Consider the following 62,957-nt stretch of genomic DNA (forward strand, 5'->3'; position numbering starts at 1 on the left):
GTTGTTCCATATCCAGTTCTAACTGTAGCTTCTTGTCCCACATAGAGATTTCTCAGGAGACAGATGAGGTGATCAGGCACTCCCATTTCTTTAAGAACTTGCCATAGTTTGCTGTGGTCGACATAGTCAAAGGCTTTTGCATAGTCAATGAAGCAGAAGTAGACGTTTTTCTGGAACTCTCTAGCTTTCTCCATAATCCAGCGCATGTTTGCTATTTGGTCTCTGGTTCCTCTGCCCTTTCGAAATCCAGCTTGCACTTCTGGGAGTTCTCGGTCCACATACTGCCTAAGCCTGCCTTGTAGAATTTTAAGCATAACCTTGCTAGCGTGTGAAATGAGCGCAATTGTGCGGTAGTTGGAGCATTCTTTGGCACTGCCCTTCTTTGGAATTGGGATGTAGACTGATCTTCTCCAATCCTCTGGCCATTGCTGAGTTTTCCAAACTTGCTGGCATATTGGGTGTAGCACCTTAACAGCATCATCTTTTAAAATTTTAAATAGTTCAGCTGGAATATCATCACTTCCACTGGCCTTGTTATTAGCAATGCTTTCTAAGGCCCATTTGACTTCACTCTCCAAGATGTCTGGCTCAAGGTCAGCAACCACACTACCTGAGCTATAAGTTAACAAATGGAAGGTAAAATGTAATTGAAATGTAAGATGTTAGTTGTGTGTAAAAAATTAATAAAGATTATAATATAAAAAAGAACAGCTTTGACTTGCTTATTTTATTTTAATCTATACACCGCTTGATTGTAAGCCAACAACCTCAAAGCAGTTTATGGAAAGATAAAATGTGGAAATGAAGGAAAATTTACAATACTTTAAAATATACAGAATGCTAGAAACCCAAAACCAGTTAAAATTCAGAATCAGAAATAAGCATTTCTAAGCATCTGGACCGGCTTGTCTAAACAAGGATGTTTTCATCAGGCACCAAAAATACAGTGAAGGCACCTGCCTGAGATCACTGGGCAGGGAGTTCCAAAGTGGCCTCACACTAGACGATCACGTTTTTAGTAGTGTGGATTGGGCCTTAAGTGGCAGCTGCAGTGGTATACCGCATATGCTGAAGAAAACGGTCTTTCCTCTGGCCTTGGAGATATATATATATATATATATATATATATATTTCGGGGATCTACTTTATTTCTTTGAACACAATTTCCTTTAAACTGTTTTAAATGCTGCATTTTTTACCGTGTTTCTCCGAAAATAAGCCATACCCCCAAAATAAGCCATAGTGATAGGCAGTTTAACCTTGTACCATACTTAATTTTTTAAAAAATAAGACATCCCCTGAAAATAAGCCACCGTGGTTTTTTTTGAGGAAAAATAAATATAAGAAGGTGTCTTATTTTTGGAGAAACACAGTATATTGCTGTAAAAAGATACACAAAGAAAACACTACAAAAATAACAGTACAAAGAAAAATAAACACACAAAATCCAATTACTTATTCCTTTTTCTCTTTACATTGTATATAGGGACCCCCTCGGGTTCCCCTCCACTGTGGTTCTTGGTAAACTTATATTTTTAGCAATTTCTGAATCATTTTAATTACCTTATATAATCTTATTTTACTTCTTTCTCATAACATATTCATAAATTCCACAGTTTATTTTCAGCCTAATTCTGATCTTAATATATTACTTTGGCATATATTTTTAAATATAGCTTAGAATCTTTCCATTCATCTTCTACTGTACTGTAACTTGCCCTGGGACCTTCTGGCAAAGGGTGGGGAAGAGGCAGGACCACCCTCATCCCCATAGAACTTGGAGATCGGCAGGAGATTCGGGGCAGGCAAACGGAAGTCATTTTCCCCCATGCACCACACAATTAATTTATAGAATTCACGGCCACAAAAATGTGATGCTCACTCATGGTCTAAATAGGGAATGAGACTAAGGAGGAGCCTCTGCAGCAGACAGATGCCAAAAGGAAGCCCCCAGGCCAGGCAGGGCAAGGAGCAGCCCCCCCATCTCCCCCAGCAGCCCCTGACCTTCAGAGGCATAGGCTGCTTTGATCAGCAGTAGCCACTGACCATCACGTTGACCATGGATCTGACCCCTCCTTTGAAGCCACCCAAGTTGGTTGCCCTCACCACAGGGGTACCAACTTGAATAAAATATTGTGGGGGCCCAGGTAAGCCCCACCCTGCATAACTGATCACATGACATTGATGTGCGCACACACACCATGTGAATGGGAATGCCCATCAACTTTGTGGGGGTCCAGCCCCCTCAAATATTTTATTGGCCCCCACATCCCCCAGTAGTTGGCCTATATGCCTCACTGCATCTCAGGGAAAGGGGTCCTTCCTTCCTTCCTTCCTTCCTTCCTTCCTTCCTTCCTTCCTTCCTTCCTTCCTTCCTTCCTTCCTTCCCTCCCTTCTTCCTTATGCCCTGGGTCAGAAGCCCCCCACCCCACCCGCCAGCCGCCATGGCTCTCAACAGCACATTTCTTTTTTTTAAATAATAATAATATTTTATTAATTTTCAGGGGGGGGGAAATACTTAACAAAACACTAAACATAGTGAAGAAAAAACGGTAAAAAGGAAAAATACAAATACAAAAAACAGACAAAAAACAAAAACTTATACAACATTATGTCTTGTCTCCTCCCATTGTATATTTGGGACCTCCTCGGGTTCCCATTCCTGTGGATCTTATACACATTCCTAATTAGCAAATTCTATATCAAAATCTTAACCTTATAAAAAACTCCTTCTTTTCCTCTAAATAACATCTTCACATATTCCACAGTTTTATTTACAGCTTCATTTCTAATCTAAAATATTACTTTAGCATATTTTTTAAAATACAATTTAAAATCTTTCCATTCTTCTTCCATCGCTTCTTCTCCCTGGTTGCGGATTCGTCCGGTCATCTCAGCCAGTTCCATAAATTCCATCACCTTCATCTGCCACTCATCAATCGTTGGTAATGTTTGTAGCTTCCAGTACTTGGCTATCAAGAGTCCCGCTGCAGTGGTGGCATACATAAAAAAAGATATATTCTTCTTGGGAATGTCCTTTCCTACTATGCCCACTAGGAATGCTTCTGGTTTCTTAACAAATGTGTATTTCAACACTTTCTTAAGTTCATTGTAAATCTTATTCCAGAAGTCATTCACTAGTGGACATGTCCACCACATATGGTAGAAAGAGCCTACTTCTTTATTACATTTCCAACATTTATTATCATGGTTATGGTAAATCTTTGCTAATTTTACTGGTGTAAGGTACCATCTATACATCATTTTCATTATATTCTCTCTTAATAAATTACACGCCGTAAACTTAATAGTCTCTTTCCATAATTTTTCCCAGTCTTCCATCATAGCACATTTCTTTACTTAGACTTGTATAGTGGGAAGGTACCCTGAGGGTCATCTAGTCCAACCCCCTGCAATGCAGGAATTGTGCATTTATTCATTAAAATACATACCGCTGCATCGTATCAAACTGGTATTACGCAATTAAACCATAAGAAGGTTGAAATGTTAAAAATGCCTGAGGGGGAGGAGGAAGAGGAGAGGGTCTGGGGTGGGGTGGGATACTTCCCGCGGGCGGGCCCTGACGCGGGGAAGGCATCAAGAAAGAAGATTCCACCTAAACATTAGGAAGAACTTCCTGACAGTAAGAGCTGTTCGGCAGTGGAATTTGCTGCCAAGGAGTGTGGTGGACTCTCCTTCTTTGGAGGTCTTTAAGCGGAGGCTTGACAGGCATATGTCAGGAATGCTTTGATGGTGTTTCTTGCTTGGCAGGGGGTTGGACTGGATGGCCCTTGTGGTCTCTTCCAACTCTAGGATTCTAAGGCACAAGAGGCGCTGGTCTCTATGGGAGCCAAGCGACCCTCCTATCCGCGGCGAGGGCGAAGAGGAGCCTCCCTGTCCCGCCGCAGTCTACCCGAGAGAGAGAGAGAGAGAGAGAGAGAGAGAGAGAGAGAGAGAGAGAGAGAGAGAGAGAGAAGCGGACGCAGCAGCCGAGCGTCCCTCCCTGCGAAGCCGTCGGTCGGGCAGCTCCTTCTGGCGCCCGCCTTTCTTTTTGCGGAGCTGCCGGCCGGATTGCGCTTCCTCTGCTGCTCGCGGGGGGGGGGGGGTCGGGTCAGAGTCAGACCAGACCAGACGGGAGGGAAGGCCGAGGGGCAGCGCGCGCGGTGGCACCGCCGGGCCGGAGGGCGATGTGCCCCGCTGCGGTGCGCGTCCGTCCGGGGCGCTGCAGGGCGGCCCTTCCGCCGGGGCTGCGCGGCTCGTGCCCGCGCGGCGGCGGCGGCGGCGGCGGCAAGCGAGGAGTTAAGGGTGGCCCCGCCCGCTCCGCGCTCCGCTCCGCCTCCGCCGGTGCCTCCGCTCGCTCCGGGGCCGCCGCAGACGAGCCGCGATCGCCTCGCCACGCCGCGCCCGGAGCCCCCGCCGCCGCCGCCGCCGCCCTCGCTGCCCGCCCGCGCCCTCCGGCCCGCGCCTCCTCCCGTCCGGCCCTTGAGCCATGTGAAGGGGTCCGGGCGGGGGTGCTGCGCTGCATTGCAGGCGGGCCGTCCGTCCGTCCGGGCGGCGATGGAGCGGGAGAAGGGGGCGGCGGGGGTGGGGGCGGGGGTGGGGGTGGGGTCTCGCCGGGCGGCGCTCTCGCTGCGGCTGGACGAGGCGGGGGCGGGCGAGGGCGGCGAGGGCGGCTGGTCGGGCGGGGGCCGGCTGCGGCCCTCCTCGTACCGGGCCCTGCGCAGCGCCGTCTCCACGCTGGCGCGCATCGACGACTTCTACTGCGAGAAGATCGGCGCCGGCTTCTTCTCCGAGGTCTTCAAGGTGAGCGGGGGCCGCGCGGGAGGCTGGCGGGGGCCGGGGAAAATTTGACAGCCCCGCGCTGGGCTAGCGTGTCCTCATGGTGGGTGGGCCAGCCCTGTCAAGACCAGGCTGGGGGGGGGGAGTGGCACCAGAGAGGCAGGGGGACCCCCCAGCTCTGTGCCACTTGTGTCCCCGCTGGCCCGCTGGTCTGGGCCAAGCCCTGTCGTGACAGCTGGGAGGCGTGTTGTTGTCATGACAGGGCCTGGCATGGTGCCCTGGCACAGGGTGCTTTGTTCTTTGGGGTGGGGAGAAGGTGTCTCTTCTGGGTGCCCCCCCCCTGTCAGTGTGCGAGTGGGAGGGTACAGCTCTCTGTTGACAGCCTGGGTGAGGTGGGAGGGGACGGTGCCAAGGGGCAGGGCTGGCATTTTTGGGCCACTCCGGAGGGCGCAGCTGGGGCACACTTGGAGAAGCGGCACCCCCTCTATGAGAGACAGCATGTGGGCGCTGCCCTCTTGCCCCAGATGTGGAGGCTGGGGGTGCCCTGGGGCAGAGAGGAGGAGGCCCGCCACTTGGGGCAGCATGCATGAGGCCTGGGTGAGCTGGGCAAAGGATTTTGAGGGGGCCAGAAGGTGGAGGCACCCAGTGAGAGACAGGAAGGCAGAATTCGAACGGGTGGCTGGGTTGGTGCCTGGTGGCTGGCAGCAGGAGGGCTGCCCCTCTGTCCTCAGGGCGGGCGAGGCTCCCGGGGTTCAGCCTCACCCTTGTGGGCCCCTGGCACGAAATAGCTGGCACAGTGCCACTTCTCGAGGGTCAAAACACCTTCCGTTCGCATCTCCCCTTCCTCGGGAACTTGCTCTGCCACGCGGCTCAGAGCATCTGCCTGGCGTGCAGAAGGCACAACCTTTGTCCCCAGTGGCGGCATCTCCAGGAGAAAAACATGGTGAGCCATTGCTGCCAGTCAGTGCGGGCAATACTCAGCCTGGTGGACTGTTGCTCCGACTCTGTGCCTGAGCCTTTCTCTCTCAGACTCTCAGCTGCAGCGCTGGCCTACCTGGCACAGGTTGTTTGTGAAATGCTGTTGTCCTCTGAGGTGGGAGCCAAAGGGGGCAGAGGGTGGCCCTGGGAGAGCCAGGGGGGTCTGTCCTGCCCCGGTGGAGAAGGAGAGTGGGGCAGGGTGGGGAGGGGAGGATGCTCCCTCTTCCAGAACAGGCGAAGTCTCTGCTGTGCCCGCTCTTCTCTTGTAGGCCCCCGAGTGACTGGAGAAACTCTGCCTGGTCAGATCCATCCCTCTGGCCCTGGGGCTCCTCCAGAGTCACCGACGAGGTTTGGGGCCCAAAAATGGCCCTGACTGGCAGCTGCTGCAGCCTGGGAGGCCTCAAAACCCTCTCCCCACACTTTCACCCCCTTGGCAGCTGCCTGCTCAGGGCTTTGTGCTCCTCCGCTAAATGAGGGTCGCATTCTGACCCAGGAGTGGTGGCCCGCTGTGTTCTTGACTGGCCACGTCCCTCGCAAGAGGCCTCAATGCAGGCTGAGACTAATTTCCGCCGTGACCTGACCCTGAGCACCGTCCAGCCTCCGGCTGGTCAGCTGGCCCTCTGCCTAGGTGCAAACTTCCAGGAGAGATTCAGGACACGGAAAAGGAAGCCCTTCTTCACACAGGGCATTGCTAAACTGTGGAACTCCCTCCCACTGGAGCCAGGGATGGCCACCCACTTGGATGGCTTTAAAAGAGGATTTATGGGAATTTCTGGAAACCCGACGAGGGAAGAGGCTTCTGGTGCTCAGATCCTGCCTGCTGGTTTCCACCTGGGGCACCTGGAGGCACCCTTTGGCCAGACCCAAGGCTTTTCTCTTGGTCTTAGGAGAGCCCTCCTTGCCTGCGTGCCAGTGCCACTTGCTTGCCCTCTGGCTGCGTGGGGAGGGGGACCCTTCCACCTGCCAGCCTCGGTGCCCAGGAGGAGGCCCCTCCCTTTGCAGCCCCCCCCCCCGAGGCTAAGGAGGGCGCTTGGGCAAGAGCCACCCTCCCCTCCCTTCCCAGGCCTCTCCTGGCCGGGCTCTTGGCACTCAGCCCTGAAGGTGTCCCACTTGTTGTTCTCCGGAGCGAGCAGTGCATGCTGGGATCCTGCCATGCCCGCTGCTGGCTGCCAGTTCTTGGCAGGACTTTGGGAAGGAGCAAAGGGTGCCCAGGCAGGGGAGGAAGTGGGAGGGCTCTCGGTTAGTCTGGCAGCTGAGCTGCGGGGAAGGGCCAAGGGGCAAGGGGCAGCCGCTCAGGAGACTGCACTCTGCACGTGTGTGTGTGTGTGTGTGTGTGTGTGTGTGTGTGTGTGTGTGTCAGTGTGTCAGTCATGCAGAATCCCAGGCAGGGCCAGTTGGGCCGGCGAGGGCTTTCCCTCGGCTCCTGAGTCATCCGGCCTGGCCTTTCCAGCTTCTCTGCTGCCAGGCAGATGCCGCCCGCTTTCGGGCCAAGGACAGAGCGAGCCACATGTGCTCTGTGTTCCTCGGAACAGCCTCGCCCGAGGCTCTCCCAGGGAGGGCGGGCAGTTCTGCCGTCCGGTTCTCGCCAAGGCCAGCCCAAGGCATTTTGACCCGTGAGCTCATCTCGGCCGAGAGCAGGCTAGGGTGCCACTCTGTACGAATCCTGGCGCCCTGAACTCCTGTGTGTGTGTGTGTGTGTGTTTGGGCTGCCCCCGGAGATTCTTGCAGCTGGTCTCCCTGGGGGGATTTGGACCCAGGGTGGGCTGATCACCCCGTTGGGCTGGCGGCTTTGTGGGGTCCTGGCCATCAGGCAGCGGAGGAGGGCAAGGGGGCAGCCCAGGAGGGTCTCCACTCACCAGGACAGATCCAGCGGCTGCTGCCGATCCTTTGGCCTTTTCCACCCCAAATTCCCCCACAAAGGCAGCGGAGGCTGGGCAAAGGCCCTGCCGCTTCTCCTCTGAGGGTCCTCCAGAAAGGACTTCTCCTCTGCAATTCCAGGAGCAGCTCAAAGCATCACATGCACATTAAATTGGCAGATACAGGGGTGGGGGTGTTTATTTGGGGGGTGAAACTAGAAGAAGTTCTTTGGGGCTGTGAAGGCCCCCTAGAAAGCCGCCTAACCTGAGACGTCTCTTCCTACGCTGAGCCCCAAGACCTGCAACCTGAGAGCAGCCGCTCAGTGACGCAGAGCAGGATTTGCCAGCCTGGCGCCCTCCAAATGTCTTGGACTGCAGCTCCCCACTTGATGGGATTTGTAGTCCAAAACAGCGGCAGGGCGCCCGGTTGGCAGAGGCGCTGGGCGCAGGGCACGCATTCCTCTCTTGGGCCTCTCTGAGCCAAGTGCATTTGCTCCTTGGCTGCATAATCCTGGCACTAAGGAGGACATTCTGGGGCAGACCCCTAAGAGGAGGCTGGACTAGATGACCACTGAGGTCCCCCTCATCTTGGTTCCACGAGAGGCAGGCTGGCCCCGGCCTGCATTGCGCTTGCCAGTCCAAGGGGGGTTCTTTGGTCTGATTCCCCCCCCCCATGTCTCCTGGCACTGATCCTGAGCGCCTCGGTCTTGGCTCCTGCCGGCCAGCGCTTGATTCCAGGAAACGCCCTTCCTTCCGTCCCTCTCTGGGTCACTCCTTGGCCTCTTGCCCTTCCCCCACTGAGTGGGGGTGCTGGACCCCCCATGCCTGGGCTGCTGCTCTGTGTCTCTGGGCCAGTCCCAGCTTGCTAAAGTATTTTGTAAATATTGGAAGAGATGCTCTGGAGCAGGGACTTGTGTTTGGGGTCTGGCGGCTGCCTTTGGAGTCAGGAAGGAGTTTTTCCGCTGTTGGAATTGGCCAGCGTCCAGGCCTGGGCCTTTCCCGACCACTCACGGCTTGACTTGCTCACTCGAGTCACCTGGAGGTCTCTGCCTCTCCTTGCTCTGGGTGGCTTGGTAAAGTTCCCTGGCACAGGCTGGCTGGGATGGAGCGATGGATGGGCAGATCCTGCCTTGGGAGCAGGGAGGGGGGGCCTTCAGGTCTCTCTCGCCCACCCCCAACTACCCAGGGTTCTGCCTGGAGGTTTTCTGCACAAGCTGTGCGCAGGGTTCCCATTTGTGGATTTGCGTCTGTGCGTGTTGCGCACGATCACACCGGCATTTGCTGAAGGGACGCCGTGGGGCTTGGAGGTGCTGCCTTGCAGCCCTGCCAACCTCGCAAGGCTGGCGTTAGCCCACAACAAACAGCGAGGGCTCAGCCCTCCGCCTCCAGATTTGGAAAACTGGAGCAGAAATGAAAGCTGAGGTGGTTGTTTCCATCATCCAAGAAAGACAGAAAAATCAAGTTGTGATTTCTGCATTGTGGGGGGTTGGACTAGATGACCCCTGGGATCCCTTCCAACTCTACAAGCCTATGATTCTGAGGAGTCAAAGGAGGCTCCCGGCAGAGAAAGGCATTCACAAACACCCATGCACTGCACAACCTTTGACCCCCCAGCCCCCCTGAAGCCCCCCAGCCCCCCTCGATGCCTGGGCCAGAGTTCTGGGTCCCTGGGGTCCCCAAATGTCGCTCGGTTGCTGCTTCCGACTGGGAGGAGCGCCCCAAGTTGCCCAGGCCTGGCCTGGCCTGGCGGCTGTGCCCTGCGCTGCGTGTGCCCGTGGGCTGGAGTTTGGTCTGGAGGAGGGCAAGGCCTGGCGCAGCCTCTGCCGTCTTGAACGCTGCCCACCCACCCACCGGCCGGCCACGAGGAGTGGGCTCGGAAGCCATGGGGTGGGTGGGGAGGCCCAGCTGGGCCCCAGCTGCTGCCGGGAGGTGGGCGGCGGCTGCAGCAGCAGCAGCAGACCGGTGGAGCTTGGCTCTGGGAATGTGCCCGGATTGCAGGCCTGGTGCCAGGAGATGGGAATGGCGGGGAGGGGGGAGAGTGGGTGGCATTTCTGCAGGAATCTCTGCCTGCTCCTCTCAGAGCTGGAGAACATCAACAGCCCCCCCCCCCCCCGCCATGCACAGAGGAGGAGGAGCAGCAGCAGGCCAGCTCGTGACTCCTGCCTGCCTGCCTGCCAGCCAGCCAGCCAGGGTGTCCCCAGACCGGGTGCCATTTCAGATTCCCCCCCGCCAACGTTTGGAGTGTCTTGCCAGGGACCCTGCCCTCCTCTGTGCCAGGAGCCGCTTTGAGGAGCAACCATTGGCCTCTCAGCATTGTGTGTGAGGTGCCCTCTTGGAGGGCGGGGGACCCCCCTCCCCCACTCTCCCCTCCCCCAGGCAGACTCTCCCAACCTAGCCTGATGCCTTTCATCTCCTTCCTGGCTTGTGTGGAGGGATTATTATTAGGGTCATTAGAGGGGAATTAGAAGCCAGCTAATCTGAGATTGCCCCTGCTTTGCCCTGGCGGGCAGCCGAAGCCACTCGGAGGGTGCCCACCCACACAGAGGCACCCAGCGGGGGGTGCACAGCAGGAGGCATGCATTTTGGAGTGGGGTGTGTTTGTGTGTGTGTGTGTGTGTGGAAACAACCCCTTGTGATCTCTGGCCCGCTCTGCAGGGAGGTTCTGTGCGCACACCTCTTTGCAGTTTGGGCTTTTCAGCTGTGATTCCGGCATTGCAGGGGGTTGGTCTGGATGACCCTGAGGGTCCCTTCCAGCTCTACCATTCTAGGATCTCTGCTGACCGCAGGACCAGACGGAAGAAAGCGAGGGGGGAGAGACCTGGGTGGCTTTTGCGGCTCCTGCCGGTTGCTCCCCTGATCTGGGGGTCCCTTTTTCTGGGGATTCCCCCTACCACCCCTGGCTCCCTCCATGCTGCCACTTTGCCTCTGGCACCCCACTAGGAAGGTGCCAAGGCCTGCAGGGCCACAGAAGGACTTGCCAAAGGTGGGAAGCCCTTCCTGAGCCGGGAGGACTTCTGAGAAAGCAGCAGGAGGGTAGAAGCCGTGGGGTTGGGGGGTGGCCGTGGGTCTTGGCTGAGGGCCAGCCAGACTGGGGAGGGGCCTGAGATTCCCAGCCAGCGCAGGGGCTTCCACCGCCACTCTTCCTGAGCCCAGCCCTCCTCTGTTAGCTGCTGCAGCCTGGGCACGGCCCCTGGGGGGTTGGGGAAGCGCCACCTTTTCTTTGTAAGAGAAGCATAGAACCGTAGAACTGGTAGGGACAAGGCAGGAATCTTGCCCTTTGGAACTCCCTGCCTGTTGACTTCCGGGAGGCGATTTTTGCTGCACCCTCTTTTCAGCGCCTGCTAGAAACAGGTTTTGTTTTGACAAGCCTACCCAGAGATTGAGAAGGTTGCTGCCAGTTTTAATCCATTTTTATTCCGTTGTTATTTTAGCTTTTGGAAAGTCTTAAATTATAGCTGTCTGTTGCTATTGATCATTTTATTGCTTAATCTTTTTTTGTAAACGGAGGCTTTCTTAAACAAACAAGTAGTGTATAGATTTCATGAAATAAAGGCAGAATGAATTGACACAGGAAGCTGCCTTGCACCGCCCACCCCCTGCCCAGTAGCGCCTCCTCTGGCGGTCGGAGACTCTCCCAGGCCAAAGAGCCTGGCATCCATTCCTTCAGACAGGGGTGAGGGTTGCACCCGGGGCCCTTCTGCGGGCAAAGCAGAGACTCTCTTGCTGGCCTATGGCCCTTGAGCTGCCCTCCAAGGCACACTCTGGCCGCTGGCCCACTCAACCTGGGCATCTCCAGCTCTGACTGGCAGCAGTGACTTTGCAGGGCTCCCCGGGGAACGAGAGGTACCCCTCACCAGCTGGAGATGCTGCCAGGGCCCAAGCGGTGTGCCAGCCAAGGGAGGCTCTGCCCTGTCCTTGCCACCCTCCACGTCTATCAGCGGCTGGATCAAGCCAGCTGTTCATCAGGTTCTGCCATGTCCTGGTTTCAGAAACAGGCTGGGCTGGGCTGGGCTGGTATTTTTCTGCTCGTTGCCAACGCCAGTCTGGTCGTAATCAGGTCAATGCAGGCTGGAGCTTGGGCCAGTGGTGGCAGCGGTTTGCGAGCGTGTCGGAAAGTGGCGGAGGTTTTTAAGCAGAGCTGTGGGCCATTCTTGAGCTGTGATTCCTGCATAGCAGGGGGTTGGACTAGAGGACCCTCGGGGGTCATAGAATCATAGAATCCTAGAGTTGGAAGAGACCACAAGGGCCATCCAGTCCAACCCCCTGCCAAGCAGGAAACACCATCAAAGCATTCTTGACATATACCTGTCAAGCCTCCGCTTAAAGACCTCCAAAGAAGGAGACTCCACCACGCTCCTTGGCAGCGAGTTCCACTGCCGAACAGCTCTTACTGTCAGGAAGTTCTTCCTAATGTTTAGCTGGAATCTTCTTTCTTGTATCACCTCCTCTGGCGGTCAGAGGCTCTCCCAGGCCAAAAAGCCTGGCATCCTTTCCTTCAGACAGATGGTCCTTCTGACTCTACAATTCTATGATTCTTCCTCTGTGATTTCTGCATTTCAGGGGCTGGACTGGATGGGCCTCCTCTGGCCTGATCCAGATTCAGGCCTCTTCTGATGTCCTTATTTTGCCATCAGGGCTGGAGAAGCACCAGGGACAGGTTTGAAGTATCTTTCAGACTGTTGCTTCTCATCGACAGCGTTTTCTTTTTCGTGTCTTACCATCTTTTCCTGGTTTGTCCTCAAACGACAACCCAGTAAGGCAGACCATGCCTCTTTCTATTGCATGAGCAGAAGAAAACAGAAACTATATTGTCGTAACTCTCGCGTTGTTTTTTATTTGTGTACTTAAACCTAGATTGGTTTCTTTCCCTTTTTTTGTAATGGTGAACTTATTCTGTGTTTGCTAAATGGTTGGTTTTTGAATTTACTAACATGCTCTGTATTTTGTATACAGTATTTGTGTGTTTTGATGTTTTGAATGTCTGCTGTAAGCTGCTTTGAGCGGCATCGAAGGAAAATCGAGCCTCTCCCTGCTCAGAGTCGGCTTGCCTGAGCAGTTTTCACTGAATGCTTCCTGGATGTGAACCCCTCTCATTCCCAAATGCTGCTGTGCACTAGGTTCTGGATATTCAAAGTATTTGCACCCATGTTCAAAATTAGCCAGCCACGTTTTGCACCTGACTATCAGCCGCTTGCGACCAAGAGAAGATGCTCCTTTCCCAGGATGGCACCTGACCCCCCCAGGGGATCCTTGGATCTGCTCTCACACACTAGCAACACAGCCTCTCAAATTCTATCAGTTATATATTATCTGCAGAATCAGAACAAATTTCAGGAACCAAAAAAATGTACAGTGGTACCTCGGTTTATGAACACAATTGGTTCTGGAAGTCTGTTCATAAACTGAAGCGAACTTTCCCATTGAAAGTAATGGAAAGTGAATTAATCCGTTCCAGATGGGTCTGCGGCGTTCATAAACCGGAAATTCATAAACCGAGGTTCCACTGTATTGAAAATTACAACTTTCAAGCCACCTGGCCCCAAAATGGCAACAGTATTGGCAGCTCTAACCCATTTGGCAAAAGGACCCAGGTGGCGCTGTGGGTTCAACCACTGAGCCTAGGGCTTGCTGATCAGAAGGTCGGCGGTTCGAATCCCTGTGACGGGGTGAGCTCCCATTGCTTGGTCCCAGCTCCTGCCAACCTGGCAGTTCGAAAGCACGTCAAAATGCAAGTAGATAAATAGGAACCGCTACAGCGGGAAGGTAAACGGCGTTTCCATGTGCTGCTCTGGTTTGCCAGAAGCGGCTTTGTCATGCTGGCCACATGACCTGGAAGCTGTACGCCGGCTCCCTCGGCCAATAATGCGAGATGAGCGCGCAACCGCAGAGTCGGTCACGACTGGACCTAATGGTCAGGGCTCCCTTTACCCTTTACCTTTAACCCATTTGGCACCTAGCTTCTATATCTGAGTTTCTATTTTTTAATAATAATTTTTATTAGTTTTACATATAATCACATTGCGTAACATCATATCCTCTTACTAAATCTCTTTTCCCTCAACTGAGCCTAACGACTTCCCTCCCTCCCAACTTTGCAATTCACTTCCTTTCCTATTCTTGTTATATCATTACCTAAGTTTATTACATTGCTCATCCTGAATAGGTAGTAATTTCATCTTACAAATCTTCAGATCGCCCTGCTAGTGATGTTAATTGCTTGTCTTTCAAATATAATACAAATTTATTCCAGTCTTTTTGGAACGCTTGGTCTTGCTGGTTCCGGATTCTATACCTGAGTTTCTAACTCTGCTTTGCACTGAAATTCTCCCAGAAATGTAAACACTGACATGTAGTAAGCACATCAATAAGTTAAAAATTCGCCTCTTCCCAATATTTTGAAATCTCCCCCCAGCTGCGAGGGAAAGGGCACTGTGGCCCAATCCTTTTGCAATCCTCCCAGGCCTCGGTGCAGAAGTGCTGACGCTCAACTCCCGCTGGGCAGGACTTCCCTAAGTGAGCGTTGGCAGCCACCACAACCTCATTCCGCGGCTTGGCTGGCTCCGAGGCTGGAGCTTATCTGGCCCAGATCTGCCTCCCTGCCTTGCCTCCCTGGTGCCTCCCTGGCATTTACAGGAGATGCCTTCAAAGAGACCTTGCTGGGACAGAGGTGGCCACAAACGGCGTCCGTCGCCCGTCGCCCGTTCCTCCTCTGCTGCCTGTGACGCCGCCTTGTTTAGACGTAAACAGAGGCCCCAATTGTTCCCTCGCCACGTCCCTCCGTTCTGGCCTTTCCCTCGGATGCTTTTGTGTTTCTTGCTGCTCACCTGGGTCCCTTCGGACGACCTTGAAATGGGACCGAGGAGGGGAAAGGGTCAGGGGTGAAGGGAGGTCAGGAGCCGGCAGGCCTGTATGGCAAATGGGCCTTTCCTCCTGCTTCTGAATGCTGCCTGGAAGATTCAGGACAGAGAAAAGACAGTCCTTTTGCACGTGGTGCAGAGTTAAACTGCGGAACTCCCTCCCACAGGAGCCAGGGATGGCCGCTGGCCTGGGTGGCTTTCAAGGGGATTAGACCAATTGATAGAGGAGAGGGCTAGTGATAGCTCTGTCTCCAGAGCTGGAGGCAGCCCTGCTTCTGAATATCCATTGTTGGAAACCACAGGAGGGTTTCCCTAGGCTAGGAGGCCTCTGGTTTGCCACTGCAGGATTAGAGAGCAGGGCTAGGATGACTCCCTCTGGCCTAATCCTGCCTCTGGCTATGGCTAGAGGTTGGGTCAGCTTGCATCCTTGGCTCCCTGATTTTACCTCCCTGAGGCAAAGTGCTCCGGGTGCCGTTGTGAGCCCGCTCTGCCGCATTTATTTATTCTTTTTTTCTGCATTTCTATTCCACCTTGAGCTCTTTGGAGAAAAGGTGGGACCATAGAATTGTAGGAAGGGAGGCGCACAGGGTCGTCTGTTACCCCCCCCCCCCCCGCCAGCCTGCTGGATCCTCCCCGCCTGAGCTTTTATGGTTGGCGGGAGCTTGACCTCTGGTCCTGCTGGCTAGCTTCTGGCCTGACTTTGGCGCAGCAAGGGGCTGCGCGGGTTGGGCTAGATGACCCTTGGGGGTCCCTTCCCGCTCTACCATTCTAGGATTGGAAGGAGTGTCTGCGGCTGATGAACATTAACTCTGTTATCTGGAGCCTGATCTGTCAGGCTGGATTCTGGAACATGCCTGGTTTATGATCAGCCCTGCCCTTTGGAGCAAATCCTGGAACGTGACTTAGGGTTTTATATTCATTTCTGTAAGCCAGGAGGACGGGCCCTTCTTCCTCGGAAGGGAACCAACCTCCCGACCTCTGAGCTGGCAGAGGGGAGGTTCTGGAGAAGTCTCTGCTGCGTAAATGTCAGGCTCCAAAATTGGACATCCTGCCTGAAGACACAGCTGGGAAGGAGGCCGGAACTCACTCTTGCAAGACGCTTAGGGGGAAATTGCCATACATGAGTTTGGGGTGGCGTTTCCTTCCGTGCGGCTGAGGGGGAGGCGTGGGGAAAGGGGGTGTGCATTGAGTTCACATGTCCCCTCCCCAACCGCAGGCCCAAGGAAGATCTGTGTCCTTTAGCAAAAAAAGGGGGCAGGGAAAATCTGACAGCATGTTAGAAGGTAGCGTAGTTCTGCTCCAATCCGGAGGACTAGGAGGCTCCTTTGCCCAGACCCAACTGCTGGAGGGTCTGTTGGGCTGGCAGCCTCCTTAGTCAGGCAGGGAACCAGGCAGAGGGCCTTCTCGGTAGTGGCACCCACCCTGTGGAATGCCCTCCCACCAGAGGTCAAAGAGAACAACAATTACCAGACCTTTAGAAGGCATCTCAAGGCAGCCCTATTTAGGGAAGCTTTTAATGTTTGAGGGATTTCTGTATTTTAGTGTTTTGTTGGAAGCCACCCAGAGTGGCTGGGGGAACCCGGCCAGATGGGCGGGGAATAAATTATTATTATTATTATATTGTTATTATAGTCCTCCTTGTTGCAGGGAGTCCCTGCCACGGGGTGCTTCTTCCGCTCTGTTTGTGGGTGGCAGTGGCGGACTCTGGTGGAAGGTGAGACCTGGGACAGGTGATCTCTGGGCCACCATTTGGTGAGGGTGTGTGTGTGTGAGAGAGAGAGAGCTCAATAATTGAAGGACTTGGCGGAAGGGATGCATTTGTGAGGCTGGGCTCTCCCCTTTCACACATCAGGCATTGGCAGAATTCGGTGAGACACACATGCTTGTGTGACGGAGACCTGGGCGCGTGAAGGCGAAGTAGTTGCCCTGCATGAGATAACACCCCCGGGTTTCTCTGTCCTCCACCAGTCGCGGAATGTGGGTCGGGGGGGAGGGGTAGCCCTGTTAATCCGGGAGGATTGCTCTTTCCGGGCTCTGCCATCACCATCAATCACCGGCATTGAATGTGTTGGGGCTTGGCTGTCTGGCTTGTGTACCGACCACCTAGCGCACCAGCAGCCACCCTTGGAGTTCCCCAACCTACTGGTTTTGGGGGACTTCAACGTCCATGCGGATGCCACCCCCTCCTCACGGGTTCCGGACCTGGTGTCTTCCATGGCGACATTAGGGCTCTCCCAGTTTGTTTTGGGTCCCACACATCAAGCAGGCCACACGCTGGATTTGATCTTTGGTGTGGGTATAGACGTGATCATGTCCTCGACTGTGGAAGTGCCATGGTCTGATCACAACGCTCTGAAAGCCAGGATTGACTTCCTACCCCTACCCCGCTTGGGTGGCGAGCCTATTTGGGCTCGCCCGCATAGGCTGATGGATCCTGACGGATTCCGTCAGGCCTTGCGGGACCCTGCTCCCCCTGGCGGCTCACTAGATGAGCTGGTCGAGAACTGGAATAACCGGCTCTTGGCGGCCATCGATGAGATCGCACCTAAGCGCCCTCTGCGACCCCGCCGAAACCGGGCCCCTTGGTTCACCGAGGGGCTTCGGAAAATGAAGCGGGACCTTAGACGGCTAGAGCGAGTATGGCGGCGTGCTCACGACGGAGCCTCAAGAACATCTTACAGGAAACTTATGAAAGCCTATGAGATGGCGGTGAAAGCTGCAAAAAAGTCCTACTTCTCAGCTTCCATTGCATCCACTAACTCTCGCCCAGCACAACTTTTTAGAATAATTAGGTCTCTAACAACCCTAGAAGAACAGCCAAATTTAAATACGAATTTGACCCATAGCTGTGAGGCATTTGCGAGCTTTTTTGCGGAGAAAGTCTTGACACTCCGCCGTTACCTCCCTGCCAATTTGGATACAATAACGGAACTGGAGGCCCCTCGACTGTCTTCGAGTTCAGTATTGGACCAATTCGATCAGATACTCCCTGCCGATGTAGACAGATTCCTCCGGGCTGGAAGGCCCACCACTTGCCCCCTGGACCCGTGCCCGTCCTGGCTGATTAGAGCGAGTCCAGATGAGGTACGGGCCCCCCTGGGTGAGATCATCAACTTGTCCCTGGGCACAGGGACTTTCCCAGAGGAGTTGAAGGAAGCAGTGGTGCGTCCACTCTTAAAGAAAACATCTCTAGATCCTTTAGATCTATCCAATTATCGCCCCGTTTCAAATCTTCCGTACCTGCGTAAGATAATTGAGAGAGCGGTTGCCGAACAGCTTGGTAGGTTTCTGGATGAAACATCGGCCCTAGATCCATTTCAGTCCGGCTTTTGCCCTGGTCATGGGACTGAGACAGCTCTGGTCGCCTTAACAGATGATCTCCATAGACAGCTGGATTGAGGTGGGTCGGGACTGCTGATTCTTCGATATGGTCGATCACGAACTTTTAGACCACCGCCTTGCCGATGTGGGGATTCAGGGCACAGTCCAACAAGGCTGCGTTCCTTTATCTCAGGTCGGGGACAGAGGGTGAAGCTAGGGAGGGAGTTGTCGCCACGGCACTCCTTGGTGTGTGGAGTCCCGCAAGGCGCAATCCTTTTCCCGTTGCTTTTTAATATCTTTATGCGCCCCCTTGCCCAGATTGTCCAGAGTTTTGGGCTGGGTTGTCATCAATATGCTGATGACACCCAGATCTATCTGTTGATGGACGGCCGCCCTGCCTCGGCCCCGGACACACTCACCAGGTGCTTGGAAGCTGTGGCTGGATGGTTACGTGGGAGCCGACTGAAGTTAAATCCTTCGAAGACAGAGGTCCTCTGGCTAAGTCGGGGCGACATGGGGTTGGGGGGCTAACTCCCATCTTTTGCAGGGGCTCAATTGGTACCAGCGCCTTCTGTCAAGAGTTTGGGTGTAACCTTTAACGCCTCCCTTTCCATGGAGGCGCAGGTTGCAGCCACAGCAAAGGTGGCATTTTTCCATTTCCGCCGTATTAAGCAGTTGGTCCCCTACCTTTCTCACCTTGACCTGGCCACAGTGATCCATGCGACGGTCACCTCCAGGCTTGACTATTGTAACTCGCTCTACGCGGGGCTGCCCTTAAAGCTGACCCAGAAACTCCAGTGGGTGCAGAATGCTGCAGCGAGGCTCCTTACGGGGTCCCAGCCGCGGGATCGCATTCATCCAGTGCTTTACCAGCTGCACTGGCTCCCGGTGGAGTACAGGATCAGGTTTAAGGTGCTGGTTTTGACCTTTAAAGCCCTATGCGGCTTGGGACCCTCGTACCTACGGGACCGCCTCTCCTGGTATGCCCCGCGGAGGACCTTAAGGTCCACAAACAACAATATTCTGGAGATCCCGAGCCATAAGGTGGCTAGATTGGCCTCTACTAGGGCCAGGGCCTTTTCAGGATTGGCCCCAACTTGGTGGAATGCTCTTTCACAGGAGACCAGGGCCCTGCGGGATTTGTCATCTTTCCGCAGGGCCTGCAAGACAGGGCTGTTCCGCCTGGCCTTTGGGTTGGATTCAGTCTGACCCCTGGGTTTTCCCCCTCAGGGTTTTGATTTATGGACTACTTAAAATGAGGCTGCATTTTAAATTTTAAATTTTAATATTGTACAGTATTTTAATTAATTGTTTTATTTTGTTTTATGTCTTATTGTAATTTTATTGGTGTTAGCCGCCCTGAGCCCGGTTTCGACTGGGGAGGGCGGAGTATAAATAAATTATTGTTATTATTATTATTATTATTATTATTATTATTATTATTATTCCCCCTCCTTCTTGCCTGGCACCCAAGAGCATCTGCCCTGTGGAGCTTTGGTGCCTTGCAGGACAATGGTGGGAAGAGTTGGCATGGCAAAGGAGGGTCCTGGCGGGTCTGCCTTTCCTGGGCATGGAAAATCATCGTGGAAGCACAGAATGGCTGAGTTGGAAGGGAGCCCCAAGGGTCATCTAGTCCCACCCCTTGCAATGCAGGAATAAATGCAGGCGGCAAACTCTCCTTCCTTGGAGGTTCTTAAGCAGAGGTGGGAGGGCCCCCAGTCAGGAGTTTTTTGAGCCATGGTTCCTGCATTGCAGGGGGTTGGGCTAGAGGACCCTTGAAGGTCCCTCTATGAAAGGCTGATGGCAGCCTCACACCCAGCACCACCCCACAGCACCCCCTGACCTGAGCTGGGGGTTTTTATGCCATTGCCGATCATGCTGGGGTCGAGCCTTGGCCCACCTAGAGCTTCTCTCCCCAGGCTGTCCTGAGCTGGGTGCAGACTCAGCCACGGAACGCTTCCAGGATGGTGTGAAGGTGTCACGAAGCAGAGGGGCCCTGAGCATGCGAAGAGTGCACCTGGGAGAGGAGGGCACGGTGGCTGGAGGATGTGCTCTTCCACTCGGTACAGGACAGCTCAGTCAGTAAAGCATGAGACTTTCATCTCCGGGTCATGGGTTCAAGCCCCACCTTGGGCAAAAGATTCCTGCATTGCAGGGGGTTGGACTAGATGACCCCTGGTGGTCCCTCCCAACTCTGCAGTTCTGTGATTCAGCAGGATGGTGCTTTTCTTTAGAGACGGAGCTATCTGGGATCCTGCAACCACCAGCCCTGGGTCTCTCCTGCCCCCCCCCCTGTTCTGCTCAGACTCCCTTGCCCCATTCCTCCTCTTCTTCCCTGGGGCTGCAGGGGAGGGAAGCAGCAAGAGCTGGCGGAGGAGGAGGAGGAGAAGGCAGCCTCGCCCTCCAGGCTTTGGAGCATGGACTAAAAAGGGCAAGAGGAACAGCTGACGGCACCACCCAGGAATCCTCGGAGGAGGAGGACTCCCTGCAGGGCTACCGGGGGGGGGGGGGGAAGCAGCTGCTGGGCCCAGCTTGGGGGGGGCAGCTGTGTCAGAGGCCTGCAGGTGTGGGCTGGCGCAGAAGGGGGGGAGGGTCTTCCTTGGGAGCAGCAGCTTCTGGCTGGGCTGTCATGGATAACCTCCCTTTTGCACAGCTCTTCCCCCCCCCCTCCCCGGATGCTTCCCTAGCATATGGAGAGCTGCAGAGCGGGGGGGGGGGGGAGGCAGTGGCGAAGCTACTGGCTCTGGCACCGGGAGCAGTGTACATCCGGGGGCATGGCTGGCGCACGTCCCAGGAGGCATGGCGGCCGCCCGCGGGGGGCGTGTTGTGCGTCAGGGGATGCATGCCAAGTGGCGCACCTCCTGGGGCATGTGGGGCAAGTGTTCCGGAGATGTGCGGCACGTGGCGAGCGTCCCGGAGGGTGGGGACAGGGGCAGCCGCAATGTCACACACACCCCGATAGCACCCGGGGCGAACCGCCCCCACCTTCGCCTGCCAGTGGCGGGGGGCCACTCATGTCCTCAAAGTGGCCAGTGGCACACCCCCCCCCCTTTTGAGAAGCCCACAAGCCCAGCATGAGCTGGTGGCTGTTTATAAAAATGACACCCCGGAGGAAGTTTTCCTCCCTCTCTCCGCACACCAACAAAGGCGCTGTTGTGCCCGGGGCTTCCTGTCGGCCAGAGCTCACTGGAGCTCAGCTCTGGCCCCTTTCAGGTGGGCGCCATGGCCACCCCAAGACAGTTCACGGTGAGCTCCGGCACCCCTTTCCTAGAAAAGGCGCCCTGCCTGGGCTATGCACCACTTCACAAACTTCTCGCCTTTTCTCCAAGCTGAAAAGTCCTTCCCTCCTCGGGGAGCTTCTCCCCCCCCCCCCCCGATCCATTTTGTGGCCCTTTTCTGAACCTTTCCCAACAATACCCCTTTTGGGGTGGGGGCACCAGACCCAGACCTAGCCCTCCAAATGCATTTAGGATGTCGGCAGTCGTTTTATCCAGTGGTGGTTGTTTGGTTTAATTTTTAAGTTTTCCAGTTACCAGTACACCTTTTTTCTACTTATACAGCAATTCTATTTGACTTCCCACCCAACCTTCCATGACAGCTCTTTTTACATCTTGGTCAGCTGCATATACATTAATTCCTTCACCTTATTTTCCACCTTCTCATCTTTTCTGTTTCTTCCTGCTGCCTGGCTCTGCGTTTTCACTGCGCTCTCCACTCGGACGCCAAAGTCTCACTCCTGGCCAGTCCCCGCTGGACCGGACCCAGTGAGCACCTATGGGAAAGGAGGGGCTTTTTAAAATGGCCTTGGCCCATTTCCTGCCCATTTGGAGAGGTCCCTTTAAGTTTCATCCAGAGGCCGGTGTGTGTGTGTGTGTGGCAAGTCTCACTTGTGGGAGGGGGGCACGATCCCCCCACAAAGGGGTGTTGACCTTTGGAAAACCCTCCCCAAATAAGTAAGTCTGGACATTTTACCCTTTTTAGCTCCTGATTACGAGGTTTTTATTTCCCTGGGTTTTCTAAATTTATCCTATTGTATATCAGCTGAGTTGAGGAATTGTGGGTTTATTATTTTATCGTTTGTTGCGCTTTGGCCTTTATGTCTCTTAATCATGCGTAGAGGGGGGTTGTTGGGTTGTTTATGCTTTTCTTATGTATTTTGTGTTTTTATAGCATGATTTTATGTTGTGACCGCCCTGAGACATGTGGGTATAGGGTAGTATACAAATCCTAATAATAATAATAATAATAATAATAATAATAATAATAATAGATAGATAGATAGATAGTTGCATTTTCACGCCCCTGACCTTGGGATCCATATGTGGATAAGGTGCAGTTTAGCCATAAGTGGCCTCTCTGCTATGTCTTCATGGCTGGTTTCTCGGCCCAAGAGCCTCTTCAAAGTGCTTTTGCAGATCCAGGCGTCTCTGTAAGCCTAGACTCTGTACAGGTGTGATGGGGATGTGACTGGATTCCTGCAGAGACCCACCAGGAAGCCTCTCTGCCATGCCTTGGCGTATCATGGGAGTGAAAGGGGCCCCATCCTGCTCTGGGGCCTGCCCACCTGGGCTCCTGCTCCTATGCTCCAGCTCTTGGGGCTCATCATAAAATCCTGGAATTGTAGAGTTGGAAGGGACCCCCAGGGTCCTCTAGTCCAGGGGACAGCAACATTTTCTAGCCGTGGGCCAGTCCACCGTCCCTCGGACCTTGTGGGGGCTGGACTATATTTTTTTGGGGGGGAAATGAACCAATTCCTCTGCCCCTCAAATAACCCAGAGATGCATTTAAATACAGTAGTACTTCGGTTTAAGTACACAATTGGTTCCAGAAGTCTGTACTTAACCTGAAGCGAACTTTCCCATTTAATAGATGTATATATATGTATATACATAAGGGTCTGGTTGCTTCTGTTTCAAGTGTATCTGAAGAAGTGTGCATGCACACAAAAGCTCATACCAAAATAAAAACTTAGTTGGTCTTTAAGGTGCTACTGAAGGAATTTTTTTATTTCCTATTGAAAGTTATGGGAAGTGGATTAATCCGTTCCAAACGGGTCCGCGGAGTACTCAACCTGAAGCGTACTTAAACTGAAGTATGTGTGCAATTGGTTCTGGAAGTCCGTACTTAACCTGAAGCAAACTTTCCCATTGAAAGTAATATAAAGTGGATTAATCTGTTCCAGACGGGTCCGCGGAGTACTTAAACTGAAAGTACTCAAACCGAAGCGTACTTAAACCAAGATATGACTGTAAAAGGACACATTCTGCTTGTGTAAAAACACGCTGATTCCCGGGCCGTCCGCGGGTTGGATTGAGAAGGCGATTGGGCCGCACCCGGCCCACGGGCCTTAGGTTGCCTACCCCCGATCTGGTCCAACCCCCTGCAAGGCAGGAATCTTGTTGTATGACATGGGGGCTCAAGCCCACGACCCTGGGATTGAAGAGGTTAAAGTGAGCTATCCCACGGGCATCACTGTCCTGCTGTGAGGAGATGGGGAGACCCTGCTGCCTGTGTGGCATCGTGGGTAGAAGGTTGGACTGGGACCTGGTGGGAGCAGGGTTCGAATCCCCACTCAGCCGTGAAGCTCCCCGAGTGTGACCTCCGGGGCCTGCCTCTCAGGGTTGTTGTTTTGGGGATTAAACGAGGAGGTGGGGAGAACCTTGTAGGCAACATCAAAGTCCTTGGAGGAAAAAGGAGGGATAGAAATGCCGTCGGGGCCACATTGAGGTTGGATGTGGCCCTCCGCTCCTGAAGGGAATGGGGCCCTTTCTATGTCCATGTCCAGCTATACTTTGTGGACAATAAATTGTCGCCGTTTCATGTGTTGAATATATGCTATATGGTAATTGATGGACCGAATAGGTATCTAAAGCCATTTGTACATAATAAAATATGTATTTTATCAAAGTAATTGTTGAACTGAAATGTTGCTGTATGTAGGTTTTATTTATTTTATTTGTTTTTTATCTTCTATTTTAGAAATGTCCATCCAGTTGTTTTTTCCTTTGAATTTTTTTTGGGGGACCTCCAAGAGAGTGGGGCCCTAAGTTAGAGCTTATAGATGGATCCGGCCCTGAAGGCAACCAATGGCCCTCAAAGAACGGCTCCTCTCTCCCTGCAGGTGAGGCATCGCCAGTCAGGGCAGATCATGGTGCTGAAGATGAACAAGCTGATGAGTAACCGTGGCAACATGCTGCGCGAGGTGCAGCTCATGAACCGCCTCTCGCACCCCAACATCCTCCGGTGAGGCTCCCTCGGTGGGGTTGGGGTGTGTGTGTGCCCAGCCTGGCCTGAGGGGATTCCTGGGGCAGCCCCCCAAGCTCCGCCTGCCCTAGGTCTTTCGCAGGGACCTCGAGGAACATCTCCTGGGGAAGTCATTTCAAAAAAGCAAGGTCTGGGGAGTTGGGTCTTCTCTTGTGAAGTACATTGAGGGGGGAGGATCTCAATGTTAGAAAGTGGGGGTTTGAGTGGACTGGGCTCCTCCTCTCCTCCCCCAAAAGTCTGGAGCTCTGTGTCCTCCGTCCTGGTTGCCAGGGGTGCTGTTCCCATTTTACAGACCGGGGACCTGAGGCTGGCGGTCGCTTGCTGGGCTGCCCTGGGCAAGGGGTCAGAACTTGGGGCGTGGGTGCCTCCCATCCCCAGGGTCCCCCGGCGTCCTGACGGGTCCTTCTGTCTCCCCCTCTCGTTCCAGGTTCATGGGCGTCTGCGTCCACCAAGGCCAGCTCCACGCGCTGACGGAGGTGAGGCTCAACTGCCTGCCCGCCTGGGCTCAGGAAAGGTGGACAGGGAGCCACTGCTGGGGGATGGAGAGAGAGGCCAGGGGGGGGGGGGAGGCCGCATAGAACTGTAGAGTTGGGAGGGACCCCCGGGGGCCATCTAGCTCACCCCCTGCCGTTCCTCCCTGCAGTACATCAACGGTGGCAACCTGGAACAGCTGCTGGACAGCCCCACCCCCCTGCCCTGGCCCGTCCGCATCAAGCTGGCCCTGGACATCGCCCGCGGCCTGCGCTACCTGCACAGCAAGGGCATCTTCCACCGCGACCTCACCTCCAAGGTAGGCATGGGGTGACCCCCGGCCCCCTCCCCTCCCCTCCCCGCCCTCCCCTCTCCTGTCTCGGGTGCCCGTGATGCCTCTTGTTCCTCCGTCTGCCTAGAACTGCCTCGTGAGGAGTGAGGACAACGGCTACACGGCCGTCGTGGGAGACTTTGGCTTGGCGGAGAAGATCCCCACCTACAGGTGAGGCAGGTGGCCCTTCCTGGCCAGGTGGCGCTGTTTGGGGGAGCAGGGGGGGCGTTTCCTGCTGGGCTTCGGCTGACCGCTTTCTCCTGGTCCTCCCCTCCTTTCTGCTTCCTCCCCAGTGACGGGGGCGCGAAGGAGCCTCTGGCTGTTGTCGGCTCTCCATACTGGATGGCCCCGGAGGTCCTGCGTGGGGATCTGTACAACGAGAAGGTATGGCCGTAGGGGGTGGCCAGAGGGGGCCCTTCTAGCCCCACAGCCTCCCTTCACAGGGAGACCACAAGCAGCACACGACGGCAACAGGGCTGCCCCTCCCAGGCATAGTCACAATCGGAGAACTGGAGAGTTGCAAGGGAGCATCAGGGTCATCTAGTCCAACCCCCTGAAACGCAGGAATCTTCTTCCCAACATGGGACTCAAGCCCACAACTCTTGAGATTAAGAGTCTCAGGCTCTCCCATCTTCAGAGGATATGTAGCCATTGTGGCTAGTTGGACCGTTCTGAAGCTCATATCATGATATCGGTATGAGCTTTCGTGTGCATGCACACTTCTTCAGATACAGTGAAATAGGAGTCCCCAGGCACTCATGTAGAGAAGGGGTGGGGAGGGGTGGGGAGGGGTGGGGATGGGGTGGGGGGATCACTCAGAAGGGTGGTGGAAGTGGGTGATTGACTGACTGATAGCTGTTGATGACCGAAAACGACTGCAAATGGTTTTGCATGAAAAAGCAAGGGTTGAGATGGCTGAAGATCGCTTATCATGTATAATGAGATAAGAATCCGATATCTCTGTTCAAACCAGGTCCCTCCATGGTTTTGAGCTTGGTGATAAGTTGTAATTCAGCAACTTCTCTTTCCAGTCTATTTCTGAAATTCTTTTGTAGTAACACAGCTACTTTGAGATCTTGTATAGTTTCTCTGTCTTGTGGTTCCTGATGTCAGATTTGTGTCCATTTATCCTTTGGCGTAGGGTTTGGCCTGTTTGTCCAATATAGAGAGCTGAAGGGCACTGTTGGCATTTGATGGCATACACAATGTTAGAAGATGAGCAATTAAATAGTCCTGAGATGGTATGTTGGATGTTGTTGGGGCCAGTAATGATGTTGTCCGGGTGTATGTGGCAGCAAAGTTGGCATCTGGGTTTATTGCAGGCTCTGGTACCAGTGTCCATGTTAAGTCTGGTGGTTGTATTATTGTGGGTGAGGAGTTGTTTAAGATTGGGTGGCTGTCTGTAGGCAATGAAAGGTCTTCCTTCCAGAGCTTGAGAAAGGGAGCTGTCATTGTCCAGGAGAGGCTGTAGATCTCTGATGATGCGTTGTACTGTTTTAACATTGTTAGGTTGAGGGTGTGTGTGTATCTGAAGAAGTGTGCATGCACACGAAAGCTCATAACAAAATAAAAACTTAGTTGGACTTTAAGGTGCTACTGAAGGATTTTTTTTATTTTACTTAGACCCAGACCAACACGGCTACCTACCTGTAATCATGATATCGGTTTCATAATTTTTGACATCGCAATACAGTGAATATTGTGAATCAGTGGGTGCAGGAAAAACGATGGAGGAAAAACCATGAAGCCAGCTGATGTCTCTGCATGGCTCTATCCTTATTCCAGACATTATGGTATATCAGGATATCATGATTAGGTAAATGGCATTTTCACGCCTTCTGGCTTCCATCACGGTGTCCTGTTGTGCCAGAAGCGGTTTAGTCCTGCTGGCCACTTGACCTGGAAGCTCCCTTGGCCTGAAAGCGAGATGAGCGCCACAACCCCCTAGTCGCCTTTGGCTGGACTTAACCGCCCAGGTGTCCTTTACCTTTACCTTTTATATCATGATGTCTCGCTGATGATATATAATATATTGACAAGCAGATATTGCCCAGCCCTAGTGGCTGATGGTCAAGAATAGCCTCCTCCTCCCCCCTGCCATTCAAGTTGGAGCGAGTCAGGACGTCTTTTGAAAGGGAGTGGAGGAATGTAAGAATGTAAGAAGAGCCTGCAGGATCAGGCCAAAGGCAGCTCCTCGAGTCCAGCCTCCTGCTCTCTCTCATAGTGCCCAACTAGATGCCTCAATGGGAAACCAGCAGGCCAGATCCGAGGGGAACAGCAATGCTCTCCCCTCCTGTGCTTTCCAGCCTCTGGTATTCAGAAGCATAGAATCCTAGAATCCTAGAGTTGGAAGAGACCCCCAAGGGCCATCCAGTCCAACCCCCTGCCAAGCAGGAAACGCCATCAAAGCATTCTTGACATATGCCCGTCAAGCCTCTGCTTAAAGACCTCCAAAGAAGGAGACTCCACCACACTCCTTGGTAGCAAATTCCACTGCCGGACAGCTCTTACTGTCAGGAAGTTCTTCCTAATGTCGGTCTCTGACTGTGGAGAGAGAGGAGAGCCGTCCTGGCTAGGAGCCCTCGAGAGCCCTCCTCCTCCGATCCTCTTTCCCAGCCAGAATTAAGGGGGGAAGGGGGTGCGCAGGGTCAGCCTGGTGTTGGGTGGGGAAGCTGACCAGGAGGGTGAGTGGGTGTGGGGAATGTGGGCCTGGACCACAAATACCAGGGGCTGAGGGGCTCTTCTCCTGTCCCCGGTTTCCCTCTGGGTCTGTGGGGGAGGGGCTGGAGCCTCTTTTTACGGTGTGTGTGTGTGTGTGTCTCCCCCTTCCTGCCTCACTGCCTCCCTTCTCCCATCCTGCCAGGCCGATGTCTTTGCCTACGGCATCATCCTCTGCGAGACCATCGCCCGCCTGCCCGCCGACCCAGACTACCTGCCCCGCACTGAGGTAAGACCCTCCCTCCCTACGGGGGCTGCTTCCTCCCCTTGATCCGCTAGGCTCCTTTGGGTAAACAGCTGCGTTTCTTCTGGGCGTCCGAGGGGGTCTTCTGGAGGCCCTCCGAGACCCCCCCCCCCTGTTCTCCTGGCCTCGTGGGCACAAGACAGGCTGGTACTTAGCCTGAAAAGTCCCCCTGCGCTGGGGACTCGAGAGGAGAGTCTTTCATACCAGCAGAGGGAAGTTCATGCTTAAATATTTGGGTGGCTGTTCTGAATTAGCAGGACTCCAGAGCAACCCAGGAGGTCTTGGGGTGCGAAGGCCGAGATGCAGACTTGGGGGGGGGGGCCTCCAGGGGCAAAGGGGGCCGATTCACAAGGTCTTCCTGGAGGTGGGAGAGAGGAAGAGGGGCTGGGAGGGAAATGGCTGGATTCGGTCCCCGGCTGGGGGTGGCAGACTTTGTGGGATTCCTCCTCTCCTTCCCAGAACCAGGTGCTGGAGCTATTGGGTTACACCAAGGATTCTGGGCCAAGGAGGCAAGGCTGAGCCCCCCCACCCCCACCCCAGTTGCCCAGATCTGTCCAGGGCTCCTCACTCAACGGAGAGTAGAAAAAGAGTGGAAAACAGCCATCTTCCGATTAGGGCCTTTATCTTTAGCTGCTCAGCCTGCTCAGAAGGTGTCTTAATCCACAAATAAAACCTCAGAGCTCTGTGTGAATTTTCTCCCCCACCCTGACATCTGTTCATGCCCCCGCCCAATGCAGTGTGGCTTGCCTGCCATGTTCCTCTCTCTGGCTGAGCTGTTCAGTCATGAGGCAGAAGCATTGTTTGGGGCAGGCGGGGGGGGGGTGGTGGTGGCGGTTTCACACCCCCAACCCTCAGCTCTTTTCTACTGTTCTGATAAGACTCAGTTTTGTGTTCCCGGCCAGATCCGCCTGCTCTTTCACAAATGCTCCTTTGCGTTGTTGCTGTCTTGGTTGCTCTGTTGAGGAAGGCTGGATTTGTAGACATCATAGGCAAATAAACCGCAGAATCACAGAATCATAGGAGGGGTCCCCAAGGGTCACCGAGTTTAATGTTTAATGTTTGATCTTTGATTATGTTTTTAATGTTTTGTTGGGAGCTGCCCAGAGTGGCTGGGGAAACCCAGCCAGATGAACAGGGTATTAATTATTTATTATTATTATTATTATTATTATTATTATTATTATGATGATGATGCAACCCCCTGCAATGCTGGAATCACAGCTAAGTAATCCCAGAGAGACCTCTGCTTTAAAACCTCTGATTTTAAAACTACTCAACAGCCCAGCTTGTCGGGGCCCAAGTCGTCCCCCACGGGTCCATGTGGTCAGTAAAAGAAGGAAATTCCAGCCCAGCAATTTGGAGCAAAACAGCTGCCAGTAGACTTAGATCCTTTATTGTTCCGCAACAGGTTCAAACAGCAGCGAGAGAACCCCCAGCATGGGGCGACATTCACTTTTAAAACTTCCCCACCATATCCCAGAAGACAGTTCGCACAGCAGCATCAATGCATCACTGCTACATCACTAAAACGTCAGAAAGGGGAGGGTTACACAAGATTAGCATAGACAGATATGTCAGAGCAAGACTCAAGGATGAGATGGTTGTTGTTGTTTAGTCGTTTAGTCGTGTCCGACTCTTCGTGACCCCATGGACCAGAGCACGCCAGGCACTCCTGTCTTGCGCCGCCTCCCGCAGTTTGGTCAAACTCATGTTCGTAGCTTTGAGAACACTGTCCAACCATGAGTATGAGATTAGCATAGGCAAACACTTCTTAAGTGCCCACCACCCAAAGTACAATAGAACTTCCTTTGCAAGTCCGGTGGTGAGATTTGGTTTCCCTTTGCCAACAACCAGCTGAGCAATTGCCCCCCCTGGGCACTTCCCTGGGTGGGGTGGGTGTACATGTCGTGACACTTGGGGAGCTGGCAGGGAAGAGAGTCCTTTTCCAAGGGCAAAATAGCTTTGGAATGGAGGAAACTGGCAAAGGGGCTGATTTTATGTGAGTTTTAAAGCTAGGTATCTTCCCTGAGCTGTCAAGTTGAAAGGATACATTCAGGCTTAATATTTGTAACATCCAACAACTTTCTGGTCCATGGGGTCACAAAGAGTCGGACCCAACTAAACGACTAAACAACAACAACAACAACAACTTTAAAGATGTGCCCCGCCCCACCCCCACCCCACCCCCACCCCGCTGTAATTTCCGTAACAGCTCAAATGAAGGAGACCTCACCACCTTGCAAGGGAGTCCATTCCACTGTCCAACACCTCTAACCGTTCAGAAAGTTATTCAAATCAAATCAAATCAATAACCTTTATTAGGCATGACAGATTCAGAAGCTTCAGAACAAAATTATGAGTAAAACATTCACATTATAAACTTCATGAAATAAAATACATATTAATTGATTTAGTATTTTAGAGCAATATATCAATTTTCAATTAGCATCCCCTGGTCCTCTCCACAGTGGCCCAATCTCTCTGCGTAAACCGAGCACAAAAACTCAGTCACCACTAAAGTAACTCCATCATTATTATCTAATGAATTAAATTCTGCCCCCAGAAGAAGTTGCTCCACAGGTCGTCTTCCCATCCCAGCCTCTGCAGCGCAAATGCATCCCTTCCTGGCTCCCTCCCAGGAGATTTGGGGAGGCCCTTAATTACGCCTATTACCTGTGCAGGTGAGGCAGGAGGCGATAATTGGCCCTCCTCCTCCTCCCCCTGAGGAATGTTGGTCTCCCAACTCACCTGGGCTGCTTTGGATAACCTGTTCAGGCTTTCTCTCCAAAGGCGGAGCTAGGGAGCCCAGGCAGGGACTTCCCCAGCACCTGGTGCCTTTCAGGTGCTTCCGACTACAACTCCCATCAGCCTCAGTGCTGTCATGTGACCATGCTGGCTGGGGCCGGTGTTAGGCAGAGTCCCAGACCTCTTGCGGTTGGGGGGCACCAGGGGGCATCTCTCCTTGCTGCCCTGTGGGATTCATAGCACAGGAATTTTGCAGGAAAAAACTCGAAAGCATCTTAGTTTGGGGAGGTTTGGTCCTCAGATGGCGAGGGGAAAGCGAAGGGTCCTTTGACCACAAACTTGACACAAGGGTCCTTTGACCACAAACTTGACATGAGTCAGCAGTGTGATGCAGCAGCTAAAAAAGCCAATGCAATTCTGGGCTGCATCAATAGGAGTATAGCATCTAGATCAAGGGAAGTAATAGTACCACTGTATTCTGCTCTGGTCAGACCTCACCTGGAGTATTGTGTCCAGTTCTGGGCACCACAGTTCAAGAAGGATACTGATAAGCTGGAACGTGTCCAGAAGAGGGCAACCAAAATGGTCAAAGGCCTGGAAACGATGCCTTATGAGGAACGGCGGACACGGAGCAACGGATTCAAACTACAAGAAAGAAAATTCCACCTAAACATTAGGAAGAACTTCCTGACAGTAAGAGCTGTTCGGCAGTGGAATTTGCTGCCAAGGAGTGTGGTGGAGTCTCCTTCTTTGGAGGTCTTTAAGCAGAGGCTTGACAGCCATCTGTCAGGAATGCTTTGATGGTGTTTCCTGCTTGGCAGGGGGTTGGACTGGATGGCCCTTGGGGTCTCTTCCAACTCTATGATTCTATGATTCTATGAGAAGCAGGACTTCAATTCAGAGACAGATGAAGCTCAAGATCAGATTCCAGGGCCTGTATAATTTGGATATTTTGGGAACAAGTGAGGGCCAAACTAGACATTATGTTTAGCGTTGTAGTTTGGCATCATGGGACATATTTATTTTTAAAAATGACTTGGAACAGTATACGTATTGTACGGGATGTGTCGGATGTGTCGGAAATGAGGACCACTGCATGAGGACAGCTTCCCCCTGCAGTTGCAGTCAAACTCTCTGCGCGATCCTATGAAATCCCCTGTCCCTGCCCCCCCCCCACTGCTCTTTGAACTTGGAGGGGGGTTTCCTCTGTTCCCTCCCTTCCAGATATAGCAGCTGCAGTGGCGGGGTGGGGGGTGGGGTTTGCCCTTTTTTGCACATCTCCATCGATTCCCCTGGAGAAGAGCTGTGCCACTCACTGCATTGTCTCTTTCCAACAGAGAGGGGCTTCCCTGGAGCCCGGAGGCCCCCCCCCTTGCCCTTGGTGTTTCCTGGGAGTTGGGCCAGGAGCTTCTCCACCCTTGTCTCCGCCTGCCTCAGAATTGGGCTCTGGCCCTCTCTCTCCCCTGGCCGGTGTCCTAATAACCGGGTGCCAGGGAAGGCGGTGTCTGGCCTGGGCGTCTCCAGCATGACTGTTCCAGGACCCAGGACCTCTCCTGGTGCCAAGATGGAGAGAGTAGAGTTGGAAGAGACCCCAAGGGCCATCCAGTCCAACCCCCTGCCAAGCAGGAAACACCATCAAAGCATTCCTGACATATGGCTGTCAAGCCTCCGCTTAAAGACCTCCAAAGAAGGAGACTCCACCACTCCTTGGCAGCAAATTCCACTGCCAAACAGCTCTTACTGTCAGGAAGTTCTTCCTAATGTTTAGGTGGAATCTTATTTCTTGAAGTTTGGATCCATTGCTCCGTGTCCGCTTCTCTGGAGCAGCAGAAAACAATCTTTCTCCCTCCTCTATATGACATCCTTTGATATATTTGAACATGGCTATCATATCACCCCTTAGCCTTCTCTTCTCCAGGCTAAACATGCCCAGCTCCCTAAGCCGTTCCTCATAAGGCATTGTTTCCAGGCCTTTGACCATTTTGGTTGCCCTCCTCTGGACACGTTCCAGCTTGTCAGTATCCTTCTTGAACTGTGGTGCCCAGAACTGGACACAATACTCCAGGTGAGGTCTGACCAGAGCAGAATACAGTGGTACTATTACTTCCCTTGATCTAGATGCTATATTTCCTAGATCTAGATGAGAAAGGGCTTGAGGAAGAAGCCATTGCTGTGGTGGCCCCCTCCCCACCTCCCATTCCACAGCAGCCTTGACTTCCAGGTGAAGAAGGCAGGGGGGCCACAGAGGCTGCGGCCACAGAGAGACCCTCTGGGTTTTCTGCAAGACCTTTCCTCCTTTTTGCTTCCTGAAATTCATTCTGATGGTGCAGATAAAATATCTTGGAGAGAATTTGACAGGATGTGTTGCTAGTGGGCGAGAACGGTCCAGATCCAAGGATCGCCAGGGATGCGCCTCCAGATGGGGGAGAGGTCAGGCACCATCTGGGCATCTTCACTAGGTCACAAGTGGCTGATAGCAGGTTTTGAAGAATGCTGGCCAGCGCCCACCTGGTCCAGGACCCTGTTCTCCCAGTAAGCAGCCAGGTGCCTCTCGGGGGGGGGGGACCCCCAAGCAGGATCCAAGCACAACAACCCTCTTCCCTCCTGCAGTTTCCAGAAACTGGGATTCAGGAGCCTCACTGCCTCTGAACATGGAGGCTCAGCGCAGCCATGGCAGGCAGTAGCCCCCTTCCAGAGTTTGAGAACTCCAGAATGAGAAGAGAAGGTTGCCAGACCCGGGTCTGACTTTCTACTCGCCCAGAAAGTCTTTTCCATCTGTTTCTTCCAATTACATATCCCGTCCTTCCCCTCTATCACATGTGATGCTCCGGGTTGTTGTTGTTGTTTAGTCATTTAGTCGTGTCCGACTCTTCGTGACCCCATGGACCAGAGCACGCCAGGCACTCCTGTCTTGCACTGCCTCCCGCAGTTTGGTCAAACTCATGTTCGTAGCTTCGAGAACACTGTCCAACCATCTTGTCCTCTGTCGTCCCCTTCTCCTAGTGCCCTCAATCTTTCCCAACATCAGGGTCTTTTCCAAGGATTCTTCTCTTCTCATGAGGTGGCCAAAGTATTGGAGCCTCAGCTTCACGATCTGTCCTTCCAGGGAGCACTCAGGGCTGATTTCCTTCAGAATGGATAGGTTTGATCTTCTTGCAGTCCATGGGACTCTCAAGAGTCTCCTTCAGCACCGGGTACCTTGCGGCAAAGTGAAAATGGTGAAAGCCCACAAAAGTTGGAAATACCAGAAAAGCCATAACAGAGACGGGATGAGTGACTGGAAGCAAGAGGGAGTTCAGCCGCTCAAGAGTCTCAGAGGAGCAGGTCAGATTCCTGCTTGGAGGACGGAGGATGAAGCCTTGGCTGGGAGACAGCAGGGATGGAAGTGGCCACAAAGAGAACTCTCTCTCTCTCTCCCAGGTCCCAGCCAGCCCGGCCTGAGCCCCCCACCCCACCCCAGGTCAGGACATGTTGAGGGGTCTGGTTGGAGGAGATGGTCCCTTGAACATCCTATTCTAGGCAGCCACCCCCCAAATCTAATTGTAGAGTGTCGGCCCCCCATCACTGATGATTGTTTGAATGTTGCCTGTGGCTGGCATTGTGCAGATAATACTCCGTCCCCAGAACTGCCCCATCATCCCAAAAAGATGCCTGCTCTGGGAGATAATGGCTGCCCTTCCGCCTCCAGAGAATGCCAGATGCGGGGGGGGGGGGGGTCCATGGAGAGAGCGGCTGCTCCACCCTCTGGCCCTGCTTGCCACCTTGTGGCCGGGATCTCTCTCTCTCTCTCTCTCTCTCTCTCTCTCTCTCTCTCTCTCTCTCTCTCTCTGCATGTAGGGCCTGCAATAGCTGCTCTGTGCAGGATGAGCCCAGATGGATGCGGCCAAGTTGTTGCCTCCCCATACCAAATCTTGTGATCCTTCCATCATTTTGGGCTGGGTCTGTACTGCCCACTTGGCTTAGCTTCTCCAAATGCACTTCATGTTTGGGTCAAGCAGAGAGGGTGGATGAAGAGGGGTATGAGGCTTATGGGGCTCCGGCAGGCTCTCGGACAGGGGGGGGGGGACTTTTTAGAGATTGAGGGCCCAAACTGCAACCCAAAACCCACTTTTTTCCACTGCAATTTACCGTATTTTTCTGAGTTGTTGACCTTTTTGCGGGTGGGGGTGGGATTGCACAGCTTTTTTTTTTTGAGAAATGCAGAAAATAACTAACACCACTAAAATTGCTGGAAATTGCTCGCGTAAGCCCAGCAAACATGCGTCTCCAACTCACCAACAGCAGCCGTGGAACGCCACCCAACGAGCAGTCTGCAGAACATTTCCTGCTTGCAGCACTGTGTGTGTGTGTGTGGGGGGTGCGCACAACACACACACACACACCCGATGCAGCAGCAGCAGGCGGAGCGCACTGTAAGGAGCATTTCCTACCCTCCCTGGCGTGGGGTGAGCGGCTGGCCACTTTGCATACTGGGGCGATGGTGCCCGCGCTTGCAGATAGGCCTCTGAGTGCCCACTCTGGCACGCGTGCCATAGGTTTGCCACCACTGCTCTAGGACATAAGAAGAGACTGCTGGATCAGACCCACCTAGTCCAGCCTCCTGTTCTCACAGCAACTAACCAAATGCCTGAGGGAAACCAGCAATCAGGATTCGAACACAAGAGGCCTCTTCTCCCCTCCTGTGGTTTCCAGCGACTGGGGCACAAAAGCCTTGCTGCTGCCAACCACAGGGGCAGAGCAGACCCTCCAGGCTAGCAGCCACCCATCGCTCTCTCCTCTTTTCAAAGCCATCCAGGTTGGTAGCCGTCACTGCTTCCAGTGGGAGGGAGTTTCAGAGTTTAAACATGTACTGACTAAAAAATGACTTTCTTTTCTCTGTCCCGAATCTCCCAGCATTCAGCTTCCTTGGCTGTCCACAAGTTCTAAGGTGGAAGGAGAAACTCTCTCTTCATTTTCTCCAGGTCATGGCTAGAAATACCCTTTTGGAGACGAGGCAATCAGAACCGGACACAGCCTTTCAAATGTGGTTGCACCCTAGATTTGAATAACGGCATTATGACAGGAGCCGTCTTCTTTCCCATTCCTTTCCTAGTGATCCCTAGCATGGAATTGGCCCTTTTCAGCCATTTAATCTTTATTGGTTTTAAATCTTGGGAACTGGCCTTTTTCGCGGCCGTTGCAAGCTGGGCAACTCACCCCCCTCTCCCTTCTTCCTTGCAGGACTTTGGGCTGGATGTGGCCGCTTTCTGCAACCTGGTGGGAGCTGACTGCCCTGCAACATTCCTCCAGCTGGCCTTCCACTGCTGCAGAGTAAGACCCCCCCCCCTCCATTACACCCTCCCCAGACCTGAATGAGCCTTCAAGCTGCCAGACCCACCTGGCTCTATATGCCTGCGAGAGAACCGTCCCTGGGTGGCTGTGGTGGTTTTGTAGGGGCTGGGGGGGGGGGCAAATCCTGAGGAATACAGAGTCCCAGCCCCAGCCATGAGCACAAAGGCACGTCGCTGGCCTTGAGAGCAGCTTTTGGGTTCAGTTTCAAGGCAGCTTTCCTGACTTCTTCCTTCCCTTGAGAGGAGTCCAGGGAGGCCTGGCTGGACTCTGCCCCTGCTCTTGAACATAAGATCAACATAAGATCAAACCCCTGCCTGGGGTTTCCAGCAACTGGGATGCAGAAGTCTGGCTGCCTCCATCTTTGCAGGCAGAGCAGAGCCATCCTGGCTAGTAGCTACTGAGAGCCCACTGCTTCACCAATTTGTTTGTCTGGTCTTCTTTTTAAAGCCATCCAGGTTGGTGGCTCATTCCAGGCTTCCCCAAACTAAGGCCCAGGGGCCGGATGCGGCCCGCGAGGCTCTTTTATGTGGCCCCCAGCGACCCCCGCTGTTAACGGTGTGGCGCGGCTGCCCACTTCCGGGTTGCTGGAGCATCAGAAATAGCTTGTGTGCATGCGCAAGCGTCATTTCCTGAGCACTTCCGGGCCGGAGGAGGCCCATGCGCATGCACACAAGCTATTTCCAGTGTTCTGGCGACCCGGAAGTGCGCCGGAAATAACGTGTGTGCATGCGGCCCGCAGCACAATCGGCGCTGGTGACACTGGCCCTCGGTGACGTAAGTTTGGGGACCCCTGGACTATTCTAAAATAAATAAATAAATAAATTTTAATTTATACCCCACCCTCCCTAGCCAGGGCCGGGCTCAGGGCGCCTAACACCAAATATAAATTACAATAAAATGTAATAGAAACAACAACAACAACAACAAACAAACAAACAAACAAACAAACAAACAGTTAATTAAAATATGGCTTAATAGGCAGCCTCAGTATTAGCCCATAAATCAAGTCCATAAAGGGAGGAAACATCAGATATTCACCCGAGCCAGCTATCCATGCTGGTCCTACATGGGCCAGCAAAAAAGCCAAGGGAAAATGTATATACCAAATCCCACATAAGGGGTCAGAGTGAGTCCATGCCAAAGGCCAGGCGGAACAGCTCCGTCTTGCAGTCCCTGCAGAAAGATGTCCAATCCCGCAGGGCCCTGGTCTCTTGTGACAGAGTGTTCCACCAAGTCGGGGCCAGTGCTGAAAAGGCCCTGGCCCTAGTTGAAACCAATCTAACCTTGAGGCTCGGGACCTCCAAAGGGTTGTTATTTATGGACCTTAAGGTCCTCTGTGGGACATTCTAGCCTCCGGTGGCAGGGAGTTCCACAGTTGAGGTACATGTTGCCCAAAGAACTACTGTATTTGTTATTGTATAAGATGGTGCTTTTTGCTGAAAAGGGGGGGAGGGAATTGGGTGTCGTCTTATACACGGATAGCAAATGCAGAGGGGGGGGGACGCGCGATTAATGGCAGCAGCAAGCAGGAGATTGGCAGCGGCGATTGGGTGGGTGTTTGGCGGCTGTGGGCAGGTGGGCTGTTGGTGGCAGCGAGTGGGCAGACGATCGGCAGCTGTGGCGAGGTGTGTGATTGGCAGTGGCGGGTAGGCGGGTGAGCAATTGGCGGAGCAATTGACCTCCTCCCTCCCCAAAGCTAAACAACTTAATTTCTTAATTTTGGTTCCTGGCCAAGGCGACCTTTTTGTCTCCAGCAGGGTCAGCAAGGGAGCCTTGGGGCTTTGTTTTGCAAGGGCCCCCTCCCCACAGATGGTGGGTGGGTGGTCTGCTGCTGAGCCAGGTGCCTTCTCCCCCTCTCTAGATGGAGCCCACCTCGAGGCCCTCCTTCCTGGAGATCACGCAGCGCCTGGAGAGCATCTTGAAGCAGCAGCTGGCAGCCAGAGATGCCAATGCTGCCCTGCAGAGCGACAGGACCAGCACCCCGGGGAGCCCGGCCCTCTCCCTCCATGGTACCGTTCCCAGTTTGGATTTTGGTTCCTGCGTCGGCGCAGGGGGTTGGACTAGATGACCCCCGGGATCCCTTCCAGCTCTGCAATTCTGTGGTTCTCAACTCACAGCCTCTTAGGGACAAAGGCATTGGACTCTAAACAACAGCTTTAAAAAGATTCCTTTTAACCAGCCTTCTGCCAACTGCCTTGTCTTGAAGGGGGGGGGGGGGAAGCGGCGTATAATTTTTTTTTGCAAGTTACAGTGCTCCCTTGGTTCTCAAACTTAATCCGTTCCGGAAGTCTGTTCCAAAACCAAAGCATTCCAAAACCGAGACGCAAAATGGATTAATCCGTTCCAGACTTTTAAAAACAACCCCTAAAACAGCAATTTGCCATGAATTTTACTATCTAATGAGACGATTGATCCATATAATGAAAGCAATAAACAATGTACTGCAGTCACACACACACACAATCAATCAATCAGCAGCAGACTGGGTTCCACACAGTCACACACACAAAAAAGCCGCAAGAACAAAAACGCAAACTAAATAGCAGAAACAGACAGACGTCAGCGTAACACTCAAAGCGAAGCACATTCAGCTTCCAAAAATAGTTCACCAACTGGAACACTTCCTTCCAGGTTTGCCGGGTTTGGGTTCCAAGTTGTTTGAGTCCCAAGGCGTTTGAGAACCAAGGGACCACTGTAGTGTTCTATTTATTTATTGCATGCGTACATCAGCTTTTCCTCCAAGGAGTTCAAAGTGACTTGCATGTTCCTCCTCCGCAACAAGCTTGAGAAGTAAGTTGGGCTAAGAGCCAGGGACTGCCTGCCAAGGTGAGCTTCATAGCTGAGTGGGGATTCGAACCCTGGGCTCTCCCAGCTCCTAGTCCAGCACTCTAACCACTGGGCAACACTGTAGTGTCGTGGTCTTGCCACTCCTGCCCCAAAGGACTCCTGCCCTCCTGAGTAATGTGGGCCCAAGCCACAGCCTTCACTTGGTCATAGAACAGGCATCCCCAGACTTCGGCCCTCCAGATGTTTTGGACTACAATTCCCATCATCCCTGACCACTGGTCCTGTTAGCTAGGGATCATGGGAGTTGTAGGCCAAAACATCTGGAGGGCCGCAGTTTGGGGATGCCTGTCATAGAATCATAGAACGGTAGAGCTGGAAGGGAACCCAAAATGCCACCTAGACGTCGTGCTTTGAGGTCTCCCTCTGGGCGACCCCCTGACCCCCCCTTTCTCCCTCTGTTCCAGACAAAGCCGCCCAGGACCCCCTGCACCCCGCCCCGCCGCCCAGCCTGCTGGACCAGCCCCACGTGCCCCCGGACCAGCGTCTCTCGCGCAGCCAGTCGGATATGGTGCCGCCCAGAGCGCCCCCCGCCCCCCAGGAAACCCCGCAGCGGGTCAACCCCTTCTCCCAGCGCCACGACCTCCAGGGGGGCCGCATCAAGCTCTTTGACACGCCCAGCAAGTCGCTGATCTCGCTGACCTTTGACCTGCCGCCCCCCTCGCCCTTCCCGCCGGGCACCCCCATCACCCCGGAGCCAGCCGTGGAGGCGCACTGCAACTTCTCTGAGCCGGCGGCCCTCGCCCGCAGGTGCCGCTCGCTGCCCGCCTCCCCGGAGATGCCCCGCCGGGGGGTTCCTCGTCCCCCCCAACCCCTCCTGTCCCTGGACTGCAGCAGCCTGGAGCGCCCCCTCCGCTCCCCTCCCGGGGAGCTCATGGACACCAGTCCCGACAGCCCCCCCAGCGCCCTCCCTGTGGAGCTGGCCACCCCCCTGGTGCCCTCCGTGCCCAATGGCAGCTTTATTCGCACGGCGGTCTCGGGGATGCAGCCCTGGCCCTCCAATGGGCTGCTCTTGAACAACAACAGCAAGCCCCCCAGCTGGGGAGGGGGCTTCTCGGAGCTGAGCGTGCCCTCGCCTGGCTTGGGGCCTCCGCTGGAGCACGCAGGGTCGGCCCTGGCCCTGAGCGCCCCAGCTGGCGGAGGGGGCAGCGTTGGGGTCCTGGAGCAGGAGGAGGTGGTGAGCTGCCCTGCCTGCTGCCTGGGGCCCTTTGGCTTCAGCTTTGCCTCTGTCTGCCAGCGCCCCCCCGCCAGCGCCCCCGGCTACCAGAACCTCAACTGCGAAGCCAAGAGCCTGCTGTGCCCGGAGCGGCACCACAAGGGCCCGGTTCTGGCCGAGCCCAGCCTCAAGCTGCCCGAAGCACAGTCCTAAGGCTGGCAGCGGAAGGCGGGACACACAGAGCCCGGCGGGGCGAAAGGGGGGCTGTGGACCCACGACGGATCCTTCGGGCGGCCTCAGGATGCTGCAGCGCGTTGAAGGTGACGGCTGTTGCCAGTGCTTGGCCGGTTCTCAGGGCTTGACGAAGCAGAGGAGCCTGTGGGGCAGCCGTGCCAGGGCCACATTTTTGGGGGAGTGGGAGGTTAAGATTCCACCCTGTGGCCTTTTGTAGCAAAGGGGCTTCCCAGTGCCTGGAAAACCCCCTCCCCAGCCCTGGCAGGTGCTGTGGGAAGGAAAGGGGGGGTCTTTCCCCATAAGCCAGGCAGAAGTGCAATAATGTGGCCGCCCCACAGACCCCCGTGCGGTCGGACTGGGGAGGGGGGCCACACACCAGCATCCAAGAAGCCCCAAGGTTTCTTTCTGGGTGGGGGGCTTCGCCCACACCAGTGCAGTGCCTCCCCCCACAAACCCAGGCCTGGTGGGACCTTCTGGGGTGGGCTGGAAATCGTGGCCTGGGGACCAGGGGGTCTTGCCCCCCGTCATACTTGCCCTGCTCGTTTGGAGGGGAATGACAGAGGAGAAAGAGACTCTTAAGGACCGGAGGGGGGGGGTGTCAGGAGACAGAAATGGGGGCAGGGCAGGAAAATGTTAGGGCGCCCGCATGCTTGTGTGCGGGTCACATTTGGGGACTAGGAAACTGGGAGACACAAGTTTGGATCTGCAATGTTGTGGGGGGGGGGGCTCAGCCTCCTCCCTGGGTGCTCCTCCTGAGCTGTACGAGTGTCGGAGGGGGGGGTCGGTTGGGGGGAGTGTTGGGGTGGAAACTAGCTTCTGTTCCCAGCACTTCTCTCCTGCCCCCCCATGTGCAATAATGAGGAGTTCTTACGGTATTTCTGGCTGCATCTCTGCCCCCTCCTGTGTGGGGCTCAGCGTCCGTCCCCCCCCCCCCGGCCCTCCCCACTCAGTGCCCTGGTGGGATGCGGCTGCATTTTTCATAACGACAAATGCTGCTTTATGTATTCAGCTTATTTAAAGTGTTGGAGAAATAAAACATGATGATGGTTGCAATGGGCTGGTTCCTGGCATCTCAGATCTGGTTCAGGACAGGCGACAGAAAGCTCTTCATGCAGCGCAGAGTTACAACCGTGGAACTCCAGGTGTCTCAATGTCCAGGCCGGTGTGGAGATAAGGGCTGCTCAAGGAATTTTGTTGCCAGAGGATGGGATGGTACCTCACAGCTGACTGGACTTCAGCGCTTCCCGTGGGGCCCCATCCTTTCCTGCACCTGACCGGGGGGGGGGGGGGACAGCGCTGAGGGGCAGCATGCGAAAGAGGCTCAGGGCAGAGCAGGCAGCTCACCCCCCCCAGGTGGCTGCCTCTCTCGGCCTTGCAAACGGGAGGGTGAGGCTGCCAAGGAGAGTGAACCAGGGATGCCCCTCCCCATGGGGACAGGTGAGCTTGTTGGGAGCCTCAGGTGAGATCCCCACACGGTGGAAGTTGCTCCCGCTATCAGTCACCCCGCAGCAGCTGAGAAAGGTCCAGATAGTTTACTGCTGCAGATACACCTACAAGTACAAATGATCTCTATTGCTCCAAGTTGAGCCATTCAAGATGTGACATTGGGCAAGCAACACAAACTGCAGACTCACATACACCCAGACAACACCATTACTGGCCCCAACAACATCCAACATACCATCTCAGGACTATTTAATTGCTCATCCTCTAACATTGTGTATGCCATCAAATGCCAACAGTGCCCTTCAGCTCTCTATATTGGACAAACAGGCCAAACCCTACGCCAAAGGATAAATGGACATAAATCTGACATCAGGAACCACAAGACAGAGAAACCAGTAGGAGAACACTTCAATCTCCCAGGACATTCTATACAAGATCTCAAAGTAGCTGTCTTACTACAAAAGAATTTCAGAAATAGACTGGAAAGAGAAGTTGCTGAATTACAACTTATCACCAAGCTCAAAACCATGGAGGGACCTGGTTTGAACAGAGATATCGGATTCTTATCTCATTATACATGATAAGCGATCTTCAGCCATCTCAGCCCTTGCTTTTTCATGCAAAACCATTTGCAGTCGTTTTCGGTCATCAACAGCTATCAGTCAGTCAATCACCCACTTCCACCACCCTTCTGAGTGATCTCCCCTCCCCATCCCCACCCCTCCCCACCCCTCCCCACCCCTTCTCTACATAAGTGCCTGGGGACTCCCATTTCAATGTATCTGAAGAAGTGTGCATGCACACGAAAGCTCATACCAAAATAAAAACTTAGTTGGTCTTTAAGGTGCTACTGAAAGAATTTTTTTATTTTACTGCAGACTCACAGACTGACTCTCCTGAGCTGACATGCCTTCATTACAAATATAGTTGGGGCACTGGGCTGTTATAGCAACTACAGGCATAGGCAACCTCGGCCCTCCAGATGTTTTGGGACTGCAATTCCCATCTTCCCCAACCACTGGTCCTGTTAGCTAGGGATCATGGGAGTTGTGGTCCCAAAATATCTGGAGCAACTGGCTTGGCTGACCTTGCACCTGGGATTAGCTCATCCACGGGGAGATTTACATTCACGAAGGAAAGTAACCGCTTCTTGTGTCCAGTTATTGCAGCAGAACCCTGTGGCCAGAGCAGCTCCAGAAGTGGCGTCCCCTTTGGAGGCAGTGCTAGCTCCACCAGTTCAAGGTCCTGAGACGTCCCAATTTGTGCAGCTAGGACCTGCAGTGGCCTCTGCAAATTCCCAGCATTAAATGGATGCCCATGAGGAACATTTCCTAGGGGGCTAGCTAAGCAAACAACAACGGACCCCAACACAATATTAGAAATGAAATGGGTTTTCTGTGGGTCGACGTTTGCTCCGATTCAGCAGCAAACAGCGGATTTTCCCAGGAAAAGCAGCAGGAGAAAAGAAACAAAAAACCCCACCTTCTGGACCCGTGACTTGAATATTGTGGGACAAAACTCCTCCTCCTCCTCATTTTATTATTTATACACTGCCCATCTGGCTGGGTTTCCCCACTCACTCTGGGCAGCTCTCAACAGAACACTAAAAACAGAATAAAACTTCAAACATTAAAAACTTCCCTAAACTGGGCTGCTTTCAGGTGCCTTCTAAAAGTCAGATACCCGGTAGTTGTTTATTTCCTTGACATCTGATGGGAAGTGGGGGGGGGGGGGCGGGACGGGACGGGCTGAGTTGCAGGAAGCAAAGAGGAGGAATAAATGCAAATGGTAAGAATTAGGAGTTCCCCAAAGACTGGGGATTGGGAGCTGTGGTTTCTAGCTAGTTCATAACTGATCCAAAGTTAGCAGTGAGGTGACCAAGTTTGCTAATGACACTAAGCTGTTCGGGGTTGTTGAAATAAAAAGAGATTGTGAAGAGCTGCAAGGAGACCTGTCGAAAGTGAGTGAATGGGAGGGGGTGGGGAGGGCAAACGCAGTTCAATGTAATCCAGGGTCACTTTGAGGCAGAAAGTTTTGATTTCATGTCCAAGCTCATGGTTGTCTGAACTGGAAGCGATGGACCAGGAGCAAGACCTTGGGGTCATACTGGTAGTAGAGAGCTGGTTGAAGATGCTGGTTGAAGATGCCGTGGCCGCGAAAAAGGTCGAAATCTCTGCTGGGGGTCATTAGGAAAGGAAAATGAAACGGCTAATGTCATGAAACTGTCATTATACAAATCTCTGGTGCAGTGGCTGCATGTGGAACGCAGTTGTAGTTGCCACACTTCAAAACGGATATTGCTGAGGTGGGAAAGGTTCAGAAAACAGCCAAAATGACCGATCTTCCCATCTCCTACCTCTCTTTTTTATTTTTTTATAATAATATTTTATTGATTTTCCAAAAAAAAATTAGCAGAACACTAAACACAATAAAAAGAAAAACAAGATAAAAAAGAAAAATACAAATACAAATACAAAAAGCAGACAAAAAACCAAAAACATATAAAACATTATATCTTATCTTCTCACATTGTATATTTGGGACCTCCTCGGATTCCCGTTCTTGTGTTTCTTATGCATATTCCTAATTAGCAAATTCTATATCAAGATCTTAACCTTATAAAAACTCCTCCCCCCCCTCTAAATAACATCTTCACATATTCCACAGTTTTATTTACGGCTTAATTTCTACTCTAGAATATTACTTTAGCATGTTTTTTTAAATAAAATTTAAAATCTTTCCAATCTTCTTCCATCGCTTCTTCTCCCTGGTTGTGGATTCGTCCGGTCATCTCAGCCAGTTCCATAAATTCCATCACCTTCATCTGCCACTCATCAATTGTTGGTAATGTTTGTAGCTTCCAGTACTTGGCTATCAAGAGTCTCGCTGCAGTGGTGGCATACATAAAAAAAGATATATTCTTCTTGGGAATCTCCTTTCCTACTATGCCCACTTAACAAATGTGTATTTCAACACTTTCTTAAGTTCATTGTAAATCCCATCTCCTACCTCTCAACCAGGAAATGGTTGCTCAGGGCTGGCTGCCTTCTCACAAATGTATGGATGTGGCGTTTCTCTATTATCCACCGAGATGATTCCACTCTTCAGTGTTCCAGACAGAAAATACGATCCCACATTCAATGTTCCACTTCTGAAAGGTTCAAAAAGCCATTTATGAAAGGACTCCACCAGGGACAAAATCCACCCCAGCCATGAACGTTCTCTCTCACCGCACAATGGGCTGCCCCCTCAACTGTTGGCAGCGCCCAAATCTCCAGGGTGGCTGGTTGTAACCCCACATGGGCAACTGACTGCAGAAATCTAAGGCCGTAAAGATGGACAGTACGTTGCAATTGTGGAGAAGTGGCAGGTGAGAAATGAGTTGGGGGTCCCTATGCTGCTGCATGCACATGTTAAAGGAAAATCCTAGAGCTCGCTTAGGTTGTCAAACAAAGACACACTAGCCAGGAGTGTAGAAGCAAAAGAGCAGGCTGTAGGCCTGGTCTTTATTCAAAGACTCCTGCAACAGGACTTCCATGCACCACATGGCAGAAGCAGGAAGAAGTTTCCCTTTCTCCTCTGGTGAAGCATCATGCATCCATCATAGATACATCATGCATATGTCACAAACAGGGAGGGGTCTCTGGTAGAAACCGGGTCATCAGGTTTTGCCCCCAACCCTCCCTTGTCCTCCACCACACACCCATCAAGTGATACAAAGGCGATACTGTATTTACAAGTTCCTGGGCTTGCGGTCAGGTCATTGCACTGTTTTGTCCTGAGCACAAATCCATACTGTACTTGGATGGTTTGCTATTGTCCATGAGATGGCTACCTGTCTGACCCCCATCTACCAGGATGCAAGGGATTATCTCTTGTGCAAGAGGCTGTTGAGTGAGTACCTGGTCTCAGGTTTGAGGGATTATGGTTGCCCACATCCAGTGCCGGATTGACGTAGTATAAGCTCTAGTTTAGGGCCCCACTTTCTTGGGGCCCCCCCCAAAAAAAAAATTTGAAGGAAAAAACCTGGATGTACATTTCCAAAATATAAGATAAAAACCAAATGAAATAAAACCTACCTACAGCAAGTGTGTTCTGTGTTGTGTTGGCTCCTATGATGTAAGTTATGGGCCCCGCCTGCTCACCTGCTCCCTAAAATATCACGGGTTTTCTCATTTCTATATATAGGGTGCCTACATAGTTGCAGGGCAACATGTGCAAATGGCTTTAGATACCTGTTAGGTCCATGACTGACCATATAGCATATATTCAACACAAAAAACAGCAACAATTTGTTGTTGATAAAGGACAGCTGGACATAGAAAGGGCCCCATTCCCTTCAGGAGCTGAGGGCCTCATCCACCCTCAGTCCGGCCCTGCCCACATCCCAGACTCCCTCCTTGGTAGCCATTCCTTTCCTGAACAAAACAAAGATGGAATGGCATAAATCCGATACTGAAGCGGTTATATGACTTTCTGAAGTTTTCCCAGTGTACTGTACATAGATATATTCCTCAGTGAATTGTTCCATTTGGTAATGTGCAGCGGAGGCCCTTTGAATAGAGATACCGTAGGAAAAATTGTGATGAAGCGTTTTGTGGGGACATTTGCAGAAGTGATTGTGTTGATTTTGGTAGTAGGGGGGTGTACGATGTCCGCTGAAGGGGCAACCCCCCCAACCTTTACATAAATTCCAGTAACACAAACACACACCAAGTACCTTGCTGGATCCAAGACTGATCTAAGTCAGCCTCCTGTTCTCAGAGTGACCAGCCAGGCCCCTCTTGGGAAGCCACCAGGCAGGACCCGAGAGCAGCCTCTCTCTGCTCAGGCTCCCCAGCCCCTCCGATTCCCCTGAGGGGAAGCTGCCTCCGTCCTTCTTCTGCCCAGCTCAGACCCAGTTCTGGACAGGGAGTCTTCAGAGGACAAACCCGACACCCCACAGACCAGGGAACTTGGGGATCAGGCAGAATCCCATGGAGCAGGTCTGAAATGTCTACGGCAAATATCGTGCTGCAATCTAAGAAGTCTGTGCTGAGAATTTACAGTTGCCTGGCTGGGCATTTCTGTGCATTTCCTGAACTGAGAAAGACTTTTAAAACACAAGGTGCATGCTCAGCTTTCGGCATCACAGAACCCCAAAATTAGAAGGCAGGGACAAACCCAGAAGGGGGCGTCTACTGATACAAACAGGGAAATGGCTCCTCGTTTACAGACTGAAATATGTGAGGGTGGGGACTTCTCTGGTCCAGTTCAAACAGGGAGGAAAGTGGATGATAACAGCTAGATCAGGCATCCCCAAACTGCGGCCCTCCAGATGTTTTGGCCTACAACTCCCATGATCCCTAGCTAACAGGACCAGTGGTCGGGGATAATGGGAATTGTAGTCCAAAACATCTGGAGGGCCAAAGTTTGGGGATACCTAAGCTAGATGATGCTGAGGTGTGCACAGCAAGTGGAGCCAGAGGCAGGCAAGGGGAACAAAGCCTCCTCTCCTCTGGTCCCTATCCTCCTCTCCGCAGAGTCATGCAAGGGCCACACTGAGACTCAGGAGGAGGAGGAGGAGGGCTGGCTGGCTGGCCGGTGGGTCTGGCTGAGGGTTCTGGGGCAGCCTCTCCACTGCCTCCTTGGATCTTGTCTGGATTCCCCCTGTTGCCCCTGGACTGTTTTGGGCCTGGAGGGAGACTGATACCTCAGGTCTATTCCTTCTCATGGCTCTGCTTTGATTAAAGCCAAATTGGATACTGCCCTCTGTTTTCAAAAATGGGCTCCTGTAATTTGTCTCTCGCTTTGCATTGCCTGCTTCTTTTGCCAAAGTTTGTGATCCTTTTTCTTCTCACCTGGACAATTCTCTGACGGGGTCTTTGTGCCCTTCATAGCTTCCTCAATTCTGCTTGTTAACCACCCTGCCACCCTCTTGGCCCTGGTGGTTCTTTTCCCGAGAGGCTGTGGAAATTCTTTTTGCCTTCTGGGGGGACTGGATCCTTCCAATCCTGTAGTCATCCAGTAGGACCAGGCGGGAGCAAAAGGACCTTCTCTGGTGTACTTACCCTTCATAGGGGGTGCCATCAACCCAAGTGAAAACCAAATCCTTCTTCTTTTCAGACCATGTTTTTTGTAGTCCGATCCAGTATTCATTTGGCTGTTGAGTATGAGTCTAGGAGCAAAAAGTGTTTTTAGCCAGTGAGTGGAGTCAGAATTGTGATGGGTGGGTGTTATTTGGACAACGGGCTGTAAGTATCCCTGAAGGGGCGTCTCCACCCCCATCATTCTGCCTGGACATTGAGGTTCTCCTCCAAGGGCCTTCTGGCAGTTCCCTCACTGCGAGAAGCCAAGTTACAGGGAACCAGGCAGAGGGCCTTCTCGGTGGTGGTGCCCACCCTGTGGAACGCCCTCCCATGGTCGTAGGCAGGGGGGCAGGAGGGGGCAGTTGTCCCCCCTAGAAGCAGGGCAGCTGGCCAGCCTGCCCCGCTGCCCGCCCGGTGTCGTCTCCCTTCTCCCTGGCTGGCTGTGGGGCGGGTGGAGGGAAAGCCCCAGAGCCGCGCAAAGCGGTTGCCTGGCTTTCCCTCTGCCCGCCCCACAGCCAGCAAGGGAGAAGGGAGCTTTCCTTGCCCCACTGTGGCCCCTCCCCCTCCCCCTTGCCCCCCTAATTTTCATCCTGGCTACGCCCCTGCACTCTCCTATCAGATATCAAGGAAATAAACAACTATATGACTTTTAGAAGACACCTGAAGGCAGCCCTGTTTAGGGAAGTTTTTAATGTTTGAAGTTTTATTCTGTTTTTAATGCTCTGTTGAAAGCCGCCCAGAGTGGCTGGGGAAACCCAGCCAGATGGGTGGGGGTATAAATAATAATAATATATTGTTATTATTCTCATCCCTGGGGTCCTAAGGAGCTGCTGTTTCTGCTCCCCTTGACTGCATTTGTCCTGCTTCCATTTCATTTCCTCGTCTCTGAGACTTCCCCTTCCCCGTCCTTTCTTCCTGACAGCCAAAATGCCTCTTTCCTCAAGTGTGGTTAAACCCTGCTCACTTTGGCAGGTTTACATTCAAGGTCCTTCCTGATTCAGGGATGGGATTTCACTGAAAGGCTGGCTAAAACAGGGGAGGAAACCTTTTCTTAGCAGTGCCTTGCAGTGACGTTGTGAGGTCAGGGGGAGCCAAACGGGTTCCCCCACCCCTAGTGCCGAATATCCTTGCTCTGCAGGTGGGGGTGGGGGTGGCCTATCCCTAGAGGTCCCTCTGGTCCATTTTGCTCAACAGAGCAAGTTGTGGGTCATGGCTGACCATGAATGAGCAGCAGGCCAGATCATTCCTGCTTCACTCCTCCCTTGGCAGGAGGAGCAGCAGCAACAGGAGAGGAAGCCAAGCTGAGCGCAATGTCTGGACTGGGGTCTCCATTTGGGTTTGTTCAAGGCAGGTGAAAATACCTGTCTCGGTTCAGAACCAACTGTTTGTTCACAGCAAGCCAGGAACCATTGCTAACAGCGGAGTGGGAACTGGGCCACACTGCACATCCCTCGCTCCCCGTGTTCTCATTGCTTCCACTTCTGTGATTTTGACTTCCCGTTCTATGATTTGGGTCCCCATCTTGGGCGGAACTGGAGATCAACACGCTTACTGGCCAGGAAGGCTTGACTCTGGACTCGACGTCCCCTCCCCGCCCTCGCTTTATGTTTGAGCTACTGTACTTGTATCCTACACTTATTACCTCCTCGTCCCTTGCTATTACACCATCCCATAATTCCCTTGCACTCCAGGGCTTTAAAATAAGCAGCTGAGATGATCTGGCTTGGCAGGCTTCCCTGCTGTTTCTCCAGCTCTTCCTTTCGGATGAAGGTGAAGCCCACAGGCATTTCCACCTGAAGATCTTCCATCCATGAGGACAGCAGCCTGGATGGAGGAGGAGAAGAAGGTCAAGAGAGCGGCTTTCAGCTTCTGAGCAGCTGAGACTCTCAGGTGGCCTCAGGGTGGCAGCCAAGCCCTGCTGGGACACAGACCTATCCTGCCCATCTGCTCAGAGCCTGTGTGCCGCTCCAGGATATCTCGATTTGGGGGGTGAGATTCATAATAAACAACTATCAGACTTTTAGAAGACATCTGAAGGCAGCCTTGTTTAGTTTTAAAAAAAATGTTTGATGTATCGCTTAATAATAATAATAATAATAATAATAATAATAATAATATTCTGTTGGGAGCCATCCAGAGTGGGTGGGGTATAAATATTATTGTTGTTGTTGTTGTTGTTGTTGTTGTTGTTGTTGTTGTTGTTGTTGTTATTAGCATCCTGGCAGATTCCGATTTGGTGCTCTTCAGCAACAAATCTTTCTAGTGGCTTTCCAGAAGAGAATCTGTGCTAGGTCCAGTTCATGCGATATTATAGAGCAGCAATGTCCAAATGGTCGACTGCGATAGACAGGTAGATCTCCAGGGTGCTCCAGGTTGATCGCAGGAGCCAAAAAAGTGACCCTCCTGTTTCTCCTTAGCGCTCACAACGTGCCCTGTCCCTGGCGCTACATCCCATCATTGCTGCCAATTGGGGGAATGAGGGAGGGCGGGGGCCTGTAGGACAAGTGTTTCAATTCAATCCTTCCTCCCCAAATCTCAACAACTAATGCCGACTCTGGTCTGTCCCCCTGAAAAAGCTCAATGCCAATGGGTAGATCACTGCCAGTTTTGTTATACTGGGAGTAGATCACATTCTCTGTAGAGTTGGACGTGCCTGTTAAAGAGAAGAAGTGATGATGGGTGGTGCCTGGTGGCTGCTGGGCACAAAAAGCAACTTGTGATCTGGGAGATTCGCCCCAGAGGCTGTGGGAGAGTTTCAGCTTCATTTTGTATGTTCCTGGGATGCGGTGAGTGGGTCACACTGAGCACAGAGGTGGTGCCCCCTCCCAGCCCATCAACAGGCCACACCCCTGAAATAAATGCTCATCTGTCTCAGCAATGAACAGGGTCAGGGCTCCCCCAAGAGCCACATGTGGGATGCGCTACATAGATAGCAGTCAAGTACAACATTCCTTGTTTTTCTAGCATGGACATGCAAGGGGATGTTTGGTCCAGTCAGTCAGAACTTCCCGTTTCCTCCTGGGCTGGGAGATACTTCCTTTGCATGTGACTAGAGGTGGAAGTGACCTTACCTGTGCAGGTAACAAAAAGGACAAGGTACACAACCATTTCTCTCTCTTTTTGACTTCCTCCATCGTAGGACCAGCAGCCTTTTAGCTAGAAATGATCTGTTGGCCAACAGAGGACAAAGGGGCTATATCCATATGGGATAGATCAGGCATCCCCAATCTTCGGCCCTCCAGATGTTTTGGACTACAATTCCCATCATCCCTGACGACTGGTCCTGTTAGCTAGGGATCATGGGAGTTGTAGGCCAAAATATATGGAGGGCCGCAGTTTAGGGATGCCTGGGATAGATCCACATGCACTTTGTAACTAAGTCTGCCTTCAGGGATCCATCTGTGAACTGAATGTGTGAGTAAACTTCTTTTATATACTTTACACCAGATTGTGTCGTGTTTATTCTTTTAAGAGAGTTATACAGTAAGGGGACTTGCCAGGAATCTAATATTAAGAGGCTTAAACAAGCCTGCAACCAGCTACCTGCTGTGCATTTAAAACTCTGCCAAGTAAAGGAACTTGCTAGCACATTAGGAAGAAGATTAATAAACAATATATTCTCTCCTGCCTCCCTGAACATTCCCACCCCACAGACCTACCCATCTGCTGGCAAGAAGTGGCTTGGCCCAGCGCTCTCTCAACTTGCTCCTTCTCCCGCTTCAGATGCGTCAGGTTGTGGTCCGCTTGCCTCACTTGGTCTCCCAGCTGCTGCTGTGTCCTGTTCCCATCCCTCCAGCTCTCCTCCAGGGCCTTCCGGGTGAAACGGAGATCTCTTTCAGCCTCGCGGAGCAGCTCCTGAGAACGGGACAGGCCCCCCTCCAAGGTGCTGACTCTCTGGGCCAGGAGGTTGCTCTGGGCCGTGTGGTTTAGGGATTCCCGCTGGAGTTGCTGGGAGACCTGCCCATCTGCAGAGGGGAAGGGGGGGACACCAGGTTGGGCTCTTCCCTGGCAGGACCACCCAGAACAGCCAAAGCAGCTGGTCTCCCTTTTACCTGGCTTTTCCCCAGGGGACCACACCCCTGCAAGGTGGGCCTCATGAACTACATTATTCAAATGCACCTTTTCATGGCCCGAGCCCAGGGCAGAGAGGGCAAGCTGTGAGCCAACTGTGATTCCCCCCGCCCCCCATTGATTGGCTTTTCCCAGGGTGATGGATTTGGGCAGGGGGCCCCCACTACTCACATCGGACCCCCAGTCCTATGGCGGTGGTGAGAAGGAACAGGCAGGTGGCCAACAATGCCAGGATGGCGTACCAGGTCGGACGGTCTGACTCTGCAAGAGAAACTCACTGGGATCAGCTGGGGGTTCTTACTGACTGCTTTGAGCCCCAAAGCTGCCCGGTTGCAGCTGGGAAATGACCACTTGCCCCCTGGTCATAAGCATGTTCAGGACTGTGTGTCTGTGCTGCGTATGAGAAGGAGGCAAGAAGGTGGACTCGCGCAGGGATGGATCCTGCCTTCAGTGCCCCTCGCTGTGAAGGCCTTCCTGAAAATGTTGAATGACTAGTTGTTGAGGAATGAGCATGTTTTGAAATGGGTGCAGACAAGCCTCATCCTCTGGGGAGTTTGGCTCTGTTGCAGAAAATACCCCCCCCCCTTTATAACAGCTCATCCAGTCATTGTTCTGTAGTAAAACTGGGCACTGGGAAGAGAATTAGCTGAGTGGCAGAACAGCTGCTCTGCATGCAGAAGGTGCCAGGCTCAGTCCCTGGTGGCATCTCCAGGGAGGGATGGGAGAGGCCCCAGTCTGAAACTGCGGAGGGCTGCTGCCAGCCTGGGGAGACAATGCTGGGCTGGGTTGCCAAACACTCTGTGCTCCAAAGCTATGGTTTTCCCAATAGTGATGTATGGAAGTGAGAGCTGGACCACAAAGAAGGCTGATCACCGAAGAATTGATGCTTTTGATTTATGGTGCTGGAGGAGACTCTTGAGAGTCCCATGGACTGCAAGAAGATCAAACTTATCCATTCTGAAGGAAATGAGCAGCCCTGAGTGCTCACTGGAAGGACAGATCCTGAAGCTGAGGCTCCAATACTTTGGCCACCTCATGAGAAGAGAAGACTCCCTGGAAAAGACCCTGATGTTGGGAAAGATGGAGGGCACTAGGAGAAGGGGACGACGGAGGACGAGATGGTTGGACAGTGTTCTCGAAGCTACTAACATGAGTCTGACCAAACTGCGGGAGGCAGTGCAAGACAGGAGTGCCTGGCGTGCTCTGGTCCATGGGGTCACGAAGAGTCGGACACGACTAAATGACTAAACGACAGCAACAAATGGAAGATGTCTGGAATCTAGATCCCAAGCAGGAAAATGATTAGTCTCAGAATACGGCTTTCCCCCTAAAAGGCAGCGATCCCACCTCTCAAGCATCCATAATGATAGCTCAGCCTTCTCCCTCCATCTCCTCGGCTGTCTTCAAGTTGCCCAGGGAGGAGATGCGAGAAGACTTGGCGGTGCAGACTGAAAGTTGGAAGCAAAGGGAGAGGGAAAGATAAAGGCCCGGATTCCACGAACCCGACACTGAGGCGCAAGGGGTCCAGCAAACTGCATTGGGATCCCCCTCCCTCGCCTCTCCCTGGGCTCCCCCAATCAGCTCTGGGTGGTCAGGAGAGCCCCCAGGACAACATGCAAAGGGAGGAGAGCAAGCGGGGATCGGAAGGGGATTTTCATTTTTGTGGGGGGTAGGGGATTTTATTTTTATTTTTTTATAAGACATGTATGAGAGATAGCTGGGCGGACACCCTCCCCTGTCTTCTCTCGTTACTCTAGAGCCCACTGGTGGCAGAGGTGGGTTCGGGGGGGGGGGGAGGGGAATAAACCCAGCTATAAAATGGACCACCTTCAACTATTCACCCTGCATGGGACTCTCTCGTGGCAGGAGGGGGCTCATGGGGGTGGGTGGGAAAGGGTGGCTGAATATGATATGTATGTCTTGTTTTATCTTATAAAATTAATAAAAATTATTATATATATAAAATAAGACCAAGCGGGGATCGTTCCACCTGGCAAGCAGAAGAGCAGGAGTCTGGACTCTGAAGGCTCCTTGGTGGCAGGTGATGTTGTCAATGGATGTGGAGGATGAATGTGGAGGACAAGGGGCTGCATTGCAAGGAGGACTTCTGCCGGGGGCCTGTGGATTTAATGGTGATTAGATACCTGGCACAATACTCAGACTGACTTACTTTCTGAGTATATTTCACTTTACAAGGTCCTTGTAAGCATAGCTCCGAATGCTGAAAGTCACATGCATGTGGAGTATTATTGTTTGGCTTATGTATTAATTATTTGAGCAGACAAAACCAGCTGGACAGATGGGTGTTTTAATGGTATTACCTGACCAGAAGACGAGGCAGGTCAGAAATCTATTGAGAGAAGTAGCCCTTTCATCATCTTGAACTTGTATTTTAAGTTTCTCAGATAAATGGAAAACCTTCCTTATCTATGACGTTTTCTTACTTCTGCAAAACACCAGAATGAGTCATATTTGCTTGATTAAAAAAAGTTCCACTTACAGTAAATAAGGAAAATAAAATGCAGACTTTGCATTTTAAATGTCAGTGGTCTCCAGACGTGCTGATTTGCTAAGCAAAGTGGCCCTCGGTGGAAAGGGAAACTGGGTTGGGCGACTCCAGGCAATCTGTTTGTTGCGTAGTTACTTGCACCAAACTTAGGTGAACTTATTTATTCAGCATTTAGGTAGAGGTAAAGCATTTGGAGGTCTTTAAGCGGAGGCTTGACAGGCATATGTCAAGAATGCTTTGATGGTGTTTCCTGCTTGGCAGGGGGTTGGACTGGATGGCCCTTGTGGTCTCTTCCAACTCTACGATTCTATGATTAGGAAGAACTTCCTGACAGTAAGAGCTGTTTGACAGTGGGATTTGCTGCCAAGGAGTGTGGTGGAGTCTCCTTTAAGCAGAGGCTTGACAGACATATGTCAAGAATGCTTTGATGGTGTTTCCTGCTTGGCAGGGGGTTGGACTGGATGGCCCTTGTGGTCTCTTCCAACTCTAGGATTCTAGGATTTGTTCTGAATTGTTTGTGATTGCTTGCCCTTAGTCATTTGTTCACCCCACACTTTTTAATAATAATAATAATAAATAATAATAATAATAATTTATTTATTATTTATACCCCGTCCATCTGGCTGGGTTTCCCCAGCCACTCTGAGCAGCTTCCAACAGAAAAATAAAACAATTGATTAAATATTAAAAGCCTCCCCAAATCCGTTTCCCCATCACTTTCCAAACCAAGAAAACGCAGATTCTTTCCCTTTTTAAGTCTGATCCTTTTAAAAAATGGATTTGCTGCAGTTGGGTGTCAGAGTCCCGTAATCTGTGCATACCTAAATGTCTCCTGCAAAACAGTGGCAACCTGGAGGGGCCCTTTGCTCGCTTGTTTACTTAGAAGAGTTCTCTAAAGCAGGGCACTTCAGAAGAGCACAATATTGCACAAAACCAGTCATCATCTTGAAACAACCTGCTCCTCCCCCCCCCCCGCAACATGTGGAATAAAATGTGGTCCCTACTTTTAAAGCTGAGGTTTCGCACTCCCAGATTTGGAATTGTGTTTTGAAGCTGCCTGCCTGTGCCGGATAAAAGACTGGATACTGCTGGAAAAAACACAGTTGCTAGATTTGGAGGGTCATGATGTCAAACATGGCTGGCATGCTTGTACTGTATCTTGTATGGCAAAGCAGGAATATGTAAAAGCTTTGCCAACTGTGTTATTAGAAAAATAATAATTAGGGTGTGTGGAAAATACAAAAAAATTAGAAAATAAAACCCCAAGGTGGTGATCCCCAATAGAAGCTGAGACAAGGAAAAATAATGAGTGGTAACTGGGGTACCTATAATGATACTTTTCAGGAGAATAAAAAAATGAAAAAAATGAAGAGATTAAAGAATGTTTCGGACTGGCTAAACTTTCATCAAATCAATTCAAAATGTAAGGTGAATAAGAAATGGGGATTTGCAGAAAACCATCACAATTCGAAAAAGAAATATTAAGACCTAGAGTTAAAAATTTATCTCAAATGTATAGGATATTGTTAGATTGGGAAACTAAATAAAAATTTGTGAAATCATCTATGATCAAACGGGCACAAGATGCGAGTCACAATATTAATCTGAACCTGTGAGAACATTTGTTGAAAATAAATTTGAAATTCACTGCTAGTTTAAACTGTTTGAAAATGATCCACAGGTGGTACTTGATGCCAAGTAAACAAGCTAAAATGTTTAGAACTAAAATGGCCCATGCTAGAAATGTAAAGAAACAATTGGCACATTTTATCACTCATGCTGGTCTTGTAGAATAATTAAAGAATTACGGGAGGTGGTTTGTAACCTATTTAAGAAAATGTTTAAAAGAATGTTTCCTAAAAATCCAGAAGCCTTCCTTCTGGGAATAATAACAATAGACCCCCCCCCCAAAAAAAATATATCAAACTACTCTATGGATGTGACTACAGCGGCCCGAATTCTGGTAGCACAAAAGTGGAGAACAGTACCATCAAGAGAATATATAGAACTTGCCAGTATGACAGATTAATAAAGACGCTATGAATTTATAAGAGGACTGGACATTATATATAGAATATATATGGAAAAACATTTTAACAAGAAAATAAGTGTGACTAACTGAAAAAAGAATGCTCAGCAGTGGAGGTGACAAAGTGGGACAGGGGTAAGGCAATGAAAATAATTTAGTAGAATAAGAAAACACAGTCAAAAAGACAACAGACAGGAAACCAGAGAAAGAGTCGACGGGGAGTTAAAATTAAGGTTTATAAGAGTTAATTAAACTGGAGGAATAAGTTATGTTGCTATTATTATTTACAAATTATTTATATTATTTACAAATTAAAAATTGTCCAGTAGCACCTTATAGACCAACTAAGTTTGTTCTGGTATAAGCTTTTCATGTGCATTCACACTTCAGGGTTTATTTTATTTTATTTTGACTGCGTCAGAAATAAAACCAACACAGCTGAATCTATTATTATTTACATTATTATTATTAGGCGGTGGAAGACAGGAGTGCCTGGCATGCTATGGTCCAACAATTATTTCTTTCCCCACTCTTTCTTACTGTTATGGGTCTGACTGTAACATATTATGCATTGATGATATGATAAAACAGAAAAGCAAAAAATAAAAAATAAAAACCACTAAATAGGCAGAGTAGACAGACACCAGCCTATGCCCCCCATGCTTTTTACGGAGCCCATGGCAAAAAAAATAAAATTGGTTTGTTAAAATTTAGTTGATAAAATAAGAAAAGTATTAGGACATAATTTGTGAGACCCTCCCCTCCCCCGAGATTTTGACTACCTGGGACCCTCCACAGGGTTTAATCCAGCACTGGTGAAGAGCCTCCCATTTGGTGGAGGAGGAAGGATGGCCATCTCCAGACCCCCCCTCCTTCCTTCTCTGGCAGCATCCTCCTAGTGGGGAGGGTACCAGATACTCACCTCTTGCGTCTTCTGGTTTCCTGGGGGTCTCCTCCTCCTCCTCTTCCTCCTCCTCCCCCCTGGGCCTGGGCCCCTGGATGTTCTCATAGGTGAGCTCCCCATCATTTGGCTCTGGAAGACAAGGTGGTGTGAGGAACAGGTGGTGACATGGGGGGGGAGCTGGGGGGGAGATCTGGGCTGGCTGCACCTCTACCTTCCTCCTGGCTCTCCTCCCTTCGAAGGACCTTCGCAAATCTCAGGTCAGCGTAAGTCACCCCCTGAGACATCCTGGGAGCTCCAGCCCTGCCCCTGAGATGCCCCTGGGGTGGGGGAAGCAGTTGCTTGGGCTTCACATGCTCTACACAGGAAGAGTGGGGCTGGGCCACTGGTCCTCAGGAGCAGATGGGACCCACAGAGCCTCAGATCCAGACTCCTGCTGCCCACGCTCTGTGAGGTGGGGTCTGGAAGGGAACGCCCTCCCCTGGTCCCCAGAGGGCAGGCAGGTGCCTGATGTGCTCGCTGTCTGCCCCTGCAGAGCAAAGCATGTGCCGTGGGCTGAGTGTGGGGCCACAGTTCACTGGTTAAGTGTAGACCTCGTGCGCATGAATGAGGACGTGGGCTCATTTCCTTCCTCTTCCAAAGTATAGCCATTCAAGCAGACTCTTCTAGAACTACAAGACTCTGGTGAATGTTCCTGCCACATCAGAGGCAGGAGTATGAGCTACCGTATTTTTCCGTGTATAAGACTATCCCCCCCCCCCATTTTTGTAGTTTAAAATAAGGGGTCATCTTATAAACAGATAGTGCATTTTCTTAATTTTGAATCTCCCAAAATAGGGGGGTGTCTTATACATGGGGGGTGTTATACACGGAAAAATACGGTATATACAAAATATTAATTCAAGAAGGATACTGATAAGCTGGAACGTGTCCAGAAGAGGGCAACCAAAATGGTCAAAGGCCTGGAAACGATGCCTTATGAGGAACAGCTTAGGGAGCTGGGTATGTTTAGCCTGGAGAAGAGAAGGTTAAGGGGTGATATGATAACCATGTTCAAATATATAAAAGGATGTCATATAGAGGAGGGAGAAAGGTTGTTTTCTGCTGCTCCAGAGAAGCGGACACGGAGCAACGGATTCAAACTACAAGAAAGAAAATTCCACCTAAACATTAGGAAGAACTTCCTGACAGTAAGAGCTGTTCGGCAGTGGAATTTGCTGCCAAGGAGTGTGGTGGAGTCTCCTTCTTTGGAGGTCTTTAAGCAGAGGCTTGACAGCTATCTGTCAGGAATGCTTTGATGGTGTTTCCTGCTTGGCAGGGGGTTGGACTGGATGGCCCTTGTGGTCTCTTCCAACTCTATGATTCTATGATTCTATGAATTGAGGGGAAATTTGTCCATCTTACGGCCACAAATATTCCCTAGGAAATGAACTTTCAAGTAATAATCTCTATTAGAAATAGAAAATGGAAGACCCTTTGGGGGCTTTTAAAAGAGTTTTGGTCCAATGAAGGGAATCCTTTTGAAACTCTTAGGTTGGATATTTCCCCTTTGCAAATATCCCACAGGATCCCAGGGGCAACATCAACCTGTGGGAGGGGATGTGGGGAGACTGGATCTTACAAACGTATATGGTAGTTTTTCAGTTCCGCTTACCCGTTCTGTGTTCTGGTATTTAAAGAATTGAGTTTCACCTTGTTGCCTGCCATTCCAGTCTCCAAGCAGTGGGAAATTCCAGGGGTTCCTGGTGTTTATGCAGGGTCCGAGTTCCTCACAAAGTGGGGCAGCAGAAATGGAAATAGCCATGCAATGGCGCACTGCCTTGGGCTTGAACATTGAGCATGCATGGGCAATAGCCCCGGCTGAAAAGCTGATGTGCTAGAAGCATGCAACCAAAGAACTTCTAGCCCCCATCTTTTCTATGATGTGTGGTAACAGTTTTTTGATTAGTTACAGGTAGGTAGCTGTCTTGGTCAGCTGTAGTCGAAGCAAAATTTAAAAAATTCCTTCCGGTAGCACCTGAGAGACCAACTAAGTTTGTCATTGGTATGAGCTTTCATGTGCAGGCACACTTCTTATATGTGTCAAAAAGATTGTGTTTATAACCCTCCCCCAAGATTTCATGGTCATATGTGGAAAGATTTTATTTGTGTGTGAACTGTAAGAATCTGATATGTTTAAGCAACATGGTTGCTGGTCTGTGAGTGATGTTGTCTTTGTATATGGGGAAAATGAATGTTCCTAAATATTTTCCCCAGAGAGTTTGGGCACCACCACTGCATCAGCCAGCACAGCCGAGGGGTGGGGGGTTTTTTGGGGGGGAGGGGAGGGTCCCAGCAACACATACTTGGGATCTGGTTTTCCTGGTATGAAAGTCCTTGGAGTTGGTAGGCATTTTCTCTGATAGAATTCTCTCTCTTTTTTATTTACATGCACACACACATGCTGAGCATCAGATGGAAGGGGTTTCACAGCATTAGCCAACAGCCAAGGCAAGCAAGCCAATGGGGGTAAGCTTCTACAGCAGCGGTGTCCAAACTTTTTTCCAAAGAGGGCCAGATTTGATGAAGTGAAGGGCCGCGAGGGCCGACCAAAGTTGTTGAGCTTTTTTTTTAGGATTGAAGTTGTTGAGTTTTTTTTTTAGGATTTTACCCCAGGAAATAAACTGCCACAGGGGCCAGGCTAAACCAACCAGTGGGCCGGATTAGGCCCCCGAAACAGACTTTCGACATGCCTGTTCTGTGTGATACAACCGTTTTCCTTTCTGAGTGGTGGAGTCTCCTTCTTTGGAGGTCTTTAAGCAGAGGCTTGACAGCCATCTGTCAAGAATGCTTTGATGGTGTTTCCTGCTTGGCAGGGGGTTGGACTGGATGGCCCTTGGGGTCTCTTCCAACTCTAGGATTCTATGAGTATTCCCTCCCCTGTTTGATCCCAAGCTGTTACATTAGATAAACTTATCTGGATTGTGTTCATACAATGTTGCATGGGTCTTTCTAAGTGGTTACGTATTGCCTATTGCAATGACAAACCTACCGGTTAGACAGCATCTTAAAAAGCAGAGACATCACCTTGCTGACAAAGGTATGGTTTTCCCAGTAGTGATGTATGGAAGTGAGAGCTGGACCATAAAGAAGGCTGATCGCCAAAGAATTGATGCTTTTGAATTCTGGTGCTGGAGGAGACTCCTGAGAGTCCCATGGACTGCAAGAAGATCAAACCTATCCATTCTGAAGGAAATCAGCCCTGAGTGCTCACTGGAAGGACAGATCCTGAAGCTGAGGCTCCAATACTTTGGAAGAGAAGACTCCCTGGAAAAGACCCTGATGTTGGGAAAGATGGAGGGTACAAGGAGAAGGGGATGACAGAGGACGAGATGGTTGGACAGTGTTATAGAAGCCACAAACTTGATTCTGACCAAACTGCGGGAGGCAGCGCAAGACAGGAGTGCCTGGCGTGCTCTGGTCCATGGGGTCACAGAGAGTCGGACACGACTAAACAACAACCTATTGCCTTCAGGATCATTTCAAATTGTTCCTAATTTCTCTTAATTGTTATACTTATTGATATTCATTTGATACATTTTGATCCCTTTGGGGCCCAGTTTTGTGGGAAAGTGGCATGGAAATGGATGGAATCCCCCCCCCAATGTACTGTATTTGGCTTGGCATAGTTTTGCCATTCCCTAGACAGACAACAGTTGATGCTTATGGCTCATGAGGCCACTGAGAATTCCAGGAGCTCAATGCTGCTGGGCCAAACCAGGTCTGCAGCTCATAGGCTTCAATTGCAGGTTAAGATTGGGTCTGGAACACAAATTTAGTCCCCATCCTTCCCCCTCAATGAGTTCTGCAAGGGAGCAACACTGAGGATGAGCAGAGGAGGAGGAGGAAGCTAACAGCCAGGACCACCCCCTTGCACAGGCCGGTGGGGAGTTGGGGGTGGAGACAGCGGTTGGGGGGCATGAGGCCATCACCTTCCAAGGGCAGAGGTGCCAACTTGAATACAATATTGTAGGGGCCCAGGTAAGCCCCACCCCACATGATTGATCACATGATGCAGTGCACACACACCATTTGAATGGAATGCCCATCAGCTTTGTGGGAGCCCAGCTCCCTCAAATAACCCCCTATGTCCAAAGGAGTCTGTTCAACTGTTGAATGGCTCTTATTGTTCTTCCCAATATGGTTGGAATCCCTAAACTCCCCATTTAGGGACTAAGAATCCCCCACGTTCAGTATTGGTCAGAGAAGAATGAGCTAAGGCAGGATCCAGAGAAAGCAAGGCAGATCTTTATTTATTATTCTGTTGCAACAGCTATACCCCCCTCCCTTGGTGCGAGGTGAGGACCCAGAAAAAAAGGTGTGCAGGAACTTTTAAAGGCTTTAGAAATTGCCCAGCCCCTTAGCCAAGGACCACCCATAAAGAGTGGGTCTACAACAGAAATTTGAGTGTGTGGTTTTTCTGCTGTCTGCCCAGATATCCAATAATTGTGTGCTGATTGTCCTATCTGGCCAGTCTGGGCCATTCTTTTGAAATGATAAATACCTTAATTCCTGAATCCCATTCACCAATTTCCTTCTTCTTTCTTCTTCTTTGGCGGCCCCTCATAGCCGAGTAAGATTGTCTTCCATAAACACAGTTTGAACAATGAGTCCGTAAGTGACAGTGGAGGCCAATTCTGGATCCACAGGTCCTTCCACAGTGGGGACATCGGTTTCCGGGCAGGAGTGGATCACAGTGAAGTTTTGCCAAACGTGCTGTCACGGTCCGGGTTACAGGCAGTTGGAGTCCCAGCTTGGTATGTCGGGACCAGGGTAGAGGTCAGGAATCAGGAATCAGCAGTCCAGGGATCAAGAAACCAAGAGTCCACAAATCAGGATACCAAGAATCAGGAAGCCAAAGCACAGCTAGGTGGGTAGCATGTTGCTGTGGCAAAGAGCCAGAGGGAAACGCTGGTCTTATATACCCCTCCCGGCTCTTGCCACCAGGTGCTCCGAGTCTCCTGTCAAGCCTCACCTATGCGGCCGCGCCTTGCCCTTCCAGGCCAAACTCAGGAAGGCCCCAGTCCTGCGAGGCCCTAGCAGTCACAGGGCCTGGCTCCTGCATGCACTCCTGACACGTACCTTCCTCTTAGCACGTTTCTCCTGAGTTCAAGCGTCTTCAAAGCCCTTGGTAAAGGCTGTTCTCCAACTGGAGCGCTTGCAGGCCAGTGTTTCCCCGTTGTCGGTGTTTATGCTACATTTTAAAAGATTTGCCTTGAGAGAGTCTTTAAACCTCTTTTGTTGACCACCAGCATTACACTTTCCATTTCAAAGTTCAGAATAGAGTAGTTGCTCTGGAATATGATCATCAGGCATCCGCACAACATGACCAGTCCAACAAAGTTGATGTTGAAGAATCATTGCCTTCACACTGGTGAACTTTTCCTGTCTTCCTAAGTGATGTGTAAAATTTTGCAGAGACACCACTGATGGAATCTTTCGAGGAGTTGGAGATGGTGTTTATAAGTGGTCCACGTTTCACAAGAGTACAGTGAAGTTGGCAGTACAGTGGTACTTCGGGTTACAGACACTTCAGGTTACAGACTCCGCTAACCCAGAAATAGTACCTCGGGTTAAGAACTTTGCTTCAGGATGAGAACAGAAATCGCACGACGGCAGTGGCAGCGGGAGGCCCCATTAGCTAAAGTGGTACCTCAGGTTAAGAACCGTTTCAGGTTAAGAATGGACCTCCAGAACTGGTTAAGAACTTAACCTGAGGTACCATTGTACAATAGCTTTGTAAACAAGCACTTTGGTTTCCCTGC

The 62,957-nt window shown here is 51.8% G+C and overlaps 2 protein-coding genes across 5 annotated transcripts; one reads left to right on the top strand and one right to left on the bottom strand.

Annotated features, from left to right (window-relative positions):
- The first annotated feature begins 4,590 nt into the window (after nucleotides 1-4,590).
- TESK1 (testis associated actin remodelling kinase 1) lies at nucleotides 4,591-41,178 on the top strand. The gene is made up of 10 exons (XM_035100660.3): nucleotides 4,591-4,803; nucleotides 23,913-24,034; nucleotides 24,483-24,531; nucleotides 24,699-24,845; nucleotides 24,946-25,028; nucleotides 25,151-25,241; nucleotides 27,721-27,804; nucleotides 35,785-35,874; nucleotides 37,757-37,904; nucleotides 39,147-41,178. The coding sequence occupies exons 2-10, from the start codon at nucleotides 23,940-23,942 to the stop codon at nucleotides 40,106-40,108; spliced, it is 1,749 nt and encodes a 582-aa protein (XP_034956551.2). The 5' UTR covers nucleotides 4,591-4,803; nucleotides 23,913-23,939; the 3' UTR covers nucleotides 40,109-41,178.
- A 2,645-nt stretch (nucleotides 41,179-43,823) lies between these two features.
- Nucleotides 43,824-57,569, bottom strand: LOC132592789 (B-cell differentiation antigen CD72-like). Of its 4 annotated transcripts, none has more exons than XM_088652613.1 (8): nucleotides 57,368-57,569; nucleotides 57,175-57,285; nucleotides 51,886-51,975; nucleotides 51,303-51,608; nucleotides 49,286-49,467; nucleotides 47,626-47,732; nucleotides 44,585-44,726; nucleotides 43,824-43,931 (listed from the first exon to the last, which is right to left on the bottom strand). In XM_088652613.1, the coding sequence occupies exons 1-7, from the start codon at nucleotides 57,438-57,440 to the stop codon at nucleotides 44,588-44,590; spliced, it is 1,008 nt and encodes a 335-aa protein (XP_088508739.1). In that variant the 5' UTR covers nucleotides 57,441-57,569; the 3' UTR covers nucleotides 43,824-43,931; nucleotides 44,585-44,587. The 4 variants fall into 4 exon arrangements, 2 of the variants coding, with proteins under 2 accessions (XP_088508739.1, XP_088508738.1); XM_088652612.1 differs by lacking the exon at nucleotides 43,824-43,931 and adding an exon at nucleotides 43,952-44,461; XR_015945964.1 differs by lacking the exons at nucleotides 43,824-43,931; nucleotides 49,286-49,467 and adding an exon at nucleotides 43,952-44,461.
- Between the last annotated feature and the right edge of the window lie 5,388 nt (nucleotides 57,570-62,957).

This window comes from Zootoca vivipara, chromosome 10 (genome assembly GCF_965207765.1).
Source record: "Zootoca vivipara chromosome 10, rZooViv2.hap1.1, whole genome shotgun sequence".
Taxonomy (NCBI): Eukaryota; Metazoa; Chordata; class Lepidosauria; order Squamata; family Lacertidae; genus Zootoca; species Zootoca vivipara.

What these genes read in the sequence shown, in the direction of transcription:
- TESK1 (XM_035100660.3), top strand. Translation starts at nt 23,940, where the DNA reads ATGGTGCTGAAGATGAACAAGCTGATGAGTAACCGTGGCAACATGCTG. An exon ending in ACCGCGACCTCACCTCCAAG is followed by an intron (nt 24,846 to 24,945) that starts GTAGGCATGGGG and finishes CCGTCTGCCTAG; the next exon opens with AACTGCCTCGTGAGGAGTGA. An exon ending in ACTACCTGCCCCGCACTGAG is followed by an intron (nt 27,805 to 35,784) that starts GTAAGACCCTCC and finishes TCTTCCTTGCAG; the next exon opens with GACTTTGGGCTGGATGTGGC.
- LOC132592789 (XM_088652613.1), bottom strand. Translation starts at nt 57,440, where the DNA reads ATGTCTCAGGGGGTGACTTACGCTGACCTGAGATTTGCGAAGGTCCTT. An exon ending in CATAGGACTGGGGGTCCGAT is followed by an intron (nt 51,609 to 51,885) that starts GTGAGTAGTGGG and finishes TCCCCTCTGCAG; the next exon opens with ATGGGCAGGTCTCCCAGCAA. An exon ending in GATGGCACCCCCTATGAAGG is followed by an intron (nt 44,727 to 47,625) that starts GTAAGTACACCA and finishes TGAACCTTTCAG; the next exon opens with AAGTGGAACATTGAATGTGG.